The following is a 60,948-nucleotide window of genomic DNA, read 5'->3' as shown; positions in this document are numbered from 1 at the left end:
TCAATGTGGGGCTGAAAAGGTGTACATTCTAGTTGCATATATGATACATACCTTATACGTATATAATACATTCCATAACAGCTGAATATTCTAGTATCGTCTAGGAAGTTCTTGCGTGTGGACAAGGATTAAAATACTAGAAGATAAACAGCTGTTTAGGATCAAAGATAATTGTATCTGATATGGTTTACTTAGATTGTTTTTCTTCCTTTAAATCTTGTTACACATAATAGCTACAGTAGTTTGTCCAGCAGGTAATAAATGAATGCATAAAGCACTTCTAGCTATATTTGGATATCATATGCATGCATTTTTTATAAATAAAAATCAAAAGTGAGGTCACATTTTCCCATCTTCTGTTTGTAAACTAAATCAAATTTCTCATTCATTGAAACAGTGAAGATGTCTTTCCATAGCCCAACTCGTCCTGAAACACAGAGAAGGAACACAAGTCAGAGAGCAAACATTAACAGGACACCACATACCTACAGTCTAATTGTGCAGGACACCAAGTATCATCCGTGAGATGCTAATCAGCCTTAGCTTTCACTGAAAGCTCAATGAGACCTAAGGCTGGTCACTGTCTTACCCAATTCCCCTGCTACAACCCTTGCAAAGCCTTAAAATGAGTCCCATACACCTTGTCAACCGCAGCAGTCAAGTATTGCACAGGAAGAATTCAGATTTTTGTGAGATTCTGCTGTAGCCTTAATCAGAAATGAATACAGATTTTGCGTTGGGTATTCATTTAAAAGTAGATTTCTGTTTTCTGTGCAAACTATGGCTGTTTAATAATTCCAACAGATAACAATAATACATTTCAAAATTACTGTGCCTGCAGCATACACTGATTAGAGAACTACCCAAAAGGTACATGGAATGAGGAGTATTAGACTGATTATTGAATTCTGATTGTTGAGATCTAATATTATCATTACTAATTTCTATTACTTTATGTTTAAAGACAAGTTCAACAGATGAATTAATGTTTCTTAATATGGAGAGAATTATTTGTTAAATATGAGTGCCTAGAATATATCTATAGAAGAGAGCAAGTGCCATGCACCCAGTTTGTGCCATTTAAATTTTAGTTTTGTACACAAGGAATAGGAAGCTTTTGGTGGATGCAATATGGACATTGAACACTTTTTCCTCGCGTGGAGTATTCTTCTACTCTACTGAACCCGACTAATAATATAACCTGATGACAGTGCAGAACCCACCAGTCAAAGGCTGTGACCCCCTTAACCACTGTTTCACTGCATCCAAAATTTATTTAACTCAAAGTCAGCCAGGGTTACTTGTTGGTGAATAAGCCCCATGGAGTAACCAGACTGAGAGGCCAAATTTTCTTCTCCTTTATGTTGGATATAAATAAAGACAAAAATCCAGGCTTGTTCAACTGGAATAAATGAAAGGAGAATCGAGACAGTGCTACCAGACAGTTTAATCATAACAGCAAGAACAAAACTGCATGCAGGGAGGTTAATTATGCATTTGATGCATAAGAAAAATACCCATTTAATTTAATTACCATTGCTGTTATGCAGCAACTCTATAACTGAGTCCGAAGACAAAACTGTCTGAAACATCTACATATTTACATATTAATATGTGTGGCAAGGGCTGTTTCACGAAATCAGGATTTTCCTATAACTCCCAAAGGTATGATAGTGTTCTGGTTTGTTTTCGGGATCCAAAGATCAAAAGAACCTGAAACTGACTGAAAATGCATCATTTACTGTTTTCACCAAATTTCTCCTATATTAAAAAAAAAAAAATTAAGAAAATGCTTGCTATCATAAACATCTGATACTGATTTCAACTTTGCTCTGGTAACTATAATTGCATAAAGTACAGCATGAAACAGAAAAACCTGTATTTCTCTTTCAAGAATGATAATAAAACACTTCCTTCCTCTGCTTGGGAAAGATAAGCCTTTTATTTCTGAATATACCTAACAACACGTATGGACAAATGACAAGTTTTATAAAGGACACACACAGTGGATTATTTTTAACATCTTTTTTTTTACCATATGAATTGATAGCTTGTCAAAAAGTCACCCACCTGGTTTATGATTTGAATCATGCAACTGTGTAAATTATGATGTGATAAGAGTCAAATATAAGTAACATATCTAATCATTGTTCTGCTTTCACAGCAGCTCAGGGTTATCTTCAGAGTAAAGATCAATGTGCTAAAAGAAAAAAAATGAAGAACTAAAATAAAGCAAAATAATAAAGTAAATGTAACTAATGACAAATTAAAAATATTTGAAACAAATTACAATAAGCTGTCATGTTACTGCCACCATTCATTGTCACAGAAACGAACAGAGAAGGAACAAAGCACTGTTAATGAAGCTGCATTCTGAAGTAACAAAATATTGTAAAAGCCAGAGACAGCGAACAAAAGAAATTCAAAATAAGGATATTTTTAATAAAAAGCACACAGAGAACAAATGACAAAATATTACATTAACTGCTGTAGCTCCCTTCCTTCTCTATTACAAAATGGAGGCTTCTTTTTGAAAGATTGGTAGACAGTATAAATAAGAGGCTCTGCCCTTGACTGGGGGTTTGCAGGCTCCAGTAGCGAACAATGAACAGTAACACTACGTACAGAACGGTGCATGCAGCAAAAGTGGGCATCACCCTGTTTATCTGGATGGAGATGACCTGGCCAGCAGAGCCAGTTGTTGACTGTGGAAGGTCTCACCAGCAGCTCTGTTCTCTTTTCTCTTGTATCTCAACCTCACCTTTCTTTCACAACTGCCTTTCTGGCTTTCCCTGGACAAGAAGGGAGGATCTGGGCTGTGCATAGCATGTAGCAGTGCTGCTGCTCCACAGATCTCCAGATCATGGAGGTTAAGAACAAACCCAGTTTTTTGCATTACACGCAGGTCAACAGAGGAGAACGTGGCGCTGTCGTTTGTAAAATCTTGCACTGACACAGAACACTTTCTCCAAGGCCCTCAGGATGTCTTACCAGACTCATCACTTTGTGATCTTCTCTTCAGAGCAGAGAAGTGGGTTGGTAATCAGTTAGGCAACGTGCTGTAAAATCCTACTGCAAATGAGATGGTTTGTTGTTTTCACACAAGAAACAAGTTGTCTTACATGGTGAATTTTCAGTTTGAAGTAGCAAGGGGAGGGTAGGATGGGAGTTACAAGCAAGATAACCAAGAACAGGCAAACACACCATTCAGTGGAGACTCTACCAGAAACTAGGTCTTTCAGTGAAACTACAAGCTCCTTTGTCTTTACTGGAATTGCACCTCAAGCCAGCAAACTTGAGATATTTATTTCAAGAACTCATCATTACCCTAACATAAGCAAACTGGGGCAAAAAGAGGTGCCATATCACAATCACAACAGAGAACTGTCCATTGGAATCTGGTTTTCAGATCCTGCTGTGGTAACTGTATAGCCCCTACAGAATGTACTAAGAGCTCTTCTATACCAGATAAAAGCAAGGAAGTGCGAGCAATAGCTGTTCTCCAAGTAAGACATTCTGAAATGTTTGTGCCAACTTACAAACAGGACACATTATCCTGGGTCAGTTACTCTGATGATAGTCTGAGCGGAGTAATGGAAAACTGGCATAAGGCTCTGCCAAGAAAGACACAAAGGTAGTATAGAATACCAGTGAACCTGCTTTCATGGGAAAGGTAACTTGCTCTCAAACAAACCTGACTGAGTGTTGGTAAGATTAGAGTTTGGCTGATTAAAGGTGAATGCAAAGATACAATAGACTCTTGTAGGCCATGTGATTTTAGTGAGTTTTTAATAGAACTATATAATGTCAACAAAATGCATGATAAATGAGCAAACAACTGGCTGACTCAGAGTTAGTAGTCAAGGAGGACTGATGATATTTGATATTTTTATCAGAGATTTGAAAATAATTATAAAAATTAAAGCTGATACAATTTGCAGATTATGGGAAGGTTGGCTGAGAGAGGTAGTATGGAAAGGGCTCCTACACAGAAACCTAGGAACAAAGTATTCAGGTCATGATCCCTGAGTAAGGGACAATAATGTATAAATAATTCCTCTGAAAACACTTAGTGATCATGATAAACACATGCTTCATGTGAGATGCTGTATCAAAAAGTGCTAATGTGGCTATAGACGGACAAACAAGGGAGAGGGAGAGGGAAAATTCCAATTAAAATTGGATTAAATTAGTGGATAAGATATTTGTGAGGCTGACGTAGGAATTGTCCATCTTGATCTTATCCCTTCATTTTTAAGAAGAGCCATTAAGTGCTGTAAAGCAGCCTACAGAAAATAATTGGAGGGAGATTTACCGAGTTCATTCTTTTATTCTTATCAGAAAGACAACTGAGAAGATTTCTTGACGTTATTAAAGCACAGATGTATCAACAGATCAAATGGCACTTCAAGTTCCTAGAGAAAGACCTCACCAGAATAAACATCTAGAAACTAAACACATTTTAGACAGCTGAGGTAGACAATGAAAAGAAAAAGCTCGTAAGAAACTACAGCTCCTTGTCATCTGATGCCTTCAAATTAGAATTATCTGCTCTTCTAGAAAATCTGATATACTTAGGCCAGCACAAACCATATGAAATTGTGTGGGTTTTGACACGCCAAGGGTCAAAAGGAGCGGTGCAGTCTTCTCAGCATGAATAGCTCAATCCATTGAAGTAAGCCAAAGACTCTCGAACAGAGTGGTTTGCATGGTGATGAACATATGCTGCTAATCTTGGATGTTTCCATCCTTTTTAGTCACATCTACGTAATATTATTTCAAAACAAACCAACCCCCAAATTGCACCAGCAGTCAGTTACCTCCCATCATTTACACAGCGATATTTTGCCAACATCTTAACACATCCTGGAGGTTACTATGTTGTCAGTTGCTTCTTGCAACTTACACAATAAGAGTTTTACTGTGGGTTTTAAACATACCCCTGCCAACGGGAAGTGCTTCTGCATTACAGCACTGATCAATGAGTTGATGGCAGTGTTCCACCATGGATTCCAACTGTGCTTTGTCATAAGAAACTCCTAAGAACCTCACCAGTTGCTCAACCATTGTTGCTAGGTCCTGTAAGAGAGTATTTAAAAAAAAAAGTTTATTTTACAATATTTTAAATTTCCTTTTTAAATTATTTTAAATATTTCAAAATAAGTCATATCCTGACGAGTGTGAAAAATACAAATGCAGAAGTTGTGGAAACACTACCGTCTTAAAATTTTGTGACCTTCCAGTTTGCTGAAAATAAACACACTCCAAGTAATCAGGGCAAGACGGGTTGGCAGAGAACGGTCATGTAAGCTCTCCTCTTCAGATTAACAGGGAACTCCACAGTAGTTGTGATGCTCCCCACTTCAGACAACATCACACCCTTAATTGATTGCTTTGGAATGCCAGTGTATTTGGAGAAATTAACAGTTACTTTGATTTTGATCTTGGTAAAATAAATGACTACAAATATTAGAACAGCCTTCCCATCACTGTTAGCTTCTGGGACTGCATTCGTGTAGATGGAAAGCATCTAGTGAGGTGGCCTCTGAGAATAAACAGTCATTGATTTATATATCCAGAACTCCAGGGTTCCTCATTATGACTAAGACTTCTGGAGTTGCAAGGACAAACCAGCAATGCTTATCAGGAAGCAGAAAGATACTGTGACACCACCAGCTTTCGGCAGCATCCATCAGTGAGCACAGCTAGGAATACATCATTATTCAAAACCATGGGTTTAAAATAATTTCTACCAAACTTTTTTAAATATTCTGATTGTATGATATCTTTTAGCATCCTGCTCCATCAGAAGGCTCAGTAAAGCTGAAATTCTAATTTACAGCTTCATTGAGTTCTCCCCTGATTTTGCCTTTTTGTAGGTTTAGAGATAGGAGCTGGGGTTTTCCTGTGTTTGCATTAATTTTCCAGTCAAATCAACATTTTGAAGTATTTTCATTAGTTCTCAAAAATATGTTAATGCATTAGGAAACGGAAACCAATGTTCTATGTAGTATTTCCACTAAATTTCTGATTAAAGATAGAGTGGATTTATTGGCCAGCATACTGTAAGAACCCAATAATTATGTTCACCTTATGCTACACCATCATCCCTAATTGTTTTCAATACTGCTTCACAGAAGACAGTAAGAACAACCAAATAATCAGAATAAATGCCAAATATATGGGACAAAATACTGATGATATACTTTTTCTTCCTCATTGATAGAACACACACAGCAAGGCAGGTCTTTTAAATTAATGTCCAGGGCTTAGTGTAGAAAGAACTGAACAGTTACACATCTCCTGCAAGACATTTAGTGCCTGTGGATGCAGGCAGTTTCCTGAGTAAATTACCAGGTCTATGAAAATGCTGAAAGTCCATAGAAGCCATTGAATGCCAGTGCTTTAAAAATGGTATCAGACATTAGGGAGCCCAAATATGGACAGAAGAAGCAAATTTTGTACTTTATTTATTTTAAACACTACAATGCTAAATGTAATTAAAAGACGTTTTTGCTACATCTAACCTACCTTATGCATATCTTCATACTTGAGAAAAAGTACATTGGCATCCATGTGATGTTCCCAAAACTCTTGCACATGTTCAAACCACGAACCATATCCTACTACAAAGACATTATGATTGGCATGAGGAAAATGAACACTTTTGCTTTGTTTTGTTTTGGGTTTTTTTTGTTATTAAAGTCCTTTTCAAAAAAAGGAGAAAAATAAATTAACCAGAGTGGTTCATGGCCCCAGGAGAACAGTGTCTGGTTTTGACCCCTTGCCATGCACAGCAAGAAACTTGATTAAAAAAGTGGTTTTCTATCAGTTTGTAATATTGAAAAGAACTAACTTACCATAAAGACAAAATGTTCAACTGAAAATGCCACCATATTTCATGATAGACCTCCTGGAGCTCAGTATTAGTAACACCTGACTATTGAACAGAAATTGAACCAAAATAAAAATTACACATATAGCTTTGCAGAAGGCAAATTTCCAGTGGCTCCAGCCTGTGCGAATTCCTGCAATTAACATATACTGCAGCTTCTGTCACTTAGAAGCTAGATACAGCATGTGTGGAAAGTTCCATAGAGCATCCTCTATTGCAGACAAAGAACTGCTAACAACCATTGTCCTGTCTTAATTAAAGACATATTGAGGAAACAGACCTATAAAAATGCTTCACGGTCATTCCCAAAAACGTAGAATGTAGGGACAGAATATTCTATTTACCATTACATCTTTTGCTCCCCCTCCCCCCCCAAAAAAAATCTAAGACCTATTATTTTCTATTGTTATTTTCTGAACACTTCCACACAACTCCCGCAGATATGTCAGAACACAGTTTCAGTTATACTGTATCAGTCATCCCAACTACACAATAAATCCAGACTACGACCAGGTGCCCATGAGGTGGTGAGCGCTCCCAAAAGCTTAGAGTGATGTTGTGATGGGGTATTTCTCACATATCACAAGTTGGGGTCAGGCCCAGCGTGCAGGGTTACTAATGATGAAAAGCTTATGCCTCCTACCTCCTGCATGCCACCAGCAGCTTGTCTTCAGTTCCCCACATCTGCTGTGTGTGGTTCAGAACTTGAAGAGAAGCTGGGAGGGCTTGTGCTCCCAGCACTGCTGAGCCAGTGGTTACTGGAAGCTTTAACCCTCACCCCAAAACTTTTCTCCTTTGTTTTTCACTTCTCTCATAAAGTCCACATTTGCACTGATTTCAGTCAATTTATGTGTGTCTAGCAGAGGTTCACACACTGGTATTTATTATCTAGAGAATTACCAGAAAGACAACCCAAAGAGAAATGCATTCTGCATAATTCCTTGTTACCAGTGATAAATTCCCCCAAAGTACTTCAGATAATCAAAGCAGGACTTAAGCAAATATGGTGAGCAGTTTTTCACATTCTTTCCCAGTATTTTTTTGGTCAATTTTATCTTTTCAGCAAAGCAGCTATGGAAGAATGTTAAACTTTTTAGTTTTGTATTTTGAAGCCACCTTTTCCCTTTGAAAAAGAATTGTTTAATTTTGGTAACTGGAACATTTTCAATGGACAAAGAGGTCAGTATCATAGGAAAATTAATTTAATTAGCTGAATCATTTTCAATTTTTATAAACGTGTTGGAAAAATTCCATTTTTGTTATTCCCATTCCATACACCCCTAAAGAAATTCACACACGAAGCTAACACATCAGTCAAGCAAAAAGTGTTCCCAGCTGCTCTTAATGGTACAGGGCAAGAATCCATTAAGATTATGTTAGCAGAGTTTACCTATGCTTTATGTAAGAAATACCCTTAAGTTTTCGAGGGTAGTGCCAAAGAATTAGCACATTCAAGTCTACTCCCTATACAACTGTATGCTTTCAAACAATACAGTTAACATGCACAGAATTTGTTTCAAGATGGTCAGGTATAAGGAGAAAAAAAAAAAAAAGAAGTGGGATTGTGTCACTTGGGCTCAGTACTTCTCCCTCTAGCAATACTCTGCCTTCTTATGAAGTTTTTTTTGCTGCTGCATTGCTTCCATGAGATGCAAATGTTTATCTAAATGGTAAATGTACCGTATTACGAAACACCCCATTTGCACAATTATGCACACAGAACATGCTGTGATGTTTTATTGACTCTGGGAGATTGCGATAAATCAGCTAGCTGCTAGAAGATGAAGATATAAAAAATTGGGATACTTATATGAAAAAAGAGTACAGAATCCTTCCCCTATCTTAGAAGACCTTCTAATGTGTCTTTTGTATGTCTCCAGTCTAGAAGTTCCTGATCATGGGCTGCAGACAAATATTCCATTCTCAGGTAATGCAAAAGAAAGAGCTGAAGGTGGGTTGGAATGGAAGGAGAGCATTTACCCTCCCTGCACAAACTCGCAGGAGAAAGTAGCAAAGGTTTTTAAGGCCTGTTAAATAACCTCCACTGGCAGGCTTTCACTTTTTTCTTCTCTTTAATATTACACATTATATATATCCTTTAGCATCAACTCCTCCAAGTTGATGTAAGGTTTGCTGCACTGGATCTAGAGGAGATCCTGCTCTCAGAGCACAAGGTGAATTCTTAGTGTCATATTAAGGTATCATAGAGAAGATTTTTTTTTTTAGAGAAATAGAAGGCAGTACTTAAGGCCATGCAGCCTGAGGGGGAACACAGTGGCTGAGCGTGTCATGAAACAGCCCTTGCTCGAAGGAGTTACTGGGTGAGCAGCTGATGAGTTGTTGTAGAGCAGGTTATGGTATTCTCTTTTAGAGGTGTACTTTTCCGAAAAGTTTCAGCTTGCAACTGCCTTCTTACAGGGGCTCACTTCAACTCAGAGACGTACTCCAGATCAATCTCATGCAAACTAGAGATTTTTGTGTTAACTGGTATCTTGCAAGGGATAAACCTTGAGGTTTTGGATGAAATAAAAATATTAAAGGAATTGCCAGGAAAAAATAACTTTGAGGACAGAAAGACTCCTGGAAGTAGCTAACAGTGAGGTACAACTGAAATCAAGTGATGCTGGGAGCATCCACCCCTTTTTGCAAGGTACCCAGCAAACTGCATTTTAGAAAAGTAGATCAGAGTTTTACCTAAGTGGAACACTGCTGAGCCCATGGAGTGAAATACTGTAAGGCAATTATTTACAAGGCATGGCCATAGTTTGCATGGACAAATCTAAGTCCACACAGCACTATCTGTAGCAACCTCCTTGCTGTACACATAAAACAAATGCACCTTTATCCAGTTCATTTCTGTACTTGCAGAAGAAATGCAGAGATGAAAATAAATGTGTAACAGCATGTGCAGAGAGAACAGCTCCTTACACTTGTCATTCATAAACCTTCTGCAGAACTCCTGAAACGTTCCTCTGTAGCTCATGGTCCTTAGGGAGCGGTGAAACTGGTAATAAGACACCACCAGGTCTTTTGGGTTGCGAGCCATGTATATTACCTATGATGGGGGGGGGGGGGGGAGAAAAAAAAATTATCTTATTGAAAGCATTTTCCCCACCCCAAACATGATTTCATTTCCTTTTTACCTTTGAATTGCCATTGTGGAGGTCCGAAGGCAAAAACCGATACGGTAGGTGGCTTTTTATAAGGCGAGGAGATGTCAGTTCCTAAAATGAAATAGACAGAAACATTTCTTGCTGTGCATCAGTTTTTGGCACATCCTGAGCTGTCCTGAACTGTCATACTTGAAGCCCTTCACTATACTGAGTCACATTCACTTCTTAAATTAATAGGGGTCTGGGACTAGAAATTAAGTCAGGGAGTTACATCTGGTTTTTAAATATCAAAAGTCTGGATAACGTGTTGAGTTTTTTGTTGGGTTTGTTCCCCCTTCCCCCCTTTCATTTTCAAAGTACTTCCATTTGTAGGACCTTCTCAGGAAAAGAGTGTAATAGCTGAAGATTCTTAGTATCAAACTAACTTTGTTTCCAGTGATGCTTCCACTAAGATTCCTTGAAAACTATTAGAAACTCTGAAAATCCTACACTTAAAGTCTTCACTTCAAAGTTTTACTCTTGCAATTTATTTTATCTTCAGAATTAGGCCCAGACGATCCAAAGGTTTATCTGAGTGTGTGAACATCTTTCAAACAGGGTATTTTTCTATAATTTGAGACAAAATTGTCTTATGACACAAATCATCTTCCACTAGTTAAAAACTCCATAAATCCATATTGGATGGAGTTGCTAGCACATAGTACAGGTTGTCATCTCAAACTAAACCTCTCACTATCAACACCACTTATTTGCATCAAGGTAGCCCTGAGGTCTTACTGGACTAGGCGTCACAGATGAAAAAAGAAAAGCAACCTCTGACCCCTAAATACCCTCAGTCTAAAGTAGGCTGATGCTGCAGTTGTCATTGACCAGAAGCAACTGAAATCTATCCATGCCAGCCTCGGCTAGCTCAATTCAACAAGCACTGTAGCTGTTATAGGATGGAGCCCAGTATTTTGCCTAATCATTCCAAGATATGCCTATACCAGAAGTAGTTACAGCAATGACAAGATCCCATTTATATGCCACGCCGCCAGTCTCTGAGTGATTCTTAATAGTGTGGAAGTCATTTCATGTAGAATATTCCAAACTCCTCAAACTACACCTACAGAGTCTCTAGATCCACAGATCTTGGGTCTCTAAGGATTTAAATGTGTAAATTCAGAGCAGTGTGTCTACAGATCCATAGATCGGTGTATTTGTAGTGCTTCTTTCACAAGTTTGGGGAAGGAATCAAAGCCAATTTGCCTCATCTGGGCAGCTTATGTTTACATAAGCAAGGGAGGCCCAGAACTTTTATTCAAAAAACCCACTGTCAAGATATTTAGGACACGGAGAAACATCTAAATCATTAAACAGAGTACAATACAGCTTAATAAAAGCAATTTTAAAATAACCTAATAATACTCTGAATCATTCCAACAAACTGAGCAAGTCCAGTGATGAAAAGGACAAGGACACGGGATGAAATGAAGTGATAAATATGGAACCGCGGAAAAAGATACTCAAATGCTGAAAGACTTTATTTGCAATAAGTTGTACCTTGATGATGTCCAGACCAGGCTGAGGGTACTCTAGGACTGGAAGTTGTTCATCTATATTCATTAGTCCAATCTCATCTGGATCAGCTCCCTGACTCACTAGATATACGACTTCCTGTAGCAAGCCTGTGCCTGCATAAACCAAACAATCAAAGAGAACAGATTGCATTACAGTTCTTATCTAAACAGAAGCATATGAAGGGAGACCTACAAACAGAAATAATAACTTTTGTCCTTAACAGTCTGCTGTGAGCTAAGTCTGTAACTACTGTTTTAACGTAGTATGTCTGCTCCCTCAGTTTTATTTTAAATGCATTAAGATCTCCTTTCACATAAAAGGCCTGAGATTTTTCTTCAGTAATGATTTAAATACGTTTCTGTCTCCCAATCATTTTACCTGTATTGGAAAGCATTTTTAAAAAGTTTTTCCCCTGTGAATGCTGGCTAGGCAAAATACTACCGTTTCCATTTTAGAAATGAAAAAAATGAGGCAGACAGAGATCATTCAAGTTCACAAAACACATTAGTGGCCGTACTGAGAGACTGCCAGTGTCCTCTATTCTAAATTGCAGGCAATTCTACTGTTATGCAATGATTTGAGAGTCTATTTATACCTCCACGTTATGGACTGGACAAACCACTGAATGCATCAATGCATAGCGAGTTAGTCATAAGCTTTAGAGGCCCCAATCACGTATCTCTCTCCAGTCCAAGCGCATTTACAACCAACCATTAGGTAGCATAGCCTTAATGACTGCGCTTTGGAAAATAAATAGGTATTCCAAATAGAAGTTTGAACAGAGAAACTATTTCAAACTATTTTACCTTCAGGCAGGTCGGAAACCCTCAAAACAGGCAAACAAAGGTTCAGAAATATTTGAGAGGCTTATGAAGAGAAAGGCACAAGCTTTTGGTGAGATGGGGGAACAGAATGAGAAGAGATTAAAGTGAGCTAGCAGGGAAGGGACCCCATAGTTTAGATGACAAGTCACATGGGCATGGGACATCCTGTATACTGCGATAGGTAGACCAATTATTTAAAGAGTTGTGACCAGTAAGGAAAAGGAGACCGGGATTTATTCTCTCTCTCGTGTTGCCTAAAGGAACAAGTAATCGTTCCAGAACTCATTACAAAGCCCAAGCCCGCCTCAGCATCCCATGTTCTTGGAAAGATGAGCTGCGAACTCTGAGATCATGCCTTTTGTTCCCATTTTAACTTGAAAATAACTTGTAAGTTGCAATTAGCTTGTAACAGTCACTAGTTAATTCATGTTAAGTAGCATGACTGTACATACTAACATACACGTTTTGTATGAACTCTGTAAGTTGTTCCAACACAAAAAAAAACCTAGTGTATCTTTATTCAGATTTTTTTTTAATCTGAGCTAGGAAGAGTTAAAAAAAAGGCTCATGTACTTTAAAGGCTGGTTAGAGTGAACAGTCTGGATACAATATGAAAGAACACACGCCTCCAAGAATTGCTTTGGAGAGTAAGTACTTTAAGATTCCTCTGTTTCCTGACTGATTGGTGGGTAAATTAAAATGGTTTGGAAAAAAAGAAACTTTTACATTATCACCACCCACAGAGACAGCTGTCACAGACTTAATACACACTTGCCCCTGAGGCTGTTCACTCTGCATTTTTAAGTCCAAGCATGTATTTTATACATTAAAATTAACATACATACAGTACTTCAGTATCAGTCCTTCTGACTCTGAATGAACACAACCGTTGTTCTCATTAAATATTTATTCTGACAGGAGACACCTTGGTTCTTCATAATTTATTTCTGTATTTCCAATTCTGCCTGCAACTAAAAATGCTATTACAGCAACCTTGTTCTATGAAAGGCAAAGGAATAACTGTATGAGGGTAAACAACACCACCAGGACTTTCAAATTTTTCATTACTCAGCTGCTCTCTAGGCAAAAAGAAGCCATCTCTGTGGTGCCTCTGAATACAGAAGGGCAACAGCGTTGAGACAGAACTATGCTGAAATCTCAGGAGAGCAGCACATTCCCTACCAGCTCTGCATAAGGTCTGACAGAAAGGTAGGAGGGCCCCCATGGCCTTACCTAATTCTGCTCAGACCCATGGCCATGTGCTAGACTTGGCTTGACTGCTAGCAGATCCAGAGAGCATTGCAGAGATGGGAAATGAGATATTAATATAGGAGGCATGGGGAAGAAGGGTTCCAATTCAGAAGGAAGGGAGTTGTTAGAATTTCTCCTCCCTACACCTGCAGTAGGACCACTGATCGTGACTTCTTCCACCCATGAACTCTGAACTCTCTGCTAGTTTTCACTTTTGTCACTTACTATATTAGCCTGATTTTTTTCCACATCAGCACTCAAGTTACTCTGCTTCGGATTTTCAGGGTCTTAATGCAAATGAAAACTAGAGGTTTAACTTTTGAGGGAAGTGTGATTTTTTTAACTTGTCACCCTTAATCAATTATCATTTATCACACACACACACTCCCAAGAGCCCCATATAAAAAATATCAATCTGATCTCCTGTTTTTTAAAAAAATTAAAATACCACATGCTTATTTGTTTATAAAGCAAAAAAAAAGCTAAAAGTCTTTATATATATAATTTTATATATATAACCTCCTCACATCTTTATTACAATTAAAACCAACTCCAGTTGTTACAGATATAGAAATGATGGCTTAACCTAGCAACAGACAAATGGCAGCCCAAATTCCAGACCTAGCTGCTACGACAAGATTTTCTAGTCCCTGGAAACACCAAGGCCAGCAACAAACTGGGTTACTGTACCTAGGTATGTGATGAGAGGCCCAAGCCTAGGCTAGGGCCATCAGAATTTACTAAATTTGCCACTGTGGGATGTGAATGCAAGTCTTCTGCTGTAGCCCCTGGCTCCCCACCTGTGTATAAAGCATACAGAAACTGGCCATTTGAACCAACTGATTGAAACTGATGTCTGTGGAGATGTGCAAGAACCACCATTTTATGGGGGGTTCTTGCACATCTAGCTAGAGTAAACTGCTGAAACTGAAATTTTCAAAGGAGATTATGGGAATAACCTCCAATAATCTCAGTCTACCACAGAATTTGGCCAGATCTAAATGTCACAGAAACTTTCTTAGTAAAAGGGAAAATGATGATACTTGTAGAGAGAAGAAAAAGATGAAGGAAGCTAAAGAAAAAAAAAAGATCCAGAGCTTATCTTTATACTCCCTAGATTTCTGGCCTGGCTGCCAACAATGATTTATTGTCACTTGAGGGTTACTCACTTTTTAAGTGAAACTAAAGGATTAGGTCACTAAGTGGAAAAAACTAGCATGCATGCATATGAAGCCAAGGTTTTTCTTGGAGACAATCAGTGGATCTTATGCATCCCTAGTATTTTCCGTCATTTTCTCCTTGTGTTGCTGAATGCATGCACATGTATGTGCATGCCTCACTTGGGATGGTACAGAAAGAGTAAACAGTAACTGACAAACAGGATTTATCTGTCAGCCTTTGGGCATGAGGCACCAGATGCAACATTCCTAAGTACCCAGCAATTCTATTTTTCCTTCTTCCAGCTGCAACAGATCCACATTTCATCCTGGAGGAAGACTGCTGGCCCTGCCACCTCCAAGGTCATATTGCCAAAACAGATGTGGAATTCATTGACATTTATTCAATTCCAACTAAAATAGAGCCAGTCAGCATCTGAGGAACTTCAGTGCACTGTACCTGAGAAATGCTCTTCCCTTACAAGCTCTTCTGTTGTGTCAATACAACGCCTCAGGAGAAAACAGCGTGTTCCCGTTTATCACACAATATCTGGAAAGAGATGCGATGGGAAACAGCTGTGATAAGCTACTGCCAGAATTCACAGGTTTTTAGGAGAGCCTTTTAAATGATCTGCAAACCTGCATTTCTGCTCTGCAGGTACAAAAGCAGCCCAGTCACAGCAGTTTGAAAGTGTGCTAGTTGTGCTGCCCTGTCCTTTTCTGTGATGCCTAACGATGCACAGAAATCAGAACTCATTAAGGATCCTATCATGCCTACAGCAGCCCCTATGATAACTGGGAACTCTTAATTTGTACCCTTTTTCATGGTCAATGCCTCAACAACAATAGCAAAGTCAGTTCACGGCCATACAGCCTCTGCTTATCAGTAAGTCAAACTGCTGCAGAAGCAACCAGACATCATAGCAAGATAGCCAAAACTTTCAAACACCACAGCTACTCCTTTCTGCTTCTATGCATTAGATAGATGTCTTTTGATGCCAAATTTAGTCTCTGTAGGATGGAAAACTAGTCTTTAGTGCAGCTATTCTCTGTCCCCTCTCACTACTTTCTGGCCACTGGCACACTCCTGTGCAGCCACTGAACCTCACAGATTTGTTCAAAGTGAACAGGCAGATAGAAAACCATAAAATTTTCTGTGAAATTTTGCTTCCCAATATGGTTTCTAATGTAGTTTATTTCAGTTTTCTCCCCTCCATATCAGCTAATGTGGGACAAACCTGCAGCTCAAGGATGCAAAGGTCTTTAGTATATTCCTTTTATTAACCCCTTGTTTGGAAACCACATGGAAAAATAAAATAAAGGAATACTAATGTTAGTATTAACAGTTTTCTAGCACTCCTAATTAGTTGCATTTCGTTTCATCTACTAATGCTTGATCAAGTTTCAGCTAATCTAATGCAACAGACCCATTATGACTCATAATTTTTTTATAGCATTGGTAGATGTAAGTGCTCATTAAAGATGAGGGCTGCTAAAGCTGTCAGATTGGCCTAGCAAGTGCTGTAAAGCAATTTCCCACATAGTTGTTCTAATTGCCTGAAAGCTCATTCCCCTTTCACCAGTTTCACTGTGTATCTACAGGTAAGTATGACAGATTCATCTTCACCCTACAATAGTGGAGGGAAAATTAAGATTTTTCCGTTAGAGGAAAACAATTTCCAAACCATAAAAATATCTCCTCTTGAGATGTTCAAGTTCTCTTACATCTTGGACTTCGAACTGGCTTAAGAATAGGGATCTTCATTATCAATTAAGGTTTTAATAATAAAAATAATGTATATACCTCGATACCATATTTTCCAATTCTTCTATTCCTTAATGAGACTCAGGATTCAGAATAAAGGCTGAAATTGTGATGTTATATTGCCAATAGTTTTGACTGACCAATTAAATATGTATTAGAGGACCCGACTTTTAGAAAGGACTGAATACTCATCCTCCGATTAATGCCCCTTTTACATGGCCTACACGCCCCTAAGTTCAAAAGTGACCTGACAAAGGGACTCTGTGGAACATGAGGAAACTGAATCCAGATCTTCTGAAGCTGATGGCAACATCTTAAGTAAGAATGGATTTAAAACAAGTGTTAAATGCACGATTTCCAGTAACATTCAGTAAGCAGTGTCTTGGATTTGGAGACCTACTAATCAGTATTTTTCCACTTGCAGCTACTGACTTTTAAAACAAAACCAATAGGCTAAATTCTACTTGTCTTTCGCTATACTTACATCAGAGAATGCAGACGTGGGTCCATTAGGTCTGAGTTGTGTTTCACCAGAGGCTGTAAACAGCAAACTATGAAAACCACACTCTATTTATGACTAAAATGCACTTTCTGTTTGGTAAAAAAAGCTGTCACTGAACTGTTTACATACACGTATTAGCCACAGAATTATTGCTACTATGTATAATACAGTATCCTAAAGCACCGCTTTAACGAACTGGTTACAAAACAGTGTTATTTCTGGCTAATGCATTAATACTATTTTTAAAAAATGGCCCGAGTCCCAATTCTCCCTTACATTAGCACACTAACTACTCAATAGAGGACAGGATGAAAAGTGTAGAATTGACCACAGTGCATCTCAGACCAGGCACCGACTATTGAGGCATCTCCACCTCCACACAGCAAGGCAGGCGACGCAGTATGTTTCGCACCAAACACCAACAGAAGCAGCTTGGAGAAAAAGGCCTGCTGACGCTTTTGAGCATGCTGGATCCTAAACCTGGAACAACACAAGTAAATAAAACACACCAGGGCCTGTTCTCTGGGAGGACGTGCGGGACAGCTGAACCCACATCCACAAAGATCAATTTCCCAAAAAAAGGCAGCCTCATCCATAGATTCCTGGGAACAGTCTCTGGCTCCAGCTATCTCCCACACCATAGTGGGGAGCACACTATCTATGAGAGAGCAAAACTTCCAGGGAATGTGCTAGCAAGGGAAGAGCATGGATGACAGCCTGTTGGAGCCTGTGTCTAGTGTCCTAGTTTACTAGTGTAGCCATAGTGAAGCAGATAACTGGATTTTCTATGTTGCCTACTTTAGATTTTATAAAACCAGAAGAAAAATAGCTGAAGTCACATACTCCCTAGCCATTGTATCTAACCCATGGCTACCCCAATCTGTCCCAGCAGGCCTCCTGTTGAGGACAGCTGGGGCAAAAAGTGTTTCTTTTCTATCCCTCTTAACAAGCCACAACATCCTCACATGCAGCAAGGACTAGGTAAGTAGTATAATAACAGCTGTAAGAACTGTGAGTCCAGTCCACAGATTGCTCAAAATCTAGGGAATAAAAACAACAACAAGCCATGAGTTTGTCGTTATTTGCCTCCTGATTGATGAGTCATGATTTGTGTCTTCATGCTTGTTTCCACATCCATCATTTCATCTTATCTAGGTGTCCCAGATTTTGTTACAGGTCCTTCTCTGACAGCTGATACTGGTTGGTAACTGGTATTTCTTGGCATCAGATATTCAAAAGGAAAACTATTTTACTCCTCTATTTAAGCTTTAGCTGGGCTGGTAAAATATATCTACGTCTATGGATGCTCATCATGTCTGCACCAGATGTCATCACCAATGGAGCAGTCTGTGTGAAGTTACTCCAATTCACTTAAAATTAAATCAGCCAAATTAGCTTAAGGAGTTCCTATTTTTGGCATCAGCTCACCTAGCAAATTTTGCCCGGGACAAACTAGAATGCATCCACAAAAAGTACTCTGTGGGTGGTTCTTTAAGAGAATTTACAAACAGCAGGTTAACAAAACAAACATCCTGCACTAGCACAGATGCTTTTAAAAGAGGACATCTACCCACACGCTTAGATTATTTCTCTTTCAGTTTCTACTCGCCAATCAAACATGCTCCCATGGTGTAAGACAGCACACCACCCATCATGCTAAAACAAAAGGAAAACACATATAGTATAACACGTCAGGAAATTAAAATAACAGATAAGCCTTTTTGCTCTCTTACCAGCTATCTGACAGAATGACATCCCTTTTCACCCTTCCCACACTTACTCAAGGTTGACAAGGTTGAAAGTCAACCCAGTACATTCAGTTGTTACCTTCTTTCCCCAGGCTCCTCCCTTTGATGGACATCCTCATTACCCAATTCAGAGACACTGTGACTTTCATGACATTAGTGTGAGGATGTAGGAGCAAGTGGTCATACCCAAGGGTTGGCCAACAGGACAGTAATTCACAAGGGAAGGGTACTTTTATTAGCTAATACATGCTACAGGGCAGATTCTGTCTCAAACGTACAAGAATTATCTCGCAAAATTTGGCCACATAAACTAATGGTCCTCCTCACAGTGATGGGCAAAAGGTGTATAGCACATTTTCAAATCTCGCCTCCTCTCTAGAGCATACATAAGAAAGTACATACCTCTACCCAAATTTTACCTCAGCTGTATCCTGCCCTCCTGCTTCCTCTGGCAGTCCTATTCTCCCAATCTTTTACAGCCTATAGCAAAAACATGCCTAAATTGCATTGTATATTACCCCAGCAGGAGCTCACTTAATCTCCAACAGAAAGTCCCCCCACTGTGTCTAATTTCCCTTCATTTTCAAACAGGTAGTACAACACTGTACCAAGGATAACAACGCAGAAAAGAACTTTGCTGTAATGACAAGTCATTGTTTTTAAAATAACTCTCAAGGACTTCACTATGTTGAAGAGAAGTGCACAATTACCCTTAGCGCCACTGATTTCTAGGACAACTACGTCACTTCCTGAGTTCTGTCCTGCAGTCACAATACGGTCTGTGGCTAAATGCAGAGCCTTACAGTGAGCTCTGCTGATTGACAGAGGATCAGAAGGTAGGAGACAACACGGCATCCACATTAGAAGCTTGTGTTGAGGTCGTTCTCATACCCTTTGCTGTGAACCTGTTCCTCTCCCCATATGGTAAGCGTATTTCAGAAGATGTCTGTCACTACTCAAAATGCAATTCTATGCCCCAGTTTCAATCTCTTCCAGGAAAATTGCGAGGCAAAACCTGCCTACACATTAATGTGCATTTGCATATATTAGGTGGTTAAATCACAAAAGACAACACACCAATAGTATAATGTGAAACTACTGCAGATAAGTTTTACCTGAAAAAAAAGAAAAAAAAGCAGCACATTTTCGTTTCAGAATTTCAAGAAACACTGTTTACCCTCTATGCATGAAACTATGCACCTTGTTTAGTCAGGTGGTCTAACATCAGGGAATAAAGCATTTTGTCTCAAACAGAATCCCCCTCAAATTATAGCTGCCCTAAGCAAAACCACTCTTTGCAAGGTACCTATGCGCCCCCCTCACATTTAGCACATAGTCATTCCCTCCGCCTGCTGAATTGCAGCTTCAGGCACACTACAGCCATTTCTATTCTATTTCTATCGCTGCTCTTCAGAATTAGAAACGGAAATAGATCTAATTGGGAATATAAAAGAAGAATCAGCCAATCTATATCACCACAGGTTTTCTCAGTATTGCAGCAAAATCCTTGATGAGAACACACTATTTCTGATAGAAAGCATTGGTGATCCAATAGAAGCACTGAGATTGATCATTATTAATGCGCACTTTAGCTAGATATGCATAGAGCAATCCAATTTTAGCTATGCCTGTAGCTGTTCTGTGCTACTTTGGCAACCCTGATCAGCAGTAAACAGGCCTTTAACTGGATGGTTAACCTAGGTTTACGATTGCCTTGCATCAACAGGACACCGCAAAACAGCCAACATACTGCCAAATCTGGACTGCTGCATGTATGGTCAGTGTATGACTCCTGAACACGATTCTCATCTCACCCGCATCACGCTTGTCTCGCTTTGTTGCCTTAGATGAATCTACTACTCATGCAGTGAAGGGCTAATCCAGCACCATTGTCTACATCCCATATGGTGATCTAATGTCATTACACACCGTCTAGAACTTGCAGCCTTATAAAGGATGATGGCCTTCACACCCTACAGTATAAACAGGTGGGTAAAACTATATGAGAATCAGCTTGCATTTTTTAAATTATAGATGGATTTTGGCATTTAGTGACAAAAATCCCTCCTCAGTTGTTTCTCCAGCACTCCTCCCTTTACTTTTTATCCTTTACTATCTCAGCCATTGCCTCAGACTTAACTAGACAAACCTCTCTTACACACTTTCAGCCCAGTGATACGCTTCCTTCCTGACATTCCTCAATATCCCTTCATTCCTCCCCACAGTGGCTTTTCCAAGCCTAACAGCCCAATTGGTTGAGACGTTATAACAACGGACCATTTCCTCTGCCACATTGTCTTGTCTGCATGCACACACAGCAAAACACTTTTCTTGCTTCTGAATCTGCAACATATTAGGAATAACACGTGACTTTTTTTTTTTCTTTTCTGTAAAAGACTTTGATATACAGAACCATAATTATCTCACTCTCATGCTCCACCTTCCAGGATTCTCCAGGGTGTCACAGAAACTCTGAATGGGGTCAAAGTGATGAGATGCTGGGTGCTTCAAGTTATTAATCCTCTGTTCATTGCTCCCTCCCACTGGTGGGAAAAACACATTCCTGCATACTAGCATTATCATGTGCTCAGCTTTAATACTTAGATGCTTAATTCAATTTCTGAGCTATAATTTGCTAGTTTCTCTATAAAAATATAGATGGTAGGTGATACCTTTTGTCCAAGAGAATTTCTTGCTGTTACACCTGAAAAATTCTGGTAGAGAAGAAATACATCCACGTGCCTCCAGTGAAAAATACAGACAAAAAGATTATATGATTTATTCAAAGTCACAGAAATCTTTAGCCAAAAAGTCACGTCACATGCCCAGTGTACCAAACCTTGCATCACTTCTAAAGCAACACTGATGGGACAATACAGGGGGTAGTTCCTTCCCCTCAGCATAGGGTGTATGAACCCCTACTGCACCCAACAAGAGAAAAGTCTTCATTTAATAAAAGACTGCATAATAAGAATGAAAAAATTATGTGTGCTTAATGTAATTCACTCCAACGTTCAAGCATTTTGCTTCCTTTCATTAATATCTTCACTATGAAAGACGAACATTAACAAGAAATGAGAATGGCTGTTGAGATTTGGCTGATTTACATAATTTTCTAATTCTTTAGTCTAAGGTCATTATCATCTGATCCAGTCAACAGTGATTTCACATGCCCAGAATTCACTTTTTTACACAGGGTAAAACCTTTTTTCTTTTTTTCCACCTGAGCCTGCTTTCAAAAAGCAAGTTGTTCAAGTTTTGCACCACTACACAGCGGGGAAGCAATTATGCTACATTTGCAAAAGACCCACCAAAACCTATTAGGTAGCTGGAGAATTCTTCCTCTTTGGAACCATTTGTTTTGTCTCTAGTAACATCTCTTCACTGGTTTGGTCAAAGGCTCATGACAGAAACGCTGCTAGCTAGATAACAAAAATGAGCTTTCCTTAACAACAGATTTTTCTTCTCCACTTTTATTTCCTGCTTGAAACACATCAGGACCTATTCAATTCTGCTCCCAATGTGATCAAATCAAATGCATCAGTGGCAAACTTAGCGTTGTCTTCAATTACTTATTATTTGATGGTTTTATTTATCATTTCTTTGCCTAGCAATATTTAAGACTGAGTCAATACCAGAAGGTATTTTGAGCTTGTCTACAGGTGTTACTTTCTGTACCTGAGTGGTCCTCAATGGCGTGAGTTTAAGCAGAGTATTTACTCTTCTGATTGGTGGAACATGACTCCAGTCACCGAGAGCATGAAATCAGATTCAAATACGGACCCTGTACATCAGTCCCCAAAAGGACAGCTCACAAAACATATCTCCATCACCCAATGCAGTTTGCCATTTCCTTTCTGTTTGCACGAGTCCATTCTTCCTGGTCAGCTGGTATAACAACTGATGTGCATTCATGTTGTATTAAAACGGAACAATATCTGTGCCTTATAAATTAGAGATAGAGAAACCAAGTAACTGTGATGTTACTGTAAAAGAGAAAAAGTTAATAGCATATTCTGATTTTCAAGACATGAACTTGTTTATCCACATCATGAAACTAACTGAGGTTTCCTATCATTCCATGTCACAGGGAAGAGCTTGTAAGTGTGCATAATATTGCCTCAAAAGACAGAGGTCATAGGAAAAGAATCCAAACTGTATTTTGTGTAAAAATCTCTTGATTTTTAAGCCAGCCTCATGATTTCTTGAGGCATGCCTCTGGGCCAGTAACATTTGTATTTGTTCTTTAAAGGAAAATGGATGAAGCTCAAGGCACCAAAATCCTGCAAACAGAACAGGACTATAAATCCAGAACAGCAGACTCTAGCTCTTTTGTAACTGCAAAACTGTTGTTACAAAATACCAACAAAACTCTTAGGAGGAGTTCCATGTGATAACATGGGGAATCAGGGCAAGTCTACTAATTTAACACACAGACAGCCACGCAGATACTCTTGTTCCCTGAGGAGGCTTAGCTACAGTGGCATAAGGCCATCTCAGACTTGCCATTACCAGGGTAAACCTCTGCAATCCACTGCAGCTGCCTCACATCACTGTATCTGACAGCTCCCAGCCTAGAAACTCCCACATCCTGGGCACATCCTTGGGCAACCTTTCAGTCTGATTCTCCTCTCATTTATGACTGCGCAAATCAGGATTTACTGCAGCGTGTTGGACCTCTGCATACCTGGATAGGTGGGAAGAACTGGATTCCTTGTGCTTAGGCTTATCAGTCTGTCAAATCGTGCAGAGGCCACCAGTACATGTTAGGTAGTTAGGCAGCAAGCCGGGGCACTGAAAAAGTACAACTTACCAAGCCGTAACTGGGGTGTGCTTGAAGGCAGGTAACAGAGAACACAGGCACAGTGATTCCCTGGCATAATATTCAATCGACATAGCTCTGTGCAGACCTGTCACCTACTCACTGATTGCTATGGCAGGTAACTGCAGATATGTCAGCTGGTGGGTTAGATGTCCACAGACTGCAGAATGCCCCTGCAAGCACCGGTCATGTGTAGCCACGTAATCTTAGTCAAGCAATAGCACTCTTTATATTGAATAATAAGCATATTATTGTGCGGTACAAAGAAGAAACAAGAAACCAATCTTACTGGTAAATATAACCTCACTGCCAAGAGATTTTTGTAGTCTGTGGAAAACAGGAAGAGTAAGACTGCACAAGACAAACAAAGCAAGATTTCACACAAGGCATAATTATTTAGTACATTTTCTTTATGGTGTATCTCTTAAATCAAGACATTTTGCCAATATGTTTTTATAGTACGGTCCCACAGACAGCTAAGACTGATTGGAAGGGGAAGAAACAAGAGGCCAGAGATGAGAAATCCTTAAACGAATTTCACAGCCGAAGAAAAACTACATGTGTCTACATCCCCAATGGTTCAAGCCTCCCTTTGCCATAGGTGTAGTAACTTTTGAGTGCCGAGTCTGATCAAAGAATATTCTAGATGTTGATGAGCAGAAGTCATTAATTTTAGTGGAGAATCAGACAAACAAGAAAGTGTACATTGTACCCTCTGTATCTGGTTCACAGCCAAGCAGCTGTGATTATCACTGCTGTAACGGTCAATGGATCAAACTACTCTTTTCCCATCAAAAAAGAAAACTCTGGGTCACGCAGTGTCCCTGGCATGGAAAGATTCATAGTGACTGCAGTACAAGGGAAAAGGGCTATGGAAGAATGCAGACAGAGCCCCTGACACACGGCAGAGAAAGGGGAAGGACAGAGCGCTGAACAGAGCTCTTCCCATCAGCCAGAGAAGGGACTAGAGCATACCGCAAGAGGAGGTGTTGGATTCAGGAGTGCTGGAAATAGAAGGGGATAAAAAGAGAAGTATGCATGCAGTGGGACAGGCATGCGGAACAGGAGGAAGCAGAAAACACACAATGCGTGCAATGCACTTTACCATGAGATGCAAAGAGAAACATGACCTTCTGTACATAAACTTTTAAGCAAATAAAATAATGGACAACTCAATTTAACTCTCTCTGGTTGATTTCATGTAACACCAGAGGTAAGTGTTAAAGAATTCGAAAGAGGAGAACTCAATGAATGTACACACAGGAAAGCTGTCTTTGAACGTATCTGCAAATTCACTGTTGGCACTTCACTGGCCTAGAGTCAGCCATCGTATTCCCTACAAGCTAATGGGTAGTTATAAAAAAATCCAGTGCTGCAAGGAAAATTCAAAACGCTAACTATAAAAAACACCTCCAGACAGCTAAAGGTCATACCCAGCACTTGCTCTTCTGACCTGCTGTCTGGTGCTAAACGCAAGAGTTCTCAAACTGGCCAGACTTGAAGCTGGTATTTGCCCAACAACTGACATTTTCCCACACAGAACTCTGGAAAATTATTTGGCAAAATAACCAACATGGGAGAGACAGCTTCATTATTAATGTAAATAACTCACTTTCTCAAATTACCAGTTTTGCAAAAGGCATTAATTTGTGGGCTTTGACCCAAGAATGCAAAATGCACATTCATTCAGAACAGATAAAAGATGGTATTAAAAGAGCTACTGCACACCACTTGTCAGTAAAGCAAATTGACGGATCATGTACAGTCAGGGGTTAGCATCATAAGACACAGCAAAATACTAAATGAACCTGGACTCAATGCTATACTTTAGGGACCGATTTAATTCCACTGAAATCATTGACCTTAACAGACAGCTAATCCAGCTCTTGGCATGGTGACTGATGGAATACCATGGAAGAATTTGCTTATTCATTAATTCTGTAGTTTAAGATCATAGAGAATAATTTTAATCTTCAAGTAGGGTACAAAAAGCTCACAACAGTATGAGAGGGTTCAAGGAAAGCTGTGACCGAGGCACAGTTTTTCCTATGAACACTGCATCTGTATCCTATCTGCGAAGCAATCTGTTGCGTGCGCGCCGATTATTTAATGCTATAAGAATGGTATTCTGTTTTACGTTGGCAGCAACCGCACATCTCAGCGTGTCCCACTCAGCCTGCCCATTCTATGCTACAAAGTTACATGAAAGAGAAAACTTGTGACTTCATTTCTTCAAGGTAGCACACCTGATTTTAAATTATGCATCATGATAAAAAGGTTTTCTGTAATTGCAGTTCTACTATATACATATGCATAAGCACACATGCACATTCACATATTTACATATCTAAATGAATCTCTGGGGTTTAGACATAAGCTTCTCCTAGTCCAGCAGCTCCCAAAAGCCATTACCATTGATTGGACACAGGTGTTAAGAATAATTAAAGAAATAAGGAGTATCATTATTTAGGTATCCATCAGTGGAAATCACATTAAAGCAGAGTCATTTTCCATTAGACTTATTACATTATTCCCAGCAAGGCCACGGGTACATTCAATTTTCTACCATTATCAGACCAGCTTTTTCCTGGGTCACTCCCAATTTATCAATATCTGAAACTATTTCTAAGCACTATCTCCATTTCACATGTTTAGAGCTGTACACCATCTAGTCTTGCAGAGTATGATGTCTTCAAAATGGCATACATACTACTTCATCAGTCTCTGGGATTACTGAAGCAGTCCTGACCCTATAAGCCACTTGTGTATTTTCTTTGCCAGATAAACCAACATATGGCCAACAGCTACTGACAGAGCCTTCTGCTACTAGCTTGTAGCATAGGGCTCAGTAAGAGCTAGAAGCTCTGGCCTCTCACACATCTAGCAGACGGGCTTGTTTGTGTATTTTCCACAGTTTGAGCAGATGGGGAGCTGGTGAAACACTGAAAAAAACTGATTTCCTTAAGGATGTCAAAAAAGTTTGAACCTATTTGACATTAGTGCCTTTTTTGACCACAGAATTTTAGGAGAAAGAAGAAAAGTACTCTTGAAATTTTGTTCAAATGTAATTTATTAACAGAAGCTAGACAGTGGTCCCAATTGTGTTTTACCTTTAAAGATTACAAAAAAAAAAAACCTTAAGTACTTCACCCCAAATAATTGATTACCACAACATTATAAAAATTCTGATCAGAGCCAGTAAACAGAAAAATCTTTGTCAATGCTACTGAGAGACAGGAAGATGAAGCTGTAGTTACTGTAATGCAGAGGAGCTTGGGGTTCTGGATTTAACTTCTGGCTTTGCTGTAGACTTCCTGGATGACCTTGGCTAAATCAATGGGAATCATATTAGGGCAGCCTAACTTCTACTGACATGCCTGTCCCTAGTCAGCAGACCCTTTGATAATCGATTCAGAAGCCCTAAATAAAGCACTGAGCTGTAAGCCACGTAGGTTCAGCTGACAAAACAGTCTACTGCAAGGATCTCAGTAGACTTCAGGCTACCCAAAGGTGGAGACTGCAGACATTATTATCGTGTTCTAGACCCTATTCCCATGACAACGACATCCGATTCCTCAAGACCTAAGTCGTCTCTTTGCTGGCAAGTAAAATACTATGGCATCTATTTGGACCCCGAGGCTGTTCCCCCAGCTCCTCCACAGAACACTGTACCTTCAGCGCTGGTGCACCAGTTCTCAATCTTCCTTTTCCTTCTTCCACAGTGACTGTTAGTAAATCCTCTTGTAGTAAGCACTGCCACTAACTTTGTAAGCAGCCAGTTCGCTGTCACTGGCCTCAGCTGGGGCTGAGAGACCTAACATGATGTTCCTGTACTCACAAAATAATAGCAAATTAAATACGATTATGCAAGCTGGCTTTCCACGGCCAAATGTATAGCCATCAAAACTAAGCTATTGCCAGCTGATGTATTAGTTATATTGTGCCTGGCTGCTGGAAACAGAGGTTAACTGAGGATATTTAACGATCCACCAATATGAAGCTGGGGTGCTATACTAACACAGGAACATTGTAAATCCAGATTCACAAAACTGAGATCCTAAAACTGAAAAAATTAAATAGTCATCTTGCTGCATGCTATTAGTCTAAGACAACAGTTTAAGAGAAAAATAAAGATGTAGCTGTCTGCTCGTAATCCTAGCATTTTGGGGGCTATCCATCTACATACTATCCCTTACCTAATGTACACATTTATCAAGATCTAGTCAGTCTTTAACAGCATCACTGGTAATGAAACATCAAAAAATGTGAAGACAAATATTTGAAACTGCTTAAGAAATAATAACGTAACGGATGCTGCATTGTAGAAAACGTATGTTTGAAGCAGCACACCAAGAAACAGAAAAGCATTAGCCATTCATACAACAAACAATGAGTAAGTCAGAAACCTATAATATTGAAGCATCATTTTACAAGGTTATTTATAGAGCTAACATCGGTTATCCCTAGCAGACTTTGAATTTTCTAGAAAGACATCATCTTATTGTCAGGAAAAAAAGTCACTCAAGGACTCGATGATTTTAAAGGTCTTTTCCAACCTAAGTGATTCTATGATTCTAAGAATGCGCTTAAGAAAGAGTCTATCTGGTTTTACCAGGTGGGTTACAAAGCTACCATATTGTCTGCCTCTTTGCAGGCAGCACTACATCCATGTTAATTCCGTTTAAACATTTTTGCTTGGAAATGAAGAAATCAGGAAACACGATATTAAAGGCAGACATCTGAACCGTGTAAGACAGCCGAAGGACGTGTTTACTGGAGAAACGCTCGCTTACATTGCTAACAGGAGATATTTCTGGCAATTCAGACCGTGTGGTAGAATGTACTTTGAGCACATGTTCTCCCAGAGCGATCTGGGCGGCCGCCTCAGGAGCACAATACAGGGGGCTGCAGGGCAGACAGCAAATCTGTATGTCACATTAGAAACCTGCACGCGTGCTATACGTTCCCGCTTTCCTACACGTAGGCTGAGCGAGATTTCCCTTGCCTGGAGCAGCATCTTCATCCCCGAGTGGCTCACCTGCCGGGCACCGGGACCACCGAGAGGGGCGACCACCAGCGGGAGTATCTGGCGCTGGCTCGTACCTAAACTGGGTGGGTACGCCCCAGGGCAGGGACGCCCCACCCGTGCCCGGGACCCTCCACTCCGAGGGTCTCCAGGGCCCGCCGGCCGGAAGGGCACCCCTCACCGCACGCGCGTGTGGCGGCAGGGCGCAGGCCTCGCCCCGGCCTCCCGCAGGGGCACGCCGCCGCTGCGCGCCGCCCGCCGGGCCGGGGCCGTGGAGGCGCCTCCCGCCCCTCCCGGGGCCGGCAGCCCTGCGAGCCGGGGAGAGGAAAAGCCGCTCCCGCCACCCCGTCAGGGGCAGCCCCAGCCCGGGCGGGGGAGGGACGGAGGAAGGCAGACCCGCCCGCCTACCTGATTTGGGGTAGGTGACAATCCAGACGTCGCTGTCCCTCACCGGGAAATTGGCGATCTCCTCCATCTTCCCCCGGCAGAAGGGCGGCAGCCGCACCCCATTGTACTCGAAGTACTTGCTCTCGAACTCCCCGGGCGTGCTGGGGGTCTCGGCTTCGCTCTCCGCCATCCTCTTCCCTGCCGGCCGCAAGGGCGCGGGGGGGGGGGGGGCGGGGGGGGGAGCGGCGAGGCGCGGGGCCGGCGGGCGGGCGGGCGGCGGTGGGCGCGGCGCGGCGCGGCAGCCCCTGCCCCCGGCACGCCCCCACGCACGCACGGGGAGGGAGCGCGGGGCTGGCGGGGGCCGCACCGCCCGGCGGCGCATGGGCTCCGCGCGCGGTGATGTCATGCGCGGCAGCCGCAGCGCCCGGCAACCGCCGCCCCGCTGCAGCGCCCGCCGGGCGGGCGAGGGGGCAGGGTCCGGCCGGCCGCCCTCCGTGCCCTCAGCCCCCCTCCCCTCCTCTCCTCCTCTCCTCTCCTCTCCGGGCGGGCCGCCGCACGCACACGGCCCAGCGGCCGGCAGGGGCTGGGGCAAGGGACGGAGGGAGGACCTGTCCTCCCCGCTTTGCCCTCAGCCCGCGGCACAAGGCTCCGCGGTGCTGCGGCAGTGGCGCGGGCGCTGTAGCAGTGCCAAGGCCCGGTCTCAGAGAGGGCGGGTAGCAGGCTGGGGGAGGCGGGCGGGAGAGGGGGGCTGAGCAGCAGCGGTCGGGTGCACCGGGGGCTCATCCCCGTCCTCGCAAGGAGCCCAGACACAGTGCTTGGGGGTGGGGGGTGGGGGGGGTGTCGGTAACGGAGTGAGGAAGGGGGCGCACACTGGCCTTTTTCAGCCACACGGATCATTTGCTCCTTGCAGTGCTCAGGTTTAAACCCGTACTTGTTTGGGTTTTTTTTTTAACATGATAAACTGTTCATGCTGGTTCCCTCTTCCCAGTCCCTGGGATGCTACCTCTCTGTGTCTGGCAGGGTAACAGCTGTCATTACAGGATGAGGCATCGTGCAGGCGGGCTCGGGCCTGAGCACCCAGCCCCTGCCAGGCAGGTACCCAGCGCACCCCCTGCCAACTCGGACTTGCTCCCTGGACCTCGCAGGCTGGCATCAGAGCTGACTCAGTAACTTACCTTGCTTGGTGGTCACTAGGCAGCAGAAACCACCCCTACCCCAACACCGCTGGGGGCTGGTTAGTGAGGATACAGCCCTGCCTGCGCCATGGGTGCTACCTGCTCATCCCTTGTCCTTTCTGCTGCAGCAGCTCCAATCTCACTGCTGCTGGCAGCACAAATAAGGCCTGGAGCAGAACACAAATAGCACTCCTAGCTGGGCTTGTGGGCAAGACAGCCCAGGTGCTGCTGTTCAGGGTATGTAAGGCCTATTGCTGCCTGATAGGGAGGTATAAAAACTCTAACCTTTCTTAAGAGCTGTTGTACTACAGAAAGAAAGGCTGTTTTGGCTGTTCTGTCATGAATAAAAAGCTAGCAGTAGTTCAACAAAATTAATTTTTATGTTAGTTCCAGAAAGGTCAATGAAGAGTTTTGGTTTAGTTCACTCTTATTAGCCTTATAGCAGGTGCTTTAATTTGTGTTTAGTTATGCATGCTTCTGTAACGATGCTAAAATACAATAGAAGTTCCTTGAAAGCTTCAGATACAAAGAGTCTGTAGCAGATGTGCATTTGAAAGAAATAAAATAAGCATGTAAAGTAAGGGAAGGGGGTACAATGACTTGGAAAATATGTCAGTAAGTACTAGGGAGTAAATTATAGCTAATTTCAATTGAGTTTTCTTAATTGTGAACAGCTACCAGCTGGACATTGCGTGTCCTGTCAAACTGTTTGTTCTACAGGAACAACCTCAGGAAAAGCAACAGTGGAAAGAGCTGGAGGCAGTAACTGCTTCCAGCCTTTATAGTTCCATCTACCAGCATGCATAAATCAATGCTTTTACTGTAGTTTATTTACATTTCTTCGTATTAATAATAAACTGCAGACATGAAAACTTTGGTTAGAGCAGGTAGGGAAAGTCCACCAAAAACTAACATCAAAAGTATTTTTTCATTGAATGAAAATGGTTTGCAGGAATGTGTTAGGTAAAAACAAACAAAAAGGGAAAAAACAACAACAACAACAAAAAAACCCCAACAAACCCAAAAACCTTAGAGAGGAAAATTCATCCCAGAGTCAGTGGTTGGCTAGTAAGACTTGCCTTGGAAGTTGATAAGGCAGGTTCAAGTCCCTGTGATACTAAGTTTAGTTTTGAGCCTGCTTCTTCAAGACACTGAAATCAGAATTATCTGTTGACATCTAAAAGAACTTCTCCAATTTAAAAAAAAATACATTTTTGATAAAAAGTGGGTTGACAAGAATAACAGGCAGCTGGGCATTTGGTATTCTGTATTTTAAGATAATACTGTAAACTCAGAAGCAACTGGCATTCTGGCACTGGTGCCTGTTCTTTTCTTTCCTATGATGTGTTTAATGGTCTGATTTCTCTTTTTCCTTGCTTAATAAAATAATTCAAAATTGCAATTTTCTATGGAAAGTAGAATTGGGGGATTTTCTAGCCAACATTTGTCTTTTCTGATGATTAAAAGCATTAAGCTATACTAGTAATAAATAACTTTAAGGACCAACGAAACAGGCAGACTTGAATTCTAGTCTCTTTGACTATTTTAAAAAACTTTTAGTTTTTTAAATTCCTAACTTAGTCTTCAGGCATGGATATGGTCTTTTCTTAATGCATCAAGTGGAGGGAGCCAGGTTGACAACAGAAAAACTCTGTTTTCTCTGTAAATTAATAGGAGTTGTACAAACGTCTCTCAGGGAGGAGTATCAGCTCATGTAGAACAAAGAGCCAGGCAGGCATTACCACAAGGGAGGCAACGATACTTGGAGCTGTCTCTTTAGCGATGGATGCTTTTACTTACCTAAAGTGTTTCAAATGAGAGAGCAATTGGAGCCCAATGTAGCTGAGAAACCAGGTGCCCTGAATTAACTGCACTTGGAAAGATCATCCCCGCGTTACAGGTGTTACCCCAAAACAGGGGCCCAACACCCGCTGTGCAATACACTCCTACGCACACAGGGCAGAGGCGCTTCCCTTCATGTTTGCGCAAAGAGGGTGCTAGGCGGAATTCCACAAAGCCAGCACACCGTAACACAGGAGTTACAAAGTATTCGTGTGTGTGTGTTACCGACGCCATGCCTCTGGGGCACTCATCCATCTTGTGGCACCTTCTTTCAACAGTCTTCCAGTTCTTGTTCAAGGTCGTAGTCTGTTGCAAGGCACGCATTGCTGATGCAAAGTAAATAACTTGGCTCGGCTAGCCGGATACAAACACCTGGAACATCAGGCAAAAGGCGATGGGCCCTGTGCCTGGTGGAAAACAGGACCCAGCTTGGTGAACAATTCCATTGCCTGCTGTATGTCACAGGTGCAGTAAATCCTCATGTAGGGGTGTTGGACCTATGGTGCATAAATTGCACAGCTGATGTATGCGTGGACATTAAGCATACAGGATTTACTGAACGCATGCAGATTACCGCATGCAGTGCTTACTCAGGTCTGACATATCTGAGACACATCAGATTTGCTGGGAATTCAAAGGCAGCTGAACCACAAAATGCACAAAAGCCATTTGTTTAGGAATTCCCTGTTAAAAAAAATAAAGACTAGAGTCAATACATTGTGCTCAGAGGCAGTGCATCATTCACAAACAGGGTAGTCTACAACAGAAATGGTGAAGCTGGCAGATCATCATTCAGTTACCCAAGGGTATGCGAACAACCTGAGGATGATTCAGTATTAAAGCTAAATAAAAACCAAATATGCTGTAACAGATGAACCACGCTGGAGTGTTTCACTTAGCCTTAAACTAGAGAGGATCTGTGGAGGGAATCAGAATACGTAGCCTGAAAAGTAGTTTTTGGTAGATTGGTTTGAAAAGTAATTTTCGGTAGATTGTTTTTTTCCGTTTAAAGGAAAAGTTTAACAGTCTCTCGGTCTATTTGAATGTGTTCCCAGCCTTTTCTGTAACACTTAGACCGTTCTGTAGTGTAACTGGTCCCAGAATGTATAGCTATTCAGTGTCCCCATGAAGTAGCAGGAAGAAATGTAGGTGAAAAAGTTTAGATTCTCTCACAATGATGTAAACTGGAACTAACTTCACAGAAGACGCTAGACTCCCCTCTGTATAAAACTTGGGTAAGAAGAAACTTGTGAAAAGAAGATCTTAGAAAAAGACTTAGATGCTTGCCTTAGGAAAATGTTGTCATTTTAAGATCTGCAAAAGTAGGATTTATCCTGGAAAGAGACTGTCTGTTCCTACGCTGGTTTGGTATGTCTGTATTTCTGTGGTCTGTCACTACAAAAAGCACTCCTACACCCTGGCACTCCTGAAGAGTCAGAAGGTGTCTCCTTGTCTTTGCTGTCAGATGTGCCTACTTATTAGCTGAAGATACCGTAAAGAATGTCCCTGTCTTGGGATGTGTACGTACTGTTGCACACACAAAAATGGATTTTCGGCTTTAAAAATGTACCTGATGAAAAAAGATAAATCTGGCAAGGTTTTGTTTTACCCTTTTATTAAATGATCATAACAGCAACCTGCATCAGGGTTGGAGGGGCGCGTTCAGAGGAAGATAAACGGTTTGCGCACGTTGGGGTGCCAGGTGCAGTTCAGTTTTAGGCATGAAATCTGAAATGCTACCAGTAAGTATTACATGAAGCCGATGTAGCGATACCCTAATAACAGCACGTGATCTTGTATTAATGCAGTAAACAGCTATGCAGTAGATTGGTGTTTATAAAACACTGCTGTCTGCTCGTTGTTGATGTTTGTTCAGGGAGTACACATGAACTTTCAGGAATGTTTCTTAATGACTCAGCCCAAATATGAGCCATAGCTGTGTGAGGTTTGAGCACATGATCCTAATACAGCATTTAATTCTTACATTCTTACTGAATACTTACTTACATTCTTACTGAATGTGGCTGAGGATCAAGCCGTTAATTGGCACTCACCGTCTTTTTTTTTTGTTTCTGTAACCAGGAATGAGTGCTCTGGCCTCATAGCCAGGATGTTGAGGAACCTGATCCCTTTTCTGCTAGGATTTCTATGTAACCTTAACTAACTCAGTCTCCCTGTACTTTAATATCCACCTGCCAAAACAGTGCGAGTACTGTAATCCACCTCACAAGGCTATCTGAAGATAAATCCCTTGCCTCTCATTACCCAAGCACAAGATTCGTGGTCTTTCTAGGGGGCAAGATTGATGCAAATCATTATTTCTTTGATGTGATTTTGATCAATACAGTCAGAATGCAAGGGTTTGTATTTCTCTCTAAAGTGTTCACAACTGGCATTTGAAAGAGACAGTTGCTCAGTGTCCCAGGCTGCAGAAGACTACTCAGCATTAATTTCAGTAGCAATGCAAATCATTCAGTGTGCCAACTCTGAGGCAGGTCCTTACCATATAATATTTTTCACAAATTTCCAGTGCTTCTAAAATTATACCCTACAGCATTTCAATTTCAGCAGATGTGGATCATGAGTATGCATAGACATCATGTATTATCTTTATTCTTAGCACTACACATCCCAGCAGGCCATATAGGGAGAGACTTTCAGACAGGGTGAGCTTGCCTTACCAACAGCCTAAACAGTATAAGGAAACATGTGGTCACTTTGCTAACGCGTCATATACATTACGCGTGGAACAAGGGCAGGAACACAAAAAGGGAAGTAACCAAAAATAATCAGCAAGATGTGGTATCACTTCAAAGGAAAAACACAAGAGGTGCACCAATATTTTCAGTGAGTCAAAGCAAAGGTCACATGTGAGGAAGATGAGCAGCAAATAAGTCAGCACTGCAGATTAATGGCTTTGCTTTCCTGAAAGGTCAGAATTGCTGTTTGGTAAAGCCCCACCACAAATTGTGCAATGATAATTCCACCAGACAAGACAGTATGGGATATCTTGCATAACTTAGCTAGCCACACTGTAAATATTTCCCCAGTGCGTTGTAGACAGCTTTAGCTGTCTGCACATTTCTATCTCCAGTCCATCCTCCCACAATTTTGAATTGTGGCTATTTTTAACAGCAATTTTTTTTTTCCCCCCAAAAAAAAGGTTAATTTTTAATTTGGGATAATTTTTATAGCATAACTGTTTATATCTGGGCCATAAGTAAAGAAAATTTCTAACTTGATCTGCCCTAGGTTTCATTGGAAATGTTCACAACGTGGCCTTGTAGGCACAGCACTGGCCTGGGACATAGGGTATCTGGATTCCATTGCAAACTCTTGGCACTTCCAGAGGTGAAGTTGGGTGAGTTACTTTGCCACCCTTTGCTTCAGTCATCCTTCATTTTAAAGGGGGACAGAGACAATTGATCATATTTATGTGTTCATGGGAGAAAGTACAATTCAATACTGATCTATAACAATGCAATCAATTAATTCTACTTATTCATTATTAGTCTTATGTTCATTATTTGTGTCATGAAAGTTGAAGATGAACAGTTTGGGGATAACTTAAACGGTCACTTAAGTAAGATTAGGGCACTGAAGGCAAATGGTCGTTTCAAGGCAGTAATTAACGTGGCTTTCACTGTATCCTTATAGTAACTATTTGTTAGTTTTCAGTGTTTTAGGAGAGGTAAACAACTGAGTGGCCTTTGGATATAGTACTTTCATTATCTTTGCAACCTAATAAAGGTTGTGCAGCTATCTCCTATAAAAATAGTTTATTTTTGAGGGACCTGATTTGAACATCTCAGTAATTCAGTACTGCAAAACTAAATCAGTTCTACAGGAGTTTTTGTGGTTGTTATGGTTGCAACACCATAGAAACTGAAGACTTGACGGGAGGTGAACTGGATGTGGCTGCTTTAGCATTATGGGCTCAGAGTTATTTTCCCTTCAAAATGCCTCTGAATTAACCTGTCTCAAAGCAAGCTGCTGTAGAAATGGCACAGATACAGTTGTCCCTGATGAGAAGCAGTAAGAAAATTTTTATTTGTATTGTGCTTCTAAAAGTATATTGTGGGTGGTTTTTATCTCGACATGGGCATAGAAGTATGAGGATGGATAATCTTCAAGTCATGGGCCTTAAACCACACAAGACCCTATGAGTTCCTGAATGGACTTTGAAGTGCATGCTTTTGTATCATTTTTCTGTTGCTCAAACAGCTGCAGAATGTCATGTCCAGTTAACTGGGAGCATGTGTACATGAAAAGATAACTTCGAGCCTACTCTTCACAAGTCAGGCTGTGGTGTAGCCAGGTTTGTGTAGTGATGTTGGGGAGGCTTCACTGCTTCCAAACAGCAGCTCAGCCTTCTGCATGCGTCTGATCAACTGTGTGTGGATTTAAAGGCTTGGGATGGTATTGCAGTATGCTTTGCAATGCCTACCCTTCGGTCTCTTTCGTAAAACCACTCAGATACCTGATGAGCATCTCTTAGCAATTACAGCTTTATAAATCTGGCCTCCAGGCTTGAAATTTGAAAACAAATGTGTTAAAGGAAGTTAGCTACTACAGCTGTACGGTCATATTTACAATGAGGATGTAGATAGCAATAAAGGGCCATAGCAAAGAAAAGAGCTGTGCAGCTGGGCTTCTGAGGAGTGTTTAGAGTTGCTTTAATCATCAACAGGTGTTGATCATGGTTCTAGACTACTTACCTCAGAAGGCAGTAAATATTGCATCCTAGTTTCTCTCTTATACGATTTTAGAAAGGTACAGAACAACAGCCTCTGCTACACATTCATTACAAAAATTGTCTCGCATCAATGCAGAAAACCAAATGGATACACACAGCTGTGAGGCAGCTTTCTCCCTCATTTACTAATGAATTTCTGGGAGAGGAAAGGCCAGAAGGAAGGGATTAAAGAGACTGAGGGGAAAGCATTAAAAAAAGATAAACATATCTCTGCCACTGAGGTAAGCAAGCTAGAATGTTGGGGAAGAGACAGGACAATCACAGAAAGGCGACATAAAGGTAGTCAGTCTAGGAAGAGTGGAAGTGCTTTCGAGATAGAGGTAGAAGGATCTGGATGCTGAAATGAATGTGCTGGGTTGCTTGCAAGAGTGGGTGATGGCTTGACTGAGCCTTCTGCAGTCAGGAGCATTAAAGGTCCCAGAAACATAAGACAGAAATTGAGGGGGGTGGTAAGTGGAAGACCACAAAGAAAAGAAGTGTAAGAGCAGTTTTATATAGTAATGTAATCCATATTAAACTATTCTAAATGTTGACTGGGACTTAAGATGCAGACATTAAAGGACACATGACTTGAATTACATGAGCCCCATCAGCATGAATGTGGCTATTCACATACTTAAAATGATCATGTGCTTTAATACTTTATTGCATTGATGTGTCAATAATAAAGGTGTTAAAATGTGCAAACTTTGAGTGGGAACTGATAGTAGTAATGTCATTAGTAACACAACTGACGTAATGTTCTGTATGTTCATGCATGCATGTATTGCATTGATATGCACTTAACAGGTCATCTACTACTTCAGAATAGATTTGAGTCAAGCTACCTATGATGATCAAGAAACCAGTCACTGTTGATCTCAGACTTGACAGCGCCTCTGTCAAGCTGTTCTACTTTATATTCTGTCTGCATGTGAGCACATACCCATGACAGTTGTCAAGGTTAGACTCATTCTCAAAGGCATTCACAGAGAGTCTGGTGGTGTGAGTTATATCACCTGAGCCTCAAAACATACACCTCGGGAAGTGTGATGAAAAAACCTTTATCTGGGACACTAAGGAATTGGCTCATATGGTTCTCACAAATATTCTTGCTTCTTATTTTTAACTCCTGGGGCAATCCTGGGGTAAGGACTACCTTCATTCTATGTGAGACACTAAATAGCAACAAAATCTCTATCATGTACTTGGCCTGTTTGTAAGAACTAACTCTTACAGACTAGAATCAATAAAAAATCCTCCTTCCTTCTCTTTGGTCAGCATCTTTGGAGCAGGTGGTGCCTGGTACCTGTTACCTATGAACTTGAGCTACAACAGTACTGCCATCCAATGCTGTCCTCAGCTGAACATGTCTCACATATTCTCAAGACAAAATAGATAGATAGTACCATATATGATTTATACAACTAGAGCGTTTCTTTTCGATCTTCAGAGGAAGCTTTGGAGGAACTATTTCCTCTTCTGTAATTGTAGGCAGTCCAGGATGACAGCCTCTATGGGGTAAATATCCTGGACACCTATTGATTGCTGCAGCTGCAGCTACTCTGAGGAAAAGTGGCTGCTAGATTCTAGCAGAATACTCAGCAGTGGGAAAGGATCGTGGTTGGAAAGAACTTGAAAAGGTGGAAGGAAGTGTGATGACAGATGCCTTGAGGAGGATAGTTACTCAAAGCATCAAAATGTGATTCCTACAGCTCACAGTGTAGTGAATACAAGTTGCAGGTGTGGACCATGATCATGCTGCTTGGTGAACACAGTGCAAAGTAAATCCCCACAATTATTCCAGACACCGGTGGAGTAGCAGGCATATACTACCGAAGGGGAGTGTCCTGGTTTCGACTGGGATAGAGCTAATTTTCCCAGCAAAGCACAGTACTGATGGAACCAGAACTGACTTCAGCATGCAACAATCCAACGCTACACACCGTCTTCCTGCTGCACCCAATGTCCCCACCTGCCGCACCACAACAAAGCCTGATGCTGCTCTGCCGACTAAGCAGACTTTGCACCATCCCTCCTGCCCAGACAGCCTGTTATGACAGATGGAGCACAAAGTCCTGGATAGAATAAACTCAACAGACATTTTATAGGGATTTTATAGCCCATGGATTGCAGGAATGATGTCTGTGTGTATATATTAAGACACAAGAAAGGTGGTGGTGATTAATTGGGTTATACTGAAAAGTGTGGGATCTGGGCATGACGTAAATGTATAGAATAAGGGGTGGATATTGTTCTGATTTTGGCTGAGATAGAGTTAATTTTCTTCCTAGCAGATGGTACAGTGCTGTGTTTTGGATTTAGTGTGAGAATAATGTCGTTAACACGCTGATGTTTTAGTTGTTGCTAAGTAGGGCTTATCCTAATTCAAGGATTTTCAGTTTCCCATGCTCTGCCAGCGAGGAGCTGCACAAGAAGCTGGGAGGGAGCATGGCCAGGACAGCCAACCCAAACTAGCCAAAGGGATATTCCATACCACAACAGGGAGGGAGATATTTTTTCATACAAGCGCTTGAATGACATTTCTTATTATGTAAATGGAGTGCAGACAGAATAGCTGTTAGCTCTTGAGAAATTGCAGTCTAGACTTTCCCCATGTTTTGCTAAGCCTTCTTGTGTGAGTGGTGGCAGCCAATGTAGTATTCTCCAGGACATCTTCTTTCTGATCCTGGCTGTTGCTCCTTGCACAAAGTGCACTCTCTGAAGGCTTGTGCAGCACGGGAAGGGAGAAGGCAGGCTTCTCCTCTATTCTTACCACAAAAAATCTGTTCATCTCTTCAGCAGGGAGCAGGAAGAGGTGTAAGCAATGCCTACAGCATCACCTACATGGATAGCGTAAGGCTCAGGGAGAATAACACTCAGGTACCCAAGAGTGACTACACAAAACTGACTGAACCTTCCCTGTTTGTAAGATGCCATGACTGGTTCTGTGAGAACAGCAGTATTAATTCATAGTGGCCTGATTGTGCCCAGGTATCTGTAACAGAGGTTAACAAACCACATTACCACTGTGCATTACTATATGCCAGGCTTCAAGGCCACTCTGCCCTGCAAGTTCTGAAGTCATATACAAATACAAGAGCAGGCTCTTTTAGTAGTACTTGCTCTATGTGGAAATGAAGCAGCTCATCGTTCAGCTTCCAAATCCACATGTTGACTATTGCAAAGTTAAGAGACTTTTGGTTCCAGACCATCTCCAGCTCCATCCTGATCCTAATTGTTGTAGCTAACAATATGGTTCTTCAGACAGTCACAAGGACTGTGGTGGAGTATCTACTGGCATGTGTCAGTATCATGGTGATTCTGGATGTATCATCAGCTGCATCATGAAAGCACCTGTGAATAGTTCAGATGTAACATGTTTTCTGCAAATGGCTGCAGTCATCTCCTGTGGGTGGACTTGTAATGAGGATAGAGGTCACAATCTTTCAAGGCTATGTCATATGTTCAGGTGTAATATGACTTAACTAGACCCATTAATTAGGCTGGCAAATAGCTCTGTATGTTTGTCTTACACTGTACATTATACCTTCAGTAGCAAGCCTACCTGTTTGCTAAATATAATTTGGAGCCTTTGGAATATAGCAACCTGTTATTATTCCCAATTACCTTTATTATCATAATTATGTACTGAGAACAAAGAAAGCATAGATGCTGGGTAAAAAAAATAAAAGCAAACAAAAGCATAAGACTGCAATATAACTTCTCAATCCTGACTCTCTTCTCACTAGTTTCTATGGGACTGATCATACAAATTAGGGTTGTAGGCTTAGGCCCTGAAAAGAGAAACAATACAAATCAGATGTACTCCAGGAGAGCTAGTATTGTTCTGAAGTTTAAGCATGTGGATGGGAAATAGAATTCTTAGTTTCTAATCCCAGTTTTGTTCTAATTTGCTCAATGTCCCACTCGAGTTCTTAAACTTCCTTTTTCTCTACTGATAAAATGCAGTGAATGCCTCTGTCTTAGTGTCTCGGAGTCTTTATGATGGATTTACTAAAGCCTCCTCCCTTATAGCAGCCTCCTCTGAGCTAAATGTGGGAGTGTTTACAACATGTCCAGTGCCATGTTCTTCCCACCACAAACTCCAACTCCCAATACTTCATACTTGTTCAACCTTCAGTTACACAGCAGAGCAACAATGACTTTGCAAGACTATTATAACTTATTCCTCTTAGTTGTCTTCTGTTGCAAGTTTAGTCACTCTGCCACCAGGACACGTATGTGCAATCACCTAATGAGATGAACAGTACAAATCCACTCAGGGAACATCTGATGCCCAACGTTTAGTATAGTGTGTATAAGACAGGAAGGGGGCATAGAGTAACAGGAGAAATTAAGGCACAGGGGAGCTACTTTTATGACTTAGGAAAACTGAGCAAAAATTTACTTTTAGTTGAGAGGCAGCTGCAATGAGCACATAATTAAAATCTTCTGTGGGAACAATTTAGAGAAAATGAAATTTGTTTGTAGCACTGACACAGAGGACAATTGCTAGGGAAAGAGGCTGTTAAAAAGAAGCTATTGCCCAATAAGTTCTGCATTGACAGGCTTGGGAGTTTCTGACCTGGTACTACAAGCTATCCTGGTTATGTTCAGTACCTTGTGTGGCTTGTGCAGGAAGCCATGCCAGGAGCAGAAGGCAAGGTGTCTGAGCTGCCTGTGTTCAGATGCCATCTGAACTGACTACATTAAGCCTCAGAAATAAGTCTCATGTTCTCACAGATGAGCCTTTCTACATTGAAGGACCCTGAATGAGGGCCTGGGCAAAAAAAGATGAAAGACGCATTTGTGAGAAATCCCCATCATCCATCTCTTTGGACCATGGCCTAATCATCGGTCATATACTGGGTGAGAATGAAGTGCCCCCCCCCCCCCCCCCCCCCATGCTTCCTGTGGACGCTGCAGACTAGAAAAATCTTGGGGCCAGGAGTAGGGAAAGCTCCAGAAGTGCATCCCAGGAGTCTTTGGCTTCTTTCCACTGATACTGGGCAAACAGAGTGCTGAGGGCATTGGCTGGCTTAGTGATCGGTTGTGGTCAGGCTGGGATTCAGTGTGCAGCTCTAGGGCCCTACAGGTAATGCTTTTTAATTAAATTTGTAGTATTTTTTCATTCTCCTATTTGTTCTTAAAAATCACAGTAGAGAGTTGTTCAAACTGACTATCTTGTATTGCACTGAATAGTCATAATACATACAGCTCAGGTCATAACTGAAAATGTTCTACACAGACTCGAAGATGCTGTAATATGCATAATGCAACAGTATAACTAATATGCATGATGAAACATTAATAATTAATATTTCCTGTGCTAGGGCACATGGAAAATAAGGAGGTGATTGCTGACAGCCAACATGGCTTCACTAAGGGCAAATTGTGCCTGACAAATTTGGTGGCCTTCTGTGATGGGGTTACAGTGTTGGTGGCTAAGGGAAGAGCAACTGATGTCATCTGCCTGGACTTATGCAAAGCATTTGTCACCATCCTGCACAACATCCTTGTCTCTAAACTGGAGAGACATGGATTTGATGGACGGACCACTCTGTGGATCAGGAATTGGCTGAATGGTTGCACTCAAAGAGTCATGGTCAACGGCTCGATGTCCAAGTGGAGACCAGTGACAAGTGCCGTTCCTCAGGGGTCGGTGTTGGGACCAGTGCTGTTTAACACCTTTGTTGGTGACATGGACAGTGGGATTGAGTGCACCCTCAGCAAGTTTGCTGATGACAACGAGCTGTGTGGTGCAGTTGACGTGCTGGAGGGAAGGGAGGCCATCCAGAGGGTCCTTGACAGGCTGGAGAGGTGGGCCCGTGCAAACGTCATGGAGTTCAACAAGGCCAAGTGCAAGGTCCTGCACCTGGGTCAGGGCAATCCCAAGCACAGAGACAGGCTGGGTGATGAGTGGATTGAGAGCAGCCCTGCCGAGAAGGACTTGGGGGTGCTGGTGGGTGAAAGACTGAACATGAGCCAGCAACGTGCGCTCGCAGCCCAGAAAGCCAACTGTGTCCTGGGCTGCATCAAGAGAAGCGTGGCCAGCAGGTCGAGGGAGGTGATTCTCCCCCTCTGCTCTGCTCTGGTGAGACCCCACCTGCAGTGCTGCGTCCAGCTCTGGGGCCCCCAGCACAAGACAGACATGGACCTGTTGGAGTGGGTCCAGAGGAGGCCACAAAAATGCTCAGGAGGCTGGAGCACCTCCCCTGTGAGGACAGGCTGAGAGAGTTGGGGTTGTTCAGCCTGGAGAAGAGAAGGCTCTGGGGAGGCCATATAGCGGCCTTCCAGCACTTCAAGGGGGCCTGCAGGAAAGGTGGGGAGGGACTCTTGATCAGGGAGTGTGGTGATAGGACGAGGGGTAATGGTTTCAAACTGAAAGAGGGGAGATTTAGATTAGATTTCACGAAGAAATTCTTTCCTGTGAGGATGGTGAGACACTGGCACAGGTTTCCCAGAGAAGTTGTGCCTGACCCCTCCCTGGCAGTGTCCAAGGCCAGGTTGGATGGGGCTTGGAGCAACCTGGTCTGGTGGGAGGTGTCCCTGCCCATGGCAGGGGGGTTGGAACTGGATGGTCTTTAAGGTCCCTTCCAACCCAAACCATTCTATGATTCTACGATTTGCAAAAGCCAGTCATGTGTCAAATGGGTCTGTCAGAATTTAGCAAGAAATTCAGCCTGACAGATTTTGAAAATCTGACCTGAAAGGGAGTGTTCCTCCTTGCACAACAAACTGAATCCATTTCTAGTTCTCTTTCACCTGGCTTTTCTCTCACCCAGTTTATATCAGCATTATGTTCCATGCTGTTACACACAAATGAAACTGGAAAAAAAGTAATAAGAAAAAATTTGGCTTAATAGGTCTGGCTTTGGAATTGAGAAACCAGAACCTCCATTGCCTGTGACTGTGCCTTCCAGCTACTGAGACTGTAAACTCTGTGTTGGGAATGGGACTGCATTAATCTGTGTTAGACCTGCTTTCTAGATTACAGCTGTTGGCATTACGAAGAAAAAGATGTAGGATTAAGCAAAACAATAGTTACTGGACTACAAGTCACATATTTACTTGTAAAGAGTATAAAACCATTCGCATTTTGCTCAATGACAATTTATATCAGCTAAATACTTGAGCACTATTTTCTCCTGTAAATATCTAGTAATACATTGCCCATTAAATCATAACAAATCTTACTTTTAAGTGCCAAGCCCCAGCCAAAAAAAGGTCTGTTTGAATAAAATGTTCCTTGTGGTTTGCAAGAAGTGGGTGAGCAGTTGGGTGTTAGATCTGCTTTTTGTTCTTTCTCTGTAAAGGAAGGCAAAAGAGTTAGAATGAGAAAAATAGGGGTCATATTTTCTACACATGATGTTGCACTAATAATAATGAATACAGAGGTAACATTCTGTCGTCCTTTGAATCTTCTATTACACAGAGAAATCAAACTACTGAAATACAGAAAATGGACTATAAGTCAAACAACATTCAGAGATTTTAACTGGATCTTATGAGCTGCAGGAAGGATTTTTTTAATCACTATGTAGATTGTACTTGCAGATTCATGTATGCTTGAGATATATGCCTCAAAGAACATGTGAAAATGACATTACTGCAATGGAATCTTCTCCTCTGCTCTATAATCTCTTTTCTGATACTTTTGTTGTAAGAGTTGTTTCAAGTTTTAAAGGTCATTTTATACAGTCTTTCTCTATATTGTACTCTTTTCTAATTGTGAAATGAATATTTGACAATCTTGGTTGCATTGTCATGCTTTGCAGCATTGCTCTGACGATCCAACTTACTTTGTCATTCCAGGAAACTACAAATTAATCAAGTTTACTTGACATAAGGAATGTTGTCATGGTTTAAGCCCACCCAGCTGGCAACAAAGCACCACGCAGCTGCTCTCTCACTCCCACCTCCCCCTTGGTGGGACGGGGAGGAGAAAATACAACCAAAAGGCTCAAGGGTCGAGACAAAGGACAGGGAGGGTTCACTCACCAGTTATGGTCACGGGCAAAAGACAGACTTGGCTTGGGGAAAACCACATCTGTTTAATTTAAACACAACCACCACCAAGGATAATGAGAGATAAAAAAAGGCTTTAAATAACACCTTCCCCCCACCCTTCCCTTCTCCCCGGGCTCAGCTCTGCTACCGCCTCCCCCCAGCAGCGCAGGAGGACAGGGAATGGGGGCTGCAGTCAGTACGGCACAAGTTGTTCCTGCTGCTCATTCCTCCTTAGGGAGAGGGGCCCCTCACAGTCCTCCCCTGCCCCAGCATGGGTCCCTCCCGCGGGCAGCTGTCCTCACAGCAATGGACTGCTCCAGCACAGGCTTCCTCAGAGTCACGGCCTTCTTTGGATGCAGACACCTGCTCCAGCGTAGGGTCCTCCGCAGCTGCAGGTGGGCATCTGCTCCACTGTTAATCTCCATGGGCTGCAAGGGGTCAGCCTGCTGTCTCACCACGGGCGCATGGGAATCTCTGCTCCAGAACACCTCTCCACCTCCTTCTACACTGACCTGGGTGTCTGCACAGTTGTTTGTCTCACAACCCCCTGCTTTCCTCCACTCCCCAAACAAAGGCACTTGCCCAACAGGTTTTCTCCTCTTAAACAGAGTTATTTGTGGAAGCGATTTCACTGATTGGCTTGGCCTTGGACAGAGATGGGTCCGAATTGGAGCTGGGGACACTTCCAGCAGCCTCTTACAGGAGCCACCTCTGTAGCCTCCTCCCCTGCTACCAAAACCCCACCAGACACAAACACAATATAAATGTTTTTTAACAAAAGATCAATTTTTGAAATAGAATTAGGACTGTCTCAATTAAAGCAACTATTTTGTGTGCACTACAGTTAACCATTCCTGTTGTGAAGCAATGACAGCACATATCCCTGATCGCATAAAAATCTTAGCGTATTAAAGAATAGTTTCAGACTGCTGTTCCACTATACTTTTTCTTATGCAGTTGCTTCCCCATCTCCTTCTTCTCCCCAGCCTCAGCTGCTCATTCTTGCTTAGAATCATAGAGTCATTTTGGTTGGAAAAGACCTTTAAGATCATCAGGTCAAACCATTATCCTAACACTACCAAGCCCACCACGAAACCATGTCCCTAAGCATCACATCTGTACGTCTTTTCAACACCTCCAGGGATGGTGACTCCACCACTTCCCTGGGCAGCCTGTCCCAATGTCTACCACTCTTTCCGTAAAGGAATTGTTCCTAATAGCCAATCGAAATCTTCCCTGGCGCAGCGCGAGGCCATTCCCACTTCTCCTGTCACTAGTTACTTGGGAGAAGAGACCAACACCGGCCTCACTACAGCTTCCATTTAGGGAGCTGTAGGGGGCAATCAGGTCTCCTCTCAGCCTCCTCTTCTCTAGGCTAAACAACCCCAGTTCCCCCAGGCGCTCCTCATAAGACCTGTTTTCCAGACCAGTGCTGAGTACAGGGGCACAACCCCTTCCCTACCCCTCCTGCTCACACTGCTTCTGATACACGCCAGGATGCTCCTGGCCTTCTTGGCCACCTGGGCACACTGCCCGCTCACGTTCGGCCCGCTGTCGACCAGCACCCCCAGGGCCTTTTCTGCCAGGCGGCTTCCCAGCCACCCTGCCCCAAGCCTGTAGTGCTGCATGGGGTTGGTGTGACCCAAGCGCAGGACCCAGCGGCACTTGGACTTGCTACACTTCGTACAGGTGACCTCAGACCATCGACCCAGCCTGTCCAGGTCCCTCTGCAGAGCCTCCCTACCCTCAAGCACATCCACACTCCCGCTTAATTTCGTGTCATCTGCAACCTTGCTGAGGGTGCACTCGATCCCCTCACCCACGTCGTTGAGAAAGATAGTAAACAAGCCCGGCCCCAGTCCCGAGCCCTGGGCAACACTGCGTGTGACTGCTCGCCAACCGGGTTTAACTCCCTCCACCACGACGCTCGGGGCTCCGCCAGCCAGCCAGTTTCTAACCCAGCAAAGACTACACCTCCCTAGGCCACGAGCCCCCAGCTCGTCCAAGGGGATGCTGTGGGAGACTGTGTCAAATGCCTTACCCAAGCCCAGGCAGACAACATCCACAGCTTTTCCCTCATCCCCACGGCGGGTCTCCTGATCGTAGAAGGAGATCAGGTTGGTCAAACAGGACACGCTTTTCATAAACCCATGCTGGCTGGGCCTGATTCCCTGGATGTCCTGCACTTGCTGGTGAGCGCACCCAAGATGAACCGCTCCACAAACCTGCCCGGTACCGAGGTCAGGCTCACAGGCCCGTAGTTCCCCGGATCCTCCTTCCGGCCCTTCTTGTAGATGGGCGTCACATCGGCAAGCCTCCGCTCTTCCGGGACCTCTCCCGTTAACCAGGACTGCTGGGAAATGATGGAGAGCGGCTTGGCACGTTCCTCCGCCAGCTCCCTCGGCGCTCTCGGGTGGATTTCATCCGCACCCAGAGACTTGTGAGTGCCCGATTGGCAGAGCAGGTCATTCACTACTGCTTCCTGGATTAGGAGGGAATCCTTCTGGTCTCCATCCCTGTCCTCCAGCTCAGGGGGCTGATTACCTTCAGGGGAACTGGTCTGACGATTAAAGACTGAAGCAAAGAAGGCATTCAGTACCTCGGCCTCTTCCTCATCCTCAGTGACAATCCAATAACGGATGGAGATTCCCCCTGGCTCTTTTTTGATTGTTAACGTACTTCTAAAAACACTTCTTATTATCTCTTGCAACAGTGGCCAGACTGAGTTCTAACTGGGCTTTTGCCTTCCTCATGTTCATTCGACACCACCTAATGAAATCCCTGTACTCTTCTGGAGTAGCCTGCCCCTTCTGCCAAAGGTGGTAGGCTCTGCTCTTTCTCCTAAGTCCCACCAAAAGCTCCCGGCTCAGCCAGGCCGCTCGTTTCCCCCGACAGTTCGTCTCATCGGCACATGGGGACAGCCTGCTCCCGTGCTCTTAAGATTTCCTTCTTGAAAAACGTCCGGCCTTGCGGGACCCCTTTGCCCTTTAGCACTCACTCCCAAGGGACTTTCTCAACCAGTGTCCTAAACAGGTCAAAGTTAAGAAGTCCATGGGAGAGGTCTTCCTGCCCCTCCTCCTTACTTGGCCAAAACCTGAAAACTCTATCATTTCACGGTCGCTAAGCCCAAGGCGGCCTCCGACCACCACATCACCCACCAGTCCCTCTCTGTCAGTGAACAGGAGCTCCAGCGAGGCCTCCCCCCTCGTGGCCACACTTACCAGCTGCGTCAGCAAATGAGCCTCCACACACTCCAGCAGCCTCCTCGATTGCTGCTTCTCTGCTGCCTTGTATTTCCAGCAGATGTCTGCTAAGGTGAAGGCCCCCAAGAGAACAAGGGCTGGGGATTCTGAGGCTTCTGCCAGCTCTTTGCAGAACACTTCATCAGCCTCTTCATCCTGGTTGGGTGCCCTATAACAGACTCCCAACAGGACGTCTGCCTCGCCGGCCTTCCTCCCCATCCTTACCCATGAACCACTCCAGCACAGTTGTGGAGTTCTGCAGTCAGAACACTCCCCAACATAGACAGCCACCCCACCGCCTTGTCTGCCTTGCCTGTCCCTTTTCAAGAGCTCAGAGCCATCCATTGCAGCACACCAGTCAGGGGGGTCATCCCACCACGTTTCTCTGATGGCAACTACGTCATCGCTGTGCTTGCCCACGCTGCGTGCAGTAGCGTAGATGCACTTGAGCCGGGCTAACGATTTCTCTCCCAGCAGTGGCCTGCCACCCTTAGGCTCAACTCAGTTGAGACCGGTTTTATCCCCTTCCCCCTTCAGATCCAGTTTAAAGCCCTTTCAGTCAGCCCGCCCACTTCATAGGCAAGGATCCTTCTTCCCCTTTCAGACACAGGAACCCCATCCCTTGCCAGCAGACCCTGTGTAGTGAAGGGTTCCTCGATGCATAGCACCAAACAAATAAAACGCACTCGTCTTTTTTTCTTAAAAAAGGTGAGATTATATACATTAAAAACCTACACACAAAAAAACCAATCGAAGCTGGAGTAAACAGGCTCAGCAAACGGAATTTCCTTCGCCAGGGGGGCTGCCTCTGCTGGGGGGGCTGCCTTAGTCGGGCGGGCTGCCTTCGCCGGGGTGGTCGTCTTCACCACGGCGGTCGTCTTCACCGGGGGCGCTGCCTTTACCGGGGGCGCTGCCTTTACCTGGCATGTTGTCTTGGCCAGGGTGGCTGCCTTCGCATGGGCGTCAGCCTTCACTGGGGGGCCAGCCTTTGCCAGGGGGGCAGCCTTTGCCAGGCGGGCAGCCTTCGCCACGGGGGTTGTCATTGCCACTGGTACTGCCTTTGCCACAGTGGCAGCCTTTGCCGGGGGAGCAGCCTTCGCTGGGGAGGTTGTCTTTGCCCGGGGGGCTGTCTTCTGCGGGGGTGATGTCTTGGCCGGGGGGGCAGCCTTCGCCACGGAGGCTGCCTTTGCACGGGGGGCTGCCTTCACTGGGGATGTTGTCTTCGCCAGTGGTGCTGCCTTTACCAGGGGGGCAGCCTTTGCCACCGGGCTTGTCTTTGCCAGCGCTGCTGCCTTCACCACGGGGGCTATCTGTGCCACGGGCGCTGCCTTTGCCGCGGGGGTTGTCTTCGCCAGGGGGGTTGTCTTCGCCAAGGGGGTTGTCTTCGCCACGAGGGCTGCCTCTGCCAGAGCGACTATCTTCTGCCTACAGGGCTTGTACCATCCCCACAGACTGGCAAGCGCTCTCCTCCACCAACTCTGCTGGAGGGGCGGCTGGCCGTCCTTGCCAATCTGCTCGTGCTCCACCACGACACACAGCGAACCGCTCGACGGACCTGCTGGGGCTGAGAGCGTGGTGGTAGCAGCAGCCTCTCTCCTCTCCCACTCTCGCTCCTCCTGCCAGTCCCTGGTCGGGAGCTGGAACCGCACTTGCTTGGGACGGCCGTTTCTCTGCCCTTCCTTACGCAGCATGGCTACCAAGCCCACTCGGAGACACAGATGCTGCTGCGCTGGCAAAGCCACAGGACACCCGGAAGGCGTCAAAGTACTCCTCCAGCTGCAGGGGTGCGGGAACCAGAAAGCTGCCTCTCTCGCCTCCTCCCACCTCTGCAGTCACCTCAGGAGTGAGGGCACCTGCCGGCCCAGGCCCCTGTGACACCACAGTCCGGGAGCAAAGGCTCCTGGGAAACGCTGCAAGCAGCCAGCGGGCTTCCACATGCAAATGAGCGCAGTGACACCGGCCACCAGCATGGCCTCGGGCCCTGGCCACAGGACCCCAAGGGCACCAACCGGCCCCTTCTCCACCGCCTCTCCTTCCAGAGCCCTCCGCTTCCACGGCCCCCGCACAGGCTCCCAAGAGCACCCATCTCCCACCACAAACCCCCCAGCGCCTTCTCACGCCCTGGGCCAGTTCCAAACACCTCCGGCCAGCGAAGGGAAGTCCCATGGACAACGTCGCCTACCCAGAACCACCAGGGAAACACAGGCGCAACTCAGAACCTCGCTGCTCAGCACCTCTGGTGCAGGGCAAGGATGAAGCTCCAACTCACCTTTACAAACCACAGAATCCGCCTGCAAAAGCAAACCCAAAGTACCCACAAGCCCCACTTGCCCAGAACCTACTCCCTCCTCACCACTCAAGACACAACGCAAGGACACACCAGGTAGCATCCCTTCCCCTCTGTCTCACACACGAGCGAGCCCCACCTCGGCCTTGCTGCCACCGACTCTGCAAGCCTGACACACGAGCGCAGGAAACAAACCTGAGGAGAGATTGGGTCAAGCAGCATTACCTTCCCCTCCCCAGAAACCTCACACCGCCTTTTACCACAAAGGTTTCCCGACGCTGCCATCCTCCATCACAGCCCTTAGTCTCTTCTAGAGACCTTTCTGGCTCTCGCTACACGCCTTTGGAAAAGCCCCTGCAAGAGACTGGCGGATCACCACAACCAGCCTGCCTACCCAAGCACGACCAGGGACTCTTCGGCACGCTCCAGGGGGCCACTGCCAGAGCAGAGTTCTGAAGCCAGAACTCCCTTCAAAACCAAACTAGGCCTATTCCCACCACCTTGTTCTGACAGCTCCTTCCTAACGGTGCATCTGAAAAACCTCGGCCCTCAGTAGATGTGCTGCCACCTTCCCCCGACCATGCTGATTTTAAACATGTATTTGACCACGCTTTTGGCAGAGAAAGTTAGTTAACAACGGGCACAACGGGATCACAGCAGGCAAAGAATTTCATAGAGCCATAGAATCACCGTGGCTGGAAAAGGCCTTTAAGAGCGTCAGGTCCAACCGTTACCCTAACACTACCAAGCCCACCACTAAACCATGTCCCTAAGCACCACATCTATACGCCTTTTCAACACCTCCAGCGATGGCGACTCCACCACTTCCCTGGGCAGCCTGTCCCAATGTCTACCACTCTTTCCGTAAAGGAAAGCCAATCGAAATCTTCCCTGGCGCAGCGCGAGGCCATTCCCACTTCTCCTGTCACTAGTTACTTGGGAGAAGAGACCAACACCGGCCTCACTACAGCTTCCATTTAGGGAGCTGTAGGGGGCAATCAGGTCTCCTCTCAGCCTCCTCTTCTCTAGGCTAAACAACCCCAGTTCCCCCAGGCGCTCCTCATAAGACCTGTTTTCCAGACCAGTGCTGAGTACAGGGGCACAACCCCTTCCCTACCCCTCCTGCTCACACTGCTTCTGATACACGCCAGGATGCTCCTGGCCTTCTTGGCCACCTGGGCACACTGCCCGCTCACGTTCGGCCCGCTGTCGACCAGCACCCCCAGGGCCTTTTCTGCCAGGCGGCTTCCCAGCCACCCTGCCCCAAGCCTGTAGTGCTGCATGGGGTTGGTGTGACCCAAGCGCAGGACCCAGCGGCACTTGGACTTGCTACACTTCGTACAGGTGACCTCAGACCATCGACCCAGCCTGTCCAGGTCCCTCTGCAGAGCCTCCCTACCCTCAAGCACATCCACACTCCCGCTTAATTTCGTGTCATCTGCAACCTTGCTGAGGGTGCACTCGATCCCCTCACCCACGTCGTTGAGAAAGATAGCAAACAAGCCCGGCCCCAGTCCCGAGCCCTGGGCAACACCGCGTGTGACTGCTCGCCAACCGGGTTTAACTCCCTCCACCACGACGCTCGGGGCTCCGCCAGCCAGCCAGTTTCTAACCCAGCAAAGACTACACCTCCCTAGGCCACGAGCCCCCAGCTCGTCCAAGGGGATGCTGTGGGAGACTGTGTCAAATGCCTTACCCAAGCCCAGGCAGACAACATCCACAGCTTTTCCCTCATCCCCACGGCGGGTCTCCTGATCATAGAAGGAGATCAGGTTGGTCAAACAGGACACGCTTTTCATAAACCCATGCTGGCTGGGCCTGATTCCCTGGATGTCCTGCACTTGCTGGTGAGCGCACCCAAGATGAACCGCTCCACAAACCTGCCCGGTACCGAGGTCAGGCTCACAGGCCCGTAGTTCCCCGGATCCTCCTTCCGGCCCTTCTTGTAGATGGGCGTCACATCGGCAAGCCTCCGCTCTTCCGGGACCTCTCCCGTTAACCAGGACTGCTGGGAAATGATGGAGAGCGGCTTGGCACGTTCCTCCGCCAGCTCCCTCGGCGCTCTCGGGTGGATTTCATCCGCACCCAGAGACTTGTGAGTGCCCGATTGGCAGAGCAGGTCATTCACTACTGCTTCCTGGATTAGGAGGGAATCCTTCTGGTCTCCATCCCTGTCCTCCAGCTCAGGGGGCTGATTACCTTCAGGGGAACTGGTCTGACGATTAAAGACTGAAGCAAAGAAGGCATTCAGTACCTCGGCCTCTTCCTCATCCTCAGTGACAATCCAATAACGGATGGAGATTCCCCCTGGCTCTTTTTTGATTGTTAACGTACTTCTAAAAACACTTCTTATTATCTCTTGCAACAGTGGCCAGACTGAGTTCTAACTGGGCTTTTGCCTTCCTCATGTTCATTCGACACCACCTAATGAAATCCCTGTACTCTTCTGGAGTAGCCTGCCCCTTCTGCCAAAGGTGGTAGGCTCTGCTCTTTCTCCTAAGTCCCACCAAAAGCTCCCGGCTCAGCCAGGCCGCTCGTTTCCCCCGACAGTTCGTCTCATCGGCACATGGGGACAGCCTGCTCCCGTGCTCTTAAGATTTCCTTCTTGAAAAACGTCCGGCCTTGCGGGACCCCTTTGCCCTTTAGCACTCACTCCCAAGGGACTTTCTCAACCAGTGTCCTAAACAGGTCAAAGTTAAGAAGTCCATGGGAGAGGTCTTCCTGCCCCTCCTCCTTACTTGGCCAAAACCTGAAAACTCTATCATTTCACGGTCGCTAAGCCCAAGGCGGCCTCCGACCACCACATCACCCACCAGTCCCTCTCTGTCAGTGAACAGGAGGTCCAGCGAGGCCTCCCCCCTCGTGGCCACACTTACCAGCTGCGTCAGCAAATGAGCCTCCACACACTCCAGCAGCCTCCTCGATTGCTGCTTCTCTGCTGCCTTGTATTTCCAGCAGATGTCTGCTAAGGTGAAGGCCCCCAAGAGAACAAGGGCTGGGGATTCTGAGGCTTCTGCCAGCTCTTTGCAGAACACTTCATCAGCCTCTTCATCCTGGTTGGGTGCCCTATAACAGACTCCCAACAGGACGTCTGCCTCGCCGGCCTTCCTCCCCATCCTTACCCATGAACCACTCCAGCACAGTTGTGGAGTTCTGCAGTCAGAACACTCCCCAACATAGACAGCCACCCCACCGCCTTGTCTGCCTTGCCTGTCCCTTTTCAAGAGCTCAGAGCCATCCATTGCAGCACACCAGTCAGGGGGGTCATCCCACCACGTTTCTCTGATGGCAACTACGTCATCGCTGTGCTTGCCCACGCTGCGTGCAGTAGCGTAGATGCACTTGAGCCGGGCTAACGATTTCTCTCCCAGCAGTGGCCTGCCACCCTTAGGCTCAACTCAGTTGAGACCGGTTTTATCCCCTTCCCCCTTCAGATCCAGTTTAAAGCCCTTTCAGTCAGCCCGCCCACTTCATAGGCAAGGATCCTTCTTCCCCTTTCAGACACAGGAACCCCATCCCTTGCCAGCAGACCCTGTGTAGTGAAGGGTTCCTCGATGCATAGCACCAAACAAATAAAACGCACTCGTCTTTTTTTCTTAAAAAAGGTGAGATTATATACATTAAAAACCTACACACAAAAAAACCAATCGAAGCTGGAGTAAACAGGCTCAGCAAACGGAATTTCCTTCGCCAGGGGGGCTGCCTCTGCTGGGGGGGCTGCCTTAGTCGGGCGGGCTGCCTTCGCCGGGGTGGTCGTCTTCACCACGGCGGTCGTCTTCACCGGGGGCGCTGCCTTTACCGGGGGCGCTGCCTTTACCTGGCATGTTGTCTTGGCCAGGGTGGCTGCCTTCGCATGGGCGTCAGCCTTCACTGGGGGGCCAGCCTTTGCCAGGGGGGCAGCCTTTGCCAGGCGGGCAGCCTTCGCCACGGGGGTTGTCATTGCCACTGGTACTGCCTTTGCCACAGTGGCAGCCTTTGCCGGGGGAGCAGCCTTCGCTGGGGAGGTTGTCTTTGCCCGGGGGGCTGTCTTCTGCGGGGGTGATGTCTTGGCCGGGGGGGCAGCCTTCGCCACGGAGGCTGCCTTTGCACGGGGGGCTGCCTTCACTGGGGATGTTGTCTTCGCCAGTGGTGCTGCCTTTACCAGGGGGGCAGCCTTTGCCACCGGGCTTGTCTTTGCCAGCGCTGCTGCCTTCACCACGGGGGCTATCTGTGCCACGGGCGCTGCCTTTGCCGCGGGGGTTGTCTTCGCCAGGGGGGTTGTCTTCGCCAAGGGGGTTGTCTTCGCCACGAGGGCTGCCTCTGCCAGAGCGACTATCTTCTGCCTACAGGGCTTGTACCATCCCCACAGACTGGCAAGCGCTCTCCTCCACCAACTCTGCTGGAGGGGCGGCTGGCCGTCCTTGCCAATCTGCTCGTGCTCCACCACGACACACAGCGAACCGCTCGACGGACCTGCTGGGGCTGAGAGCGTGGTGGTAGCAGCAGCCTCTCTCTTGTCTCCCACTCTCGCTCCTCCTGCCAGTCCCTGGTCGGGAGCTGGAACCGCACTTGCTTGGGACGGCCGTTTCTCTGCCCTTCCTTACGCAGCATGGCTACCAAGCCCACTCGGAGACACAGATGCTGCTGCGCTGGCAAAGCCACAGGACACCCGGAAGGCGTCAAAGTACTCCTCCAGCTGCAGGGGTGCGGGAACCAGAAAGCTGCCTCTCTCGCCTCCTCCCACCTCTGCAGTCACCTCAGGAGTGAGGGCACCTGCCGGCCCAGGCCCCTGTGACACCACAGTCCGGGAGCAAAGGCTCCTGGGAAACGCTGCAAGCAGCCAGCGGGCTTCCACATGCAAATGAGCGCAGTGACACCGGCCACCAGCATGGCCTCGGGCCCTGGCCACAGGACCCCAAGGGCACCAACCGGCCCCTTCTCCACCGCCTCTCCTTCCAGAGCCCTCCGCTTCCACGGCCCCCGCACAGGCTCCCAAGAGCACCCATCTCCCACCACAAACCCCCCAGCGCCTTCTCACGCCCTGGGCCAGTTCCAAACACCTCCGGCCAGCGAAGGGAAGTCCCATGGACAACGTCGCCTACCCAGAACCACCAGGGAAACACAGGCGCAACTCAGAACCTCGCTGCTCAGCACCTCTGGTGCAGGGCAAGGATGAAGCTCCAACACACCTTTACAAACCACAGAATCCGCCTGCAAAAGCAAACCCAAAGTACCCACAAGCCCCACTTGCCCAGAACCTACTCCCTCCTCACCACTCAAGACACAACGCAAGGACACACCAGGTAGCATCCCTTCCCCTCTGTCTCACACACGAGCGAGCCCCACCTCGGCCTTGCTGCCACCGACTCTGCAAGCCTGACACACGAGCGCAGGAAACAAACCTGAGGAGAGATTGGGTCAAGCAGCATTACCTTCCCCTCCCCAGAAACGTCACACCGCCTTTTACCACAAAGGTTTCCCGACGCTGCCATCCTCCATCACAGCCCTTAGTCTCTTCTAGAGACCTTTCTGGCTCTCGCTACACGCCTTTGGAAAAGCCCCTGCAAGAGACTGGCGGATCACCACAACCAGCCTGCCTACCCAAGCACGACCAGGGACTCTTCGGCACGCTCCAGGGGGCCACTGCCAGAGCAGAGTTCTGAAGCCAGAACTCCCTTCAAAACCAAACTAGGCCTATTCCCACCACCTTGTTCTGACAGCTCCTTCCTAACGGTGCATCTGAAAAACCTCGGCCCTCAGTAGATGTGCTGCCACCTTCCCCCGACCAGGCTGATTTTAAACATGTATTTGACCACGCTTTTGGCAGAGAAAGTTAGTTAACAACGGGCACAACGGGATCACAGCAGGCAAAGAATTTCATAGAGCCATAGAATCACCGTGGCTGGAAAAGGCCTTTAAGAGCGTCAGGTCCAACCGTTACCCTAACACTACCAAGCCCACCACTAAACCATGTCCCTAAGCACCACATCTATACGCCTTTTCAACACCTCCAGCGATGGCGACTCCACCACTTCCCTGGGCAGCCTGTCCCAATGTCTACCACTCTTTCCGTAAAGGAAAGCCAATCGAAATCTTCCCTGGCGCAGCGCGAGGCCATTCCCACTTCTCCTGTCACTAGTTACTTGGGAGAAGAGACCAACACCGGCCTCACTACAGCTTCCATTTAGGGAGCTGTAGGGGGCAATCAGGTCTCCTCTCAGCCTCCTCTTCTCTAGGCTAAACAACCCCAGTTCCCCCAGGCGCTCCTCATAAGACCTGTTTTCCAGACCAGTGCTGAGTACAGGGGCACAACCCCTTCCCTACCCCTCCTGCTCACACTGCTTCTGATACACGCCAGGATGCTCCTGGCCTTCTTGGCCACCTGGGCACACTGCCCGCTCACGTTCGGCCCGCTGTCGACCAGCACCCCCAGGGCCTTTTCTGCCAGGCGGCTTCCCAGCCACACTGCCCCAAGCCTGTAGTGCTGCATGGGGTTGGTGTGACCCAAGCGCAGGACCCAGCGGCACTTGGACTTGCTACACTTCGTACAGGTGACCTCAGACCATCGACCCAGCCTGTCCAGGTCCCTCTGCAGAGCCTCCCTACCCTCAAGCACATCCACACTCCCGCTTAATTTCGTGTCATCTGCAACCTTGCTGAGGGTGCACTCGATCCCCTCACCCACGTCGTTGAGAAAGATAGCAAACAAGCCCGGCCCCAGTCCCGAGCCCTGGGCAACACCGCGTGTGACTGCTCGCCAACCGGGTTTAACTCCCTCCACCACGACGCTCGGGGCTCCGCCAGCCAGCCAGTTTCTAACCCAGCAAAGACTACACCTCCCTAGGCCACGAGCCCCCAGCTCGTCCAAGGGGATGCTGTGGGAGACTGTGTCAAATGCCTTACCCAAGCCCAGGCAGACAACATCCACAGCTTTTCCCTCATCCCCACGGCGGGTCTCCTGATCGTAGAAGGAGATCAGGTTGGTCAAACAGGACACGCTTTTCATAAACCCATGCTGGCTGGGCCTGATTCCCTGGATGTCCTGCACTTGCTGGTGAGCGCACCCAAGATGAACCGCTCCACAAACCTGCCCGGTACCGAGGTCAGGCTCACAGGCCCGTAGTTCCCCGGATCCTCCTTCCGGCCCTTCTTGTAGATGGGCGTCACATCGGCAAGCCTCCGCTCTTCCGGGACCTCTCCCGTTAACCAGGACTGCTGGGAAATGATGGAGAGCGGCTTGGCACGTTCCTCCGCCAGCTCCCTCGGCGCTCTCGGGTGGATTTCATCCGCACCCAGAGACTTGTGAGTGCCCGATTGGCAGAGCAGGTCATTCACTACTGCTTCCTGGATTAGGAGGGAATCCTTCTGGTCTCCATCCCTGTCCTCCAGCTCAGGGGGCTGATTACCTTCAGGGGAACTGGTCTGACGATTAAAGACTGAAGCAAAGAAGGCATTCAGTACCTCGGCCTCTTCCTCATCCTCAGTGACAATCCAATAACGGATGGAGATTCCCCCTGGCTCTTTTTTGATTGTTAACGTACTTCTAAAAACACTTCTTATTATCTCTTGCAACAGTGGCCAGACTGAGTTCTAACTGGGCTTTTGCCTTCCTCATGTTCATTCGACACCACCTAATGAAATCCCTGTACTCTTCTGGAGTAGCCTGCCCCTTCTGCCAAAGGTGGTAGGCTCTGCTCTTTCTCCTAAGTCCCACCAAAAGCTCCCGGCTCAGCCAGGCCGCTCGTTTCCCCCGACAGTTCGTCTCATCGGCACATGGGGACAGCCTGCTCCCGTGCTCTTAAGATTTCCTTCTTGAAAAACGTCCGGCCTTGCGGGACCCCTTTGCCCTTTAGCACTCACTCCCAAGGGACTTTCTCAACCAGTGTCCTAAACAGGTCAAAGTTAAGAAGTCCATGGGAGAGGTCTTCCTGCCCCTCCTCCTTACTTGGCCAAAACCTGAAAACTCTATCATTTCACGGTCGCTAAGCCCAAGGCGGCCTCCGACCACCACATCACCCACCAGTCCCTCTCTGTCAGTGAACAGGAGGTCCAGCGAGGCCTCCCCCCTCGTGGCCACACTTACCAGCTGCGTCAGCAAATGAGCCTCCACACACTCCAGCAGCCTCCTCGATTGCTGCTTCTCTGCTGCCTTGTATTTCCAGCAGATGTCTGCTAAGGTGAAGGCCCCCAAGAGAACAAGGGCTGGGGATTCTGAGGCTTCTGCCAGCTCTTTGCAGAACACTTCATCAGCCTCTTCATCCTGGTTGGGTGCCCTATAACAGACTCCCAACAGGACGTCTGCCTCGCCGGCCTTCCTCCCCATCCTTACCCATGAACCACTCCAGCACAGTTGTGGAGTTCTGCAGTCAGAACACTCCCCAACATAGACAGCCACCCCACCGCCTTGTCTGCCTTGCCTGTCCCTTTTCAAGAGCTCAGAGCCATCCATTGCAGCACACCAGTCAGGGGGGTCATCCCACCACGTTTCTCTGATGGCAACTACGTCATCGCTGTGCTTGCCCACGCTGCGTGCAGTAGCGTAGATGCACTTGAGCCGGGCTAACGATTTCTCTCCCAGCAGTGGCCTGCCACCCTTAGGCTCAACTCAGTTGAGACCGGTTTTATCCCCTTCCCCCTTCAGATCCAGTTTAAAGCCCTTTCAGTCAGCCCGCCCACTTCATAGGCAAGGATCCTTCTTCCCCTTTCAGACACAGGAACCCCATCCCTTGCCAGCAGACCCTGTGTAGTGAAGGGTTCCTCGATGCATAGCACCAAACAAATAAAACGCACTCGTCTTTTTTTCTTAAAAAAGGTGAGATTATATACATTAAAAACCTACACACAAAAAAAACAATCGAAGCTGGAGTAAACAGGCTCAGCAAACGGAATTTCCTTCGCCAGGGGGGCTGCCTCTGCTGGGGGGGCTGCCTTAGTCGGGCGGGCTGCCTTCGCCGGGGTGGTCGTCTTCACCACGGCGGTCGTCTTCACCGGGGGCGCTGCCTTTACCGGGGGCGCTGCCTTTACCTGGCATGTTGTCTTGGCCAGGGTGGCTGCCTTCGCATGGGCGTCAGCCTTCACTGGGGGGCCAGCCTTTGCCAGGGGGGCAGCCTTTGCCAGGCGGGCAGCCTTCGCCACGGGGGTTGTCATTGCCACTGGTACTGCCTTTGCCACAGTGGCAGCCTTTGCCGGGGGAGCAGCCTTCGCTGGGGAGGTTGTCTTTGCCCGGGGGGCTGTCTTCTGCGGGGGTGATGTCTTGGCCGGGGGGGCAGCCTTCGCCACGGAGGCTGCCTTTGCACGGGGGGCTGCCTTCACTGGGGATGTTGTCTTCGCCAGTGGTGCTGCCTTTACCAGGGGGGCAGCCTTTGCCACCGGGGTTGTCTTTGCCAGCGCTGCTGCCTTCACCACGGGGGCTATCTGTGCCACGGGCGCTGCCTTTGCCGCGGGGGTTGTCTTCGCCAGGGGGGTTGTCTTCGCCAAGGGGGTTGTCTTCGCCACGAGGGCTGCCTCTGCCAGAGCGACTATCTTCTGCCTACAGGGCTTGTACCATCCCCACAGACTGGCAAGCGCTCTCCTCCACCAACTCTGCTGGAGGGGCGGCTGGCCGTCCTTGCCAATCTGCTCGTGCTCCACCACGACACACAGCGAACCGCTCGACGGACCTGCTGGGGCTGAGAGCGTGGTGGTAGCAGCAGCCTCTCTCCTCTCCCACTCTCGCTCCTCCTGCCAGTCCCTGGTCGGGAGCTGGAACCGCACTTGCTTGGGACGGCCGTTTCTCTGCCCTTCCTTACGCAGCATGGCTACCAAGCCCACTCGGAGACACAGATGCTGCTGCGCTGGCAAAGCCACAGGACACCCGGAAGGCGTCAAAGTACTCCTCCAGCTGCAGGGGTGCGGGAACCAGAAAGCTGCCTCTCTCGCCTCCTCCCACCTCTGCAGTCACCTCAGGAGTGAGGGCACCTGCCGGCCCAGGCCCCTGTGACACCACAGTCCGGGAGCAAAGGCTCCTGGGAAACGCTGCAAGCAGCCAGCGGGCTTCCACATGCAAATGAGCGCAGTGACACCGGCCACCAGCATGGCCTCGGGCCCTGGCCACAGGACCCCAAGGGCACCAACCGGCCCCTTCTCCACCGCCTCTCCTTCCAGAGCCCTCCGCTTCCACGGCCCCCGCACAGGCTCCCAAGAGCACCCATCTCCCACCACAAACCCCCCAGCGCCTTCTCACGCCCTGGGCCAGTTCCAAACACCTCCGGCCAGCGAAGGGAAGTCCCATGGACAACGTCGCCTACCCAGAACCACCAGGGAAACACAGGCGCAACTCAGAACCTCGCTGCTCAGCACCTCTGGTGCAGGGCAAGGATGAAGCTCCAACACACCTTTACAAACCACAGAATCCGCCTGCAAAAGCAAACCCAAAGTACCCACAAGCCCCACTTGCCCAGAACCTACTCCCTCCTCACCACTCAAGACACAACGCAAGGACACACCAGGTAGCATCCCTTCCCCTCTGTCTCACACACGAGCGAGCCCCACCTCGGCCTTGCTGCCACCGACTCTGCAAGCCTGACACACGAGCGCAGGAAACAAACCTGAGGAGAGATTGGGTCAAGCAGCATTACCTTCCCCTC

At 45.8% G+C, this 60,948-nt stretch overlaps 1 protein-coding gene across 1 annotated transcript; it reads right to left on the bottom strand.

The window, feature by feature from the left end:
- Positions 1-314: 314 nt before the first annotated feature.
- On the bottom strand, positions 315-29,240 carry SULT4A1 (sulfotransferase family 4A member 1). The gene is made up of 7 exons (XM_086466272.1): positions 29,072-29,240; positions 11,551-11,681; positions 10,039-10,119; positions 9,824-9,950; positions 6,532-6,626; positions 4,941-5,079; positions 315-427 (listed from the first exon to the last, which is right to left on the bottom strand). Exons 1-7 carry the CDS (start codon positions 29,238-29,240, stop codon positions 315-317), a joined length of 855 nt encoding a protein of 284 aa, XP_086322398.1.
- Positions 29,241-60,948: the final 31,708 nt, after the last annotated feature.

Source organism: Leptosomus discolor, chromosome 1 (genome assembly GCF_034619465.1).
Source record: "Leptosomus discolor isolate bLepDis1 chromosome 1, bLepDis1.hap2, whole genome shotgun sequence".
In the NCBI taxonomy this organism is placed as follows: Eukaryota; Metazoa; Chordata; class Aves; order Leptosomiformes; family Leptosomidae; genus Leptosomus; species Leptosomus discolor.
Note: the sequence above shows the minus strand (reverse complement) of the source record. Positions and strands in the feature narration are given on the sequence as shown.

What these genes read in the sequence shown, in the direction of transcription:
- SULT4A1 (XM_086466272.1), bottom strand. Translation starts at nt 29,240, where the DNA reads ATGGCGGAGAGCGAAGCCGAGACCCCCAGCACGCCCGGGGAGTTCGAG. An exon ending in TGTCACCTACCCCAAATCAG is followed by an intron (nt 11,682 to 29,071) that starts GTAGGCGGGCGG and finishes TGGTTTATGCAG; the next exon opens with GCACAGGCTTGCTACAGGAA. An exon ending in AGCACTTCCCGTTGGCAGGG is followed by an intron (nt 428 to 4,940) that starts GTATGTTTAAAA and finishes TCTGTGTTTCAG; the next exon opens with GACGAGTTGGGCTATGGAAA.